A 60977-nucleotide genomic window follows, 5' to 3' on the forward strand; every position below is an offset into this window, starting at 1 on the left:
GTTTTCTATGGCATTCTTTGTCGTTTTGATTTTATGTTTTCTTCTTTGTTTTATCTTGTCTCGACTTTTCTTACACGTATCAACATTTAGTTCTTATATTGTACTTGGCATTTATTTCGAAATAATTTGGAAAATACATGTGCGAATTTTATAAGAGCAATGCAGATGTCGGTAGTAGTGTCTGAAATAAGAAAACAATGGAATGCAAAACTAGCCACAAACGAGTGAGTGGAGAGATCGCGGTTGTAAACAAGAGAAACAGTGACAAACAAACGATTGCAAAACTAACTACCATCAAGGGAGGGGAGAGACGAAAAATGAGCACAAATAGTGGTAAAGTAGAGCGAAGTAAGAAAATGGTTTTAATAATAATGAAATTTTGTTGGAAAAAAATAGTGCCTTTCTCATGATTATAAGAATTTTTCTTTGTTTCTATGCGATATACATGTACAATATGGGAAAAAATAACAAAGAATGAAATTATGCACGTTCTAGTATGAAAATAAAAGGATATGGAGTAGTGCAGTCTCCTCATTGGAGGAGGAACAAGTTTTTTATTCAAACCAATCTCGGCATCATGAAATCGGAACGGAAGGAGCTAGCGCCACCCAGAAAACAAATTAAAACACTAAATAAGCTGGGACAGACACTGTAAAAATATATGGAGCCGTTGTTTCAATGCAACGATAGATGGCAGCACCACAACCTAGGACTACACAGACCATTCATCTACTTAGTTGAAAAAATGTTCATTATCCAAAATACCACAAGGACTAATCAAGTAAAATTGCGACCCTTTGTGGAAGTGCGACGTTTCCAGTAACGGGATAAAAAAATAATACTGATCTTAACAACACATTCTCGATATAACCAGAATAATGTAGGGTATGCCAACTCCATCCAACTTGAACTCTTTAGTTTTTGTAATACATATTTTATAAATAAAATTATAATCCCCTTTTTCCCATAATAAAATATTATTCTCTAACTTAAATTGGCTCAATCCAAACAGATAAATGCCAGAAAATTGAAATATAAAAAAAGAAAAACTAGTATAAAAAGTCAACTCTTAAACACAATTTATCTCCATTTGTGTTTCAACATTCCCAAACCCCTAACAGTAGAGCATTGAATTTACTGGACTGGACGACTGCTATTCTCTCTAGAGTGTCATAAAATAATTTTCCCCCTTTGGATTTTTATTTAAACTTGTCAAAATGCTTCGGGGCAAATAAGACTATTTACGGATGGTTGGTTATGCAAATGTATGCATGTCGTCTGTCCACCTCGGTGTAGGAACTCTTAAAATTCGAGCATCTTTAACAATGCTTTAGTTGTCATTTTTTTGTCGTTTCCTTTTCTTGAATCCAGTTTTTGTGTGTGCGGCTTTTTGTTGAAATTATAACAATTTTTATTCACATCGTTTTTTATGTGCCTTTTTTACTCTGGCTGGGTGGTTGTGTGTGTGTGTGAACAGTTCTTTCCGTTTTCCAAGGATTTTTCTTGGCTAAGGTTGTGTTTGGATTTCAACTTTCCCATATGGTAAGAGTTGCATTTAGTTTATTTACTATATCACCCACCACTAGTAGGTAGGGCTGGTATACTAAGAATAGAAAATATTTTTAGTAGTTCACCAATTTCGTTTTTAGTAATTAAATGCAATTATGAATTTCATTGAATTATAATTAGTGGTTGATAATAAACTCTTTGCCGCAAACAAGTCACGTACATAATATCATGTTAGGTATTTAAGTTAGCAACGTTTGGCGTCCCAAAATGATGACGCAAAAATATTATTTATAATTTTTGTGGTATTATTTAATTAGTTGAACTAAATAATTATACACTATTGTCGATAAAATTATGAAATTTTAGGAATACACGTGTAAAAGCCCGCATATTAGTATTATATTTGTCACGTTCATTTGAAATGCTATTGGAAATTATTTTTAATAATTAGTGATTAAAATCGATTTTAAATCTTTTTCCAACTCATAATCTTCAACATTGAAACAGTGAATGTATTGCGTGTGCAATAACATGTTTTTTTTTCGCTCTCTAATTTAATATCGCAAGGTATCATATTTAAATGGAAACCATTAAAATTTGCTACCACTTTCATTCTATCAACCATCGAAAATATCAAAGTCTGCCGTACTTTAACGCCAATCTTTATCCACTAGGAGGAACAGTACTATATCATATGGTGTTGTAGACATCCTCAAAACCTCTGGTGTTTTGAGGGCCATAATTAGAGGAGATGGTCTGTGAAATAAATAAATATCACATATTAGGGTTTCAAGGACGATAATAGAGATTTTGAAAATCAAATAAAATGAATCAAACATAGGCAATATTTCGCGATATTTGCACCCTCTTGACCGACTAGAGTTCAACAAATATTACTAATATTCGGTACAACCCTTCTAATTACTTGTCCAGGTTCCCTTCACCGTGAGTTGTGTTGTGATGTTGGCTTTCAGTCGACTCAAAAAAACACAAAAAATTAGTTATCGTTCCACTTCATCCTAATATTGTTATCTTATCATTACCGAAAATTATAGGCGTCGTCCTTGACCATACCTGGGTCCTCATGGAAAATTTCAAAGCGATCAGCGCATATTTCCACCCACCTGTAAATATTTAAGTGTAACTCCCACATCTGAGTTCGTATGTACCATATAACTGGTATCAATTTAATGGTCAACCACTCCTCTTGAAGGTACTATCAACCCTTCGAGTCTAGGCCATTCGGAAGTAAATATATATGCAATAGAATACAAATTTTGTAATTTTTCACACAGAAGTCAGGGTCCATTTGTGCCGCTAAATATTGACCGATGTTTATCAAAATAGGCATGTTTTTTCTTTAACCCGATCCAATTCTTCTTGTAAAAAATCGCGATGTTTGGGTCATAATTGCGGCTTCTGGAGCAACCAGAAAATCAGACAAAAATAAAGTTTTTTTTGGTTCATTTCATCCCCTAAATATTAACTGATATTTATCACAAACAATAGGGGCCGAGAAGATTGGTCCATAACTGTGGCCTGTAACGTGTTTACAAATTATAATGGACAGACGGACGGACACACATGTCTAGATCGACTCAGCTAGTCGAGATATGACGATCGGTATACTTAAAGGTGGGTCTGGGACTAATATTTCGCGGTGTTACAAACTTTTGGGGATGCACAAAGCTATAATACCCTGACAACATAGTTGTGTAGGATATAATTAAATATTTCATTTCTTAGCAGTATTTAATATCAAAATAGCATGAAATCGTCGGTTTATATGTTATAGTTTGAAAACTATGGGGTCTTTCCTAAAAAGTGGACCAACATTTTTGGAAGGAGAATTTGACAGCCAATTTGGCTTAAGATTAAACTAATACCTTTCGATTTACAGCCAATTTGGCTTAAGATGAAACGAATAGCTTTCGATTTTATCATCAGTATGCTTTGTCAGTAAAAGTCAATTATAGTTTTTTTATTAAATATTTAATGCAATTTTCAACGACAATTTTCAATAACTCTTAAGTTTATGAACGGTTGCAGACGGTCTGGCACTGATTGGCACTAGGTTCTGGTTTCAAATACATTTTTATTATTATCATAAAACTAAAACTTACTAATAACTTTCACCTTAATTATAATCACAATTTCCATCACTTTAATGGGGGTAATATTTTCTAACATGTCAATGTTATATAAATTCCAAAAATATAAATTATATTCACAAATATAAATAAATTAAATAAATAAATAAATTATATTCATCTTATAAACCAACAATGATACATAATTTTACTGGTATAAAGCTTAAAGTCACCAGATTTTAAATTTACAACGATTTTTTTCTCACTACATAAAATGGACTTTTGCCATAAAATTGGGTTCCCGGTCCATAGTGTAGCCCTCATACTACATCAATTCCACATTTTTGCCGGTCAACAAGGCGCTGGTTTGAGGAACAACATGGGGTCTTTAAAGACCCATGTGGTCGATCGCTGTTTTGCATTATCAGTTCACACAGGGCAAGAATGTTGAGATTTTTCAGTGAGCTCTACGTCGAATAAAGGAATTTCTTGAATACTAACCAACAACAAAATTATGTATTTGGTGGTAGGGTGTGTTCTTTTAAATTTATCGATGAATTCTCGTCATGGTAATTCTTATCGAAAGCTGTGGAAACTGATCGCATAAAAGTGTTCACGGATCAGTAAACAGAGCAAAACACCACATGGTGGGAAATCGATATATTTACGTTTTAATGGTCTATTCACAATGTTACCCGTTTCATGTCACTAAAACTATATATGTATATAATTCAATAAACTCCGTATATATATTCTATTATATATTACATAGAAATTTCGCAAATTTGTTTGTAGCGATATAGCCGGACTTTGTCCATTTAATATAGACCCTTTTTTGCGTATCCTTATATTTATCCGTATTTTGTATACTAATGCCCAATGTAACTACATTTATTGTTACTACCATCATTGCTTCGTAAAGCCCCCGTACAATATTTCAATGTCTGTCAAAACGGAAATATGAATGTTCATCATTTTAAACTAAAGCTCTCAACGTTTTTTTATTCGTTTTTGTGGTCTCAACAATAGTGTGTACGAATGTAAATGTGTGCGTTAAGGAGTGTTCACTCGAAAAGTCCTTCTTAGAGAACTCGAGCATATTTATGTATACTTAATGGTAATTTGTGTGCGTGTAAGCCCAGATGTTTTGTGCGTTTCAGGATGTCATGGCAAAAAGTGCTATGCAAACATTTTGGATTTGTTACAATTTTTTCGAATTTTTGTCGGTGAATATTTCGTCGTAAAGCATTGAACGACTGTTTAATAATGTTTTGAAGAAAAAAATTAACTAAATGCAAAAAAATATATTATAAGTATTAACCAAAAAAATCTAAAATATTTAAGGGGTCATGGTCTAATTCAGGGACCCATTGACAAATACGCGTGGAGAGCAATAAACGTGGATTTTTTAATAAATATTTTCAAGGTTTATCAGACTAAAAGGTGTGGATTTTTTCAAAATATTTTTCAAGGCTCATCAGATCAATATGCGTCGATTTATTTAAAATAATTTTTTTGGGTTTATCAGACCAATAGTGTGGATTTTTTTTAATGTTAAGGTATATGTGACTAGTATGTGTGGATTTATTAAAAAATATTTTTTCAATGTTTATCAGATCAACAGGCGTGGATTTATTAAAACATTTTTAAGGTATATCACACCAATAGTGTGTATTCATTTAAAAATATTTTTTCAAGGTTTATCAGACCAATAGGCGTGGTTTTTTTAAAACATTTTTAAGGTATATCAGACCAATAGTGTGGATTTATTTAAAAATATGTTTTCAATAGGCGTGGATTTTTATTAAAAATATTTTTTCGCGGATTTTTTTAGGAATTTGAATAATATATATATATATATATATATTCAATACATTTTTCAATGCTTTTTTTCATTTTGAATATATTATAGAACAATTTCCTTTATGGTCATGTATTTTTTTTTTTTAAATCCTCATATACTTCAAATGCTACAAGAAGACTGTTGGTTATGGTGGATTACATGTCTAGTAAATTTAGTAAATTCCCAATAAATCACTTTGTCTTTGAGGTGCTTAAGAATAACTTTTTCCAATTCATATAAAATGTAAACGATTGATGTATGTGTGGTGAAACTATGAAAACCTATAGATTTCAATAACAAGTATTTGACTTTTGCTACAACACTTACTTAACGCCTGGGTAACTCCTCACACCACAAACTACCTTTAGTTGTCAGGAACAATTTGTGTTTTTAAAACCTTTCCAAATGTGAGAAGGAAACTCAAAGTCAATGACATACAAAAATCCTTTTACAGCGAACTCAATTCTTTTTGGTTTTTGGGTTGGATGGCATTTTTTCTTGTGGCGAAAACAATACCCTTCTCTTTTTTTGTGCGGTATGCCCTTCGGCGAAAAGTTAAATATTTTTGTAATACTTCTTTTTTTTGCGAAAGGGACAGGAATGTTATCGGATTAAATTTCAAAGTCATTCTACTTATTTTCCGTGCGCTGGTGTGTAGTTAAGCGCGCCATTCAAGTCATTCCAAGTAATCCCTTAATTTGTATTCCATTTTGTTGTAAAGACAATCCTTTTTGGCTGGCTGCGCTTTTGTTATAATCGCCGGTTTAGACAGATGGATTTTGTTTTTGTTGTTGTTACTTAGAAAAAAACCAATTTTACCCACAACTGTGGTATGTGCGAGTGGTGCTGCGATAACCAATATTATGACATGTAGTTAAAGCGCGAAGTCTTCCATACACTGTTGCTGTTAAAACGGAAAACATGGGAAACAGCGAAGGAAATGGAATAAATAAACATTAAATAATCTTCCTTCCATCTACTCAGGGTCTGTCATACCCTTTTAAGTAAGTTTTACAGTAACAAACTAACTGAAAATGTAACGAACGAATGATAAACAGAAACAGAAAAAACAAAATGTAAACAAGGACAATTGGTAACAACGGGATATTTTAGCTCACAAGGTGGAGACTGGATTTTTAATGTTAATTGGATTTCTTCTCCATATATAATGCATATGACAGGATAGTGGTTCCTTGATTTTAGAAAATATTTACATATTTTATGGTTCAATTACAATATGTTTCAGTTTCAGATTAAGCTGAAGTTAGCGAAGAAATTTGACCGTGGAAAAAAATATTTCCGAATAGAAAATGAGCAATCCTTTCTTAAAAATAAACTATCCATTATTTCAAAGAATGAGCACAAAATGGGTTATATATGTTTGTTCTGCTATTATGAGGCTTACTAATTACAAAATTTTAGACGAGGAAGGAGGCCTGGACAACGAATAAGTATGGGTGTTTTGAATGTTTGACATAGACCCCATATAAACGTCCTTTCATATTTAAGGTACCACCCAATGATCAATTTTATTAAAAAGGCAACGCATTATAACATTCGGGCACGAACACATTTTGTGGCGCCAATAGTTTATCCGTTATAATTACGTCTGTCCATTATAAATTTAAATCAAAATCCAGGCCACTATTATGGACCAAATTTTGAATGTAGAGCTTTGTTTGTTTTTGTCTCTTCGTTTCAAGACCACAACTATTACCCGACCACCACAACATGTTTAACGATGGAAAAGGAGACCTTTCCCGATGAATAGATATAGATGTTTTGATGAAGATTTTAAGATATTTAGAAGGTTAATAGACCAAAACTTTATATGGCGTATAGATAAACCACTTTTGATGAAGCCATAACTGCTAAAGGTCTGTATCCCCATGTTAAAATATTAAAATTAAGTTTTAATCCTCTCTAACTCTCACAAAAATGGTCCAAATTTAACAAAATGGCATTTATTTGAAAATAATTTTTGTGTGTTGTGTTTTAAAATGGGACATATGACAAAAAAATTAAATTTTCTGTATTTTTTTATAAAAATAAATAGAATTGATTTCATAAAAATAATTTTTTTCAAGCGGGTAAATAAAGACCAATTGGCCTAAGTAGAGACCGATTTACAGTTACCGACTTACAAATCAGCCGAGGTTGTTATAGAAACCACAAGTGTATATAAAGACCAGTTCGTCTGTACAGAGAAAACAGGGGATTATAACTACAATCGGTCTACAATTGGCCAGTATAGAGACCACAGTTCTTTATAAAGACCAATTGGTATTTATAAATCTCTGTTTTCGCCTTACACACAAATTGTTCTTTGTACACACCTGTTGTTTCTTTACAGACCTGTGTTTTATCTGCATAAAAACAGACACAACTAACGTTTTTGCTCCAGTGGATACCTCATCAACCATTACCAAAATCTTTAGATAGACTTGCACGGAACCGAACATGCCTAAACAATTTCGGCCGGGTCACAATTTTTATACTGTCAGCCTTATGGCAATTGAGGGTATATGTTGGCCTCGGGAAAAATGTGTATCATCGAAATATTCGTCTCAGACCCCATGTTTTTTTGAACCAGACAATTGGAGTCGATCTTCAAATGTCCGTTCTCCTTCTGTCCTGATGTTTGATGCACACGATAACTCTCGAAGAGAGCAACCGATTTCACCTAAACTTTGCACAATAATTTTTAAATTTTTTAAATCAAGTTTGAATATTGAGAATATATGTCCACTCCTTCTGATACTTCTGGTATCTCCCCACGAAGAGTTCAACTTTTTGAAAGTTTTATATTCCATTAACAAGCGATTAAAATGTCATCATAAAATTTTTTAACCTACCTAGATCAAGTCCGAAGATAAAACCCGTCGGTCTACTGCTGGTACCTCCTTCTCAAAGTGTGACAATTTTTTAATCCAATATCAAGCAAATGGGATGATACAAATATTGGAAATCGTGTCATATTTACTAAACTTACATAAAGACCGAAGATGGGAACCACCGGCCCGCTACTTTCGGAACCTTAAACCTGGGCCAATGAATATTTTATATACATGTAAATTTACTTTGAAACGAATTTAATATCCGATTTGATCCTTTGATTGCACATTGTAATATTTTACTAAACATTAAATCCGATATGAGATCTATAGGGCAACTTCTTTTGGTACCTCCCCACACTTTTTACTAATAAAACATATACCTAATATAAAGCGAATAGTAAAACCTGTGTGTCATTCCGTAGCCCTCCGCCTGAAAATATATCCATGTCAGCTACACCGACTGCTGAGAGTTAAAAATATATCTATGGAGGACTTAAAACCCCCATTTTTTGGGGTTCTTGTAAAAACATAGAACGATTTGCTAGTCGATATATGACGATCGGTATACTAAAATGTGTGTCTAGAATCAATATTTTCTTATGTTGCAAACTCTTTGGGACACACAGACTTGTAATCGTCTAGTTAACCCTTCACCATTAGGTGGAACTTTAAAGGATTTTTTTTCTTTGAGAAATCGAAATTCTAAATTGCAAGAAGTTGGACAATTATAGCTAGAAACATAAAAATAATTAAATTGCAGGTAATTTCTCCAGATGACTTGTCTTCCAGTCCAGTCCAATCGAATGAAAAATATTCTATTCTTGAGTGTCTTTTTCGTCCGTATTTTCTTGAATCGTAAATTATATACCACAAACAAAAATTTTAACTCCTGCATATATACTAAAAAATTTCGCTCATAAGATTTTAAATAGGGTATCGAAGGAAGAGAGAAAAGGGTATCGAAGAAAAGGTAAGAAGATTAAATTCACTATATGTTTTCAGATAAAAATACGATTTTGGTACTGGTTTTAATAAACCGATTAAACTTATATGCATAGTGGAAGTGATGCAAATGTGGTATAGGTTGGTAATGTGGTATAGTCACTTTTTTTGTAAACTGAAAATTTTAGAATAATTGAAACATGTTCTATAGTTTGCTGTTCTCAAAAAAATAAGATAGCAATGACCTGTTTAATTTATTTAAATCACGTTGAGAATCAGTACCAAAAATAAAATTTTTCATGAAATTGACTTTTTTTCGGTTGAAGTTTAAAAATAATTTTTTGTTTTACGGATGTACTTTAATCGTTATTACTAAAGCATTAAAATAATCAGTATGAACTAAAAATCAAATAATATGCGCGATTGCACCACATAATCACCAATTTGGAAAAAAAACTAGACATTTCTTCAGTAAACACAAGTGTAGGTAATGTGGTATACCTTGATTCTGCATGAAAAAAGGGCAGCACTAGACAAAATCTCATTACTATGTGAAACATTGTACTCTACGAGAGTCTACCATGAATCACAAGGATGAAAAACAAAGGCTATGAGTTTTAACAACTTCTCCATACAAAAATTAAATATTGCCATGTGTAGACATTATTATATAATAAAAATTAAAGTTGCACTGAACGTATCCGTTAAAAATCTTAACAGACATAAATCTCGAGCTAATTCGCATTCATTAAAAACAATAAATTATATAAGATATCAATTGGAAGTGAAAATTATACTATACCACATTAACATCATGTGGTATACCACATTACCTGCACTTTTTTTAAAATCACTTTTTATGGGATTTCAAATATTTTCTCAAATATCTCTTAAATTGTTAGAATAATATTATTTTCAATTTGATACATGGAAAGACAACACATGTAGCATGTTAAGTGCAAAATTTCAATTTAATCGGATAAAAAATAAAAATTTGGCAACCTAAAAACAAATGTGTATACCACATTTGCATCACCTCCTATACCATTGAAAAATCAACAACAACTTGATCTGGTGGTAAAATCATAGAACTGTTTTATTGTACCATATTTTACGAGTTCGAACTATAAATGCTTCTTTCGTTCTAGCACCGGATCTAGATAGAGATATAAAATTATGTATCCATGGATTATCAAGTCGATATAAAAAAAATTATCACTCCATAACTGAACAACTTGACTTATTGCGAATTTATCCTACTGTATTATTAATATATTCGTCATGGGGTTACATTCCGAAATGGATATTTCCATCCAATTATTTAATAAGTTTAACTTTGAAATAGAAAATTGTTGTAGAAAAACACTTATTTTATTAGTTTTTATATTGTCTATCCTTAGAAACACAAAGGATACATAATTTCATGTCCGACCTTCATTTTGTAACACTTCTTTCCTCGATTCCCTTCCGCAACAATGTACATTTAGCTATTTGTAAAATAAGTTTATTAAATTTCCATTTCATAAAATCTTCGACTCCATTATCAAATGAAACAACAAGTAGCAGTTATAAAAATATATACGCACTCTAAGTGTACTATCCTTAAAATAAGCAAATTATTAGTTTAATTTAAATGTCCTTGAAAAATGTACAATGTACCACTACTTGAAATTGAAAACTGTTATTGTTATACAGACACAATAATCTTCGCTGGCGCCATGTTACTAAATATTTACATTTAAGTGGTTTCTTAGAAGAGAAACCACTGCTTTCGTTTCAATTCTCATTGTGTGGATGGTTGTCAAAAGTTGTCGAAATTTTCAAATGAATGAAGAGGGTTATTGTATTCGAAAATTAAGTAGAGCGATAATAGGGGGAAAAATTGTTGTAACCTTCACCAAAAACTTTGAAGTCTACCAAAAATATATTTTTGTGAAATGCGAATGGAATTCAATTGTTAGATATTCATAATTAACCAAATAACTGTCTGGTAGCTGGTGACCTTGACTTTAATTGTTTGTAATAAATATATACATAGACACGATTTGAAAGAGTTAAATAAGTGAACATATAAAATGGTTTATTATAGTACAGGATTATAAGAATTGAAAGGTTAGAGATGGAAGGGTACATTTGGGGAAAAAACACACAAACATTAATGTTTATAACCTCAGTCTTACGGCTAATGAAATTATAATCACTTTGATTCGATCAAAAAATTTAATCATCACCGAAAATTATAAGCGTTGCTGTTGACCATAACGGGAAACTCATGGAAAATTACAAAGCGATAAGCGCTATATTTCCGGTCTCAAAAAATTAATGGGTTACTAAATAAAATATAAATACGCAAGCACCTGCAAATATTTAAGTGTAACTCTCACATACGAGTAAATACGACAATATAATTGGTATCAGTCATCAAGGTCAACCACTCCTCTTCGATACACCATCAACTTCTCGGGTCTATACCCTTCAGGAGTAAATATATAAGCCATACAATACAAATTTTATAATTTTTCACACAAAAGTCAGGGTCCATTTTACCCGCTAAATATTGACCGATTTTTATCAAAACAAGCATGCTCATTTTTGGACCCAATCTCCTTCTCTATGCAAAAGTTCGGTGTTTGGGACATAATTACGGCCTCTGTAGCGAACAGAAAAACCGACAAAAAAAGCTTTTGGTCCATTTCATCCCCTAAATATTACCCGATCTTTTCCAAAAACAATAGGGGTTTTCATTGGCCAGAACCCATCCTACATGCAAAATTTCGTGAAGATAGGTCCATAACTGTGGCCTGTATCGTGTTTACAAATTATAATGGACAGACGGACGGACACACATGTCTAGATCGACTCAGCTAGTCGATATATGACGATCGGTATACTTAAAGGTGGGCCTAGGACCAATATTTCGCGGCATTACAATCTTTTGGGGTTGTACCAAGAACGCGATTAACCATTTCAATTGGAAAATAATCCTAGAGCAACAAAAAGGCAAACATATAAGCAACCTGTATAATGGGGGGCTACCTCAAAATTTTAATCCTAGAACGCGGAATATCATATTACAGCACATTCCGAATATGAAGCTTTAAACGCAATATTTTGGCGGTTAGGATCTCAATCATGATTTCCACAGGCAGGGCTAAATCGTCATAATGTGGTGTTCCCGATAAATATTTCGGGGTGTTGTAAACCACCATCAAACTTTTTTAAAGCTAGGGCATATCGAAGGACTCCGTATCGGTGAAAAGGGTCAACAATTTTGACAACTTTAACATGTCATATATCTCATGGAATACAAACTATTCAGCGGAGATCCGTGAATGTCTATCAGTCTGTCGGAATCACGATAAAGCTCGCAATAAGTCTCCTAGGATATTTGATATTGCAAATTGGATATATGGAATCACGTTTGGTTATAGCACCCCCAAAACCTCTGCGTTTTTATTTCGAATAAGCAGTATTTAGGGTTATCATTGGATATCAAATCTCCCTACAATAATTATCAATATTGGTCCACTATCATCAATATTGGCCTCCCCATATTACCTCCCCATATTCGGTACACACTGCAGTTTTTCATTATGGATCCTCTTTACACAGGAAGTTTCGGAGTTGCCAAAAGAAGATACATATTAAAGTGTTTACAATTTTAGCTGCAAAATCATAATGTAAAAATCACTTAGTTTTCTTATGGAAGGAGGATTTTTTCAAAAAGTGTAGACCATTATTTGATCTGATATTAAAATTTGCTAAGTTTTGATCTAATCGGATGTTTTATTCGCTAGATATGAAATTAAAAAAGAAAAATAATCAAACTATTGCCAGAAGGATTTATCCTATAAACTCCATCTTCAAACATTATATTGGCTTGTTTAATATATGCGGTTATGCAAAGTTTGTGTTAAAATTGAATACTCCGTTCAAATTCTATGCAAAATTTTTGTCATTTTGTCATAATAGAAGAAATATGATGTAAAAAATTAGGATAAAATGGTTACTTCCTTCGAGAGTTAGTGAACACACTAGTCAGACAGATGTACCAAAGGTCCTTTGTAAATCGTCTGAAGCAGATTTGGTCCTAAGAATTTTTGGGTTTAAGGGGACCACCCCATTCTCGTGGTCAAAAATTTTTTTGATTTAATTCGAATCTACACTAATTCAAGAATGTCCCTACAAAATTTCATGTGAAAATCTCAAGAACTCTTGAAGATATAGCCGATTTATTGTGTCAGCATCAAGTGACGGCTAAAGGGCTTCTCAAACTTTAAACGCGTTTTTCTGTTTTGCGAATGGCGGGCAAGATAACTCAAAAACTAATAACCCAATCGATTCCAAATTTTTACACGTTTCTCTGTGAGTGTATAGCTATCGTATGAACTAGGATAAAGCCAATCGGTGAATATCTTCCTTATTTTTTAACTTGGTTTTTGGTCAAAAATTGGCGATTTTCGAAAAATATTTTTTCAAAGGTCCGCCATTTTGTTAATTTTAGACCGAAGTCAATAATCCTAGTTCATACGAGAGCCAGACATGTACTCTTTCTAACACCGTTTTAGAATTCCGATGTTCCAGTGAGGAGTTATCATGCCCGCCATCAAAAATAAGGACTTCTCTTTAATTACAAAAAACAACAACAAAACAATTACAAAAGTTTTTTGTAAATTATTTTTCTTCTCTTTTAAATCTTCAAATATATATGTGCAAAGTTACAAACCTTAACAAGCATTGGTATTGATTTACCAGCCCATTGAAAATTTTGAAAAATTAAAATCGTGAATGTGGGGGGGGGGGGGGCGGGGGGTACCGTAAAACCAAATATTTCGAAGAGGTACGGTAAGGTTGTTTTAATTGTTTTAACAGTCCTTCAGAAAGGCCAACTTATAGCTAATAATTAAAAAATATCGCCCATAGTTTGGAAACCCCATCATAAAACCCCTAGCTAAGAATTCCTTGACAAAATATCGCCAGTTGTGAAAATTTTTGAAAATATATTCCTTAAAATATCGGCATTCCTGATAGTTAAACATTTTTTTAATATTTCCGAAACTTACCACATATCATTCCAGACTCAATTCAGTACGCTATGCCAAATTTCGTGCAAATCGAAGGATATATAGGGACTTTGGTGCACCATTTACATTAAATCGGACGAAACTATATACGGGAGCTATATCTAAATCTGGATCGATTTTCACGAAATTTGGCAGACATCATTCTAAGCTCAATTCAGTACGTTATGCCAAATTTCGTTGAAATCGAAATGGATATAGGGACTTTGGTGCACCATTCGGACGAAAATACATATGGGAGCTATATCTAAATCTGAATTGATTTTTCTCCATTTCAATAGGGCTCGTCCTTGGGCCAAATAAATGAGCTTTGCCAAATTTCATCCAATTCGAATCAAAAATGCGACCAGTACTTTGTTTATAATTTAATATGGACAGACGGACGGAAATGGATAAATCGACTTAAAAAGTGATTCTATGCATATTCTCAAAAGGAACCATGTGTTTATCTCGTTTCCTTTTTGCCTTTTACAAACATATGCACAAAGACATAATACCCTGTAACACAATGAGGTGAAGAGCATAAAAAAGACTCCTATGTTGGTCCCTTAAAACAACATTCTTTAAAAAATCCACTCTCCTTTGGGTCATTAAAAAGTCGTCTGCTTCTGTTGGTCCTTATATAATTTAAACTTGCTGTAGAGTTAAACAAATATAAGAATCCGTCGGTTCTTGAAAAAACTAATCTCGAAGAAATGATGAAGTGTTTAGAAACGTTTCGAGCCAAGTTTGCTGTTTTCTCATGATGTAGAAAATCTCTCTAACCTATATTATAAATATTTGACCAAATACCGTTCTAGACCCTTATAAAAGTTGCTTCCTATTATTGAATGAATAAGATTTTCAAACTCGTTTTGAATTGGCTGTAATTTGACGTTTTCGGGTTCTCCTTTGGTATCATGTATTCCTATCAAAAAATTATGAATATCGGCCCATGTTGCCCCCATATAACGGTAACCCCAAACAGCAATATACCACATAAAAGACCCGAACGATTTTAGGTATTTTGAGTGTATTTTACCTTGAGGTAATGTGTATAAAATGTTTGATCCCGTCGAGCTTAAGAAGGTTTTTACAGGTGGTACTAAATATATATCAACTCTAAAGATATGACTGAACGCACTACTTCCTCCTGCACATATCTAACAAAATATCAGCAATTTAAACAATCAAAAAATATTATCGTAGACTTACAAATGTGTCTATGATAATTTGTAACTGTCGTTTGTCCTTGTTTCTTATATACCTTGGATTCTTCAAGGGCTTCTTCCATTAAAGACCTCTTAAAAAATTTGCACTTAGATATTTGAATATTTTTTCCTTACTATCCATATTGCTTTACCAAAATAATATTTAATCACTCCCTTTTTTGGTCTTCACATGAAAATATTTAATATCCATCATTTATAACATGATATTATTTTTATTGCAAAAAAATAAGAAAATAGCAACAACAATTTTCATGAATTAATTGCATATTTCTGTGTCTGTACAAATATGTTTAAAATTGCTGCTACTGCTTGTGATGATGACGACGATGATGGTACAACGTTGATGAGCTGGCTGGCATTTATTGGAATACTTTAAATGGCCAAGTATTTACATAATTGCCAATCAATAACTGATCTGGGTTGGTATTAACGTGTTGAGGCCAAATGAATCTGCTTGTACAGTCATTGCTGGTTGGATGTTGGAATAAATTAAAAATTATACAAAGAACTCATTCGGAATCATTCAACGTTGTCGTACGTCCGTCTGTTGTGCAATGGGTTGAAATGTTAATGTGCACGTGACAAGAAAGTTGCTGCTGTCTTGCCAACAGCAAATGTCAATCAAAGAAAATGTGTGTTGATGTCAAGTGTGGACTAACATATGTATGTATTTTTTTTTCTTTTAGAGAGATTTTCTAGAAAAAAAAAGAATAATTGTGGTATAATTGTAGCCAATCTACTGGAAATAAATTTAAACATTTTAAACTTGTTTAAAGTAAAAAAATTCTACATGAGTAATTACCAAAACATCATACAGCTGTTATAATTATGACAAGCAATCCTAAATAATTAAATGCTATGAAAAAACTTATATGTACATGTAACATGTTGTCACAAAATGTTCCTACATTTATGAAATCGAATAATTAGCAGGATTAAATAGCGTTTTTTGTTACTTAGTTACTTTTGACATTGAGCCAATATTTGTGTTTCATGCGTAATTAACAACGTTAAATGAATTCTGAACGGAAAGGTCTTAAGAAATGTTGCAGTTGGCTGGATAATGAGATTCCAAGGAATACAGGACAGATATGTGGATAATTACACATACATGGGCTATTATAATTGGGTATTGGTATGTCGTAGCAAATAATGTCTAACCCTTTGAACTCTTGCCTTAAGGCGAGTATATTTGCAAATATTTTCGGGGTTAATAGATGATAAATTATATGAATTAAATGCTATACATTGCCATAGTGGAGTAAGTAATCAAATCCATCTTTTCACAAGAAATCACTGAATGTTGTGATTTAGAGTATTATCAAGATTTCGAAATAATATAGATAAGGTTCATAGTATCTCCGATTTAAACTAATTTTAATTTTCGTATTCATGTTATTTTTAAAAAGTGGCACATACATTTTTTATTTTCGTGCTCTAGGGATATTGTGAAACAAATTTAATATTTGGCATAATGACATAAGTGTATACATATTTGAAATATTTGTCTTTATAGTTTCATCCGATGATTTGAAGAAATTTTGAAAATTTTAGCTAAAGTCGGTTCCATATGTATTTAGCTCTCATATACAATTCGTATGATTTCACATTAGTGATGAATATAAATGTTAAAGGGTATAACAAGTTCGGCCACCTAACCCCAATGACGGATTTACATTTTTTACTTAATATAGTAAAGCGTGAATAGGAGTCCATTTACAAAAGTCCGCCCTCTGTTTATCTGATTGAGAGGTGCGTACCATATATATATACGACTTAGCGTGTTTAAAACGGATGACTGGTGTGCTAATCAATAGGGACTTTGGTGTATCATCTACATTATATTGGAGGAAAAAATATATGGGAGCTTTATATAAATCTGAGCCGATTTTCACGAAACTTAGCACACATCATTCTAGGCTCAATTCAGTACGTTGTGCAAAATTTCGTGCAAATTGAAATATATATACGGGCTTTTGTACACCATTGACATAAAATCAGGCAAAAATATATATAGGAGCTATATCTAAATCTGAACCGATTTTCACTAAACTCAGCAAACATTATTATAAACTCAATCGAAATATATATGGGAGCTATATATAAATCTGAACAGATGTTTAGAAAACGTAGCACACATTATTCTAAACTTAGTTCAGTAGGTTATGCCAAAATTCGTGCAATCGAATAAATTTAGGCGCTTTGGTACACTATTAACATAAAATCGGACGAAAATATATATGGGAGCTATATAAAAATCCGCACCGATTTTCACGAAACTCAGCACACATCATTCTAAAATTAATTCGGGGGCTTTGGTACACCATTTACATTAAATCGGACGAAAATATATGTGGGACCTTTATCTAAAACTTGACCAATTTTCACGAAACTTAGCACACATCATTCTAGACTCAATTCAGTACGCTATGCTGAATTTCGTGTAAATCGAAACATATATAGGGACTTTGATGCACCATTTACATGAAATTGGACGAAAATATATATATAGGAGCTATATCTAAATCTGAACCGATTTTTTCCTTGGGTCATATAAATGAGCTGTGCCAATTTTCAAATTTGTTTACAATTTAAAATGGGCAGACAGACGGACGGAAATACATAAATTGACTCAGAAAGTGAGTGAAGGTGAAGGGTATAAAAATGAATTTTAAATTTTATTAGAAAAACAACAACATACTGTCAATTTATTTTCTTATTTAAGTCTTTAAATATATATACAAAGTTACAGTCTTCATCATAATGTATGGTCAACCAGCCAGTTGAAATCGTCGAAATTTGAATCGAGAACGGAGGGTCCCCTTATATTAAGTTCGAAACTATGGAATGGACTATCGTCCATTGCAGAAATTTGAACCATCCTTTGAATAACTGTAATGTACGGCTAAGACAGTCAATGGTGCGACTGTTGGTAAGGTGTTTCTACCTTGGTTCGGTTGGAAAGAGGACTGCGGGAGCCATTGAACAGCTATGCTTCAGTCGGGAGGGGGGTTCTCGTCCTTCTCCACCGAACTAGTCTTATTACAAAAAAATTATTGTAGACTCCCTTTTTAGTAATCAAAAGAAGTGACTGAATAAAATTAGTATATGAATTAAAAAAAAAAAAAGATTAATGGATGGAAATATTTAACTACCCCGCTATAACTAACTGTATTCCCCTCTTCAACTAATAATATATCTCTCTGATGTTTTTAGAGATTACGCATCTTTACCCGCCCTTACCTTGGTCCAATTAGCGCAGAAAATTTTATTATAGGACCCCATAATTGGTTTCGACCTAGTTTAATCCCACCTCATCGTCAGTATGAAAACACAATTTCCTTTAAATTTACCAATTCATCTTAAAATACCTTATATTTATTCAAATCATTATGTTTATGTTTAATTTCGTATAAGAAAATTTAACAATAATTAATATTAAAAAAAAGCGAAAACTTTCACTATTAAACTCAACTTAATATAAAAAGAAATTATACATGTTTATTCTAAATAATCTGTAAGCTTGTTTAACTATCACTTGTTGAACTTCTAGAATATAACTTTTTTTTTAAACATTTTTTTCCCAATAATTTTATTTATAATTTAATAAATATGTAACAACAAATATTTTTTTCTAAAATTTCAACAATTGTTGGTAACCCTAATAACCAATCATTATAAATGTTTCAAAGATCAGAAATAGCAGACGAATGTATAGAAAATCAATAGCAATTACAACAACACAAAATAGGCAGTGTCAAAAGCAAAGCACAATTTCTCATTACAAATGTACTCACCAAACAGCAGCAGAAACGTTGAAGGCCTCCAAAGAATTGCTTGTTGTAATAATGATGTTGGTTTGATGATGTATCATGTGTATTGAGTGATGATCATACTAATGATGTTTGATCGAACATTTTACATTAGATATGCAATCACATGTATATTCTTAATAATCTGCATTTCTGAAGCTTGTAAATTTGATGGTTTGATCTAATGCAACTTTTCGTGCATTCAATGTGTATTAGGGTGGAACTTAATTAAGGGGGTTTTTAATATATACCTTAAATGTAAGAAAAAGGTGTTTAATATAAGTTTTTTAGGCGTGCATAATTATGTAATTAATTTGGAACTATACTTAAATAGAAACTTCTCCGATATAGATATATGTGTAATTTTTCTCCAAGATTTTTTTTCCATGCCAATTAGAAATTCGGCTGCAGCAAACAAAAGAAATGAGGTTCTGTGTGAATTCTGGCGGCGGCGTGTGCCTTATTTTATTTTGCGATTGTTTGCCAATTCTATGTAAAAATCTTCGGAAACTCTCTTGTGTTAAATTTATTTATACGCCAAGTTTGAATATTTTAGGATATTGCGTCAAAATTATGATATTTTTTTGTGCAGATTTTTGGGCTCCAGTGCAATCAAAAACAGGATCCAAAGAAGTGGTCTTAATTTTTTTATTAGCCCCAGTATACTCCGAAGTGCTGCAGTCACTGGCAATATTTTTCTTTTCAAATGGTCGTATGCAATGGAATTGGTATACCGGGGTTAAGAATTTATGGGAATATTTAATGATGAATTTATATAATTTCCCAAATATTTTCTGTATAAAAAATACACAAATTAGCCACGGTAAAACACAAAACCAATTACTGGATCATTAGGATATTGGATTACCTTTTATATTTTTGCCACAAAAGGAAAGAAAGTTTATTAAATTTATAAATTGAGATTCACTTGATAGTTAACTGATAATGATGATCAGTAGTATTCTATTTAAAGGTTATTTCAAGATCACTTCAGCTTCTTACTTCTTTGCTTGTTGAGTGTTGAGAGAAAAAGAATTTGTGTTAGACCATTTCGCTAGTCTAAAGGTCGGTTTTTTTTTATTTTCTTTTGAACATAAGATGACAAGAATTTAGCAACTTCTTTTGCTTATCATTGCATAGTTGCATTAGAAAAAATGTAATTTTATAGGGATGCCAATTCGGATAAGGGTATATGGAAAGTACTGTATTTTTTTAAGATTCTAAAAATTTAATCATTACATAACCTAATATTTTAACCATTATACTGGTAATGGGACTTTTTGGTTCACTTCACCTAGTACCTTCCTCACCAAGGGTCAACAATTTTGAAGGTTATAAATCTCATTGGAATCGTATGAAACAACCAATATTATCCTAACTTTGTAATAAATAAACGATTATTTTCAATTTTTGCTAAGCAGACAACTTAAAAATGTTTGGCTACGACCAAATTAAATATAAAAATTCAAAAATATGTGCTTAGATCAGCTCGAAAACATAGATAGAACATTTTTGGCCTCTATATTTTCCGGCTCTTTTTAAGTATACGCATCGTTCTTTTTCACTCGTTTTTTTTTATATATTCACTATTTAAATTCAACATTACACATTTTTTACAAATTTACATGTTATTTTATTTTCTTTATTTGCGGTTTAAATTTTGGGGCAACAATCGTTTTAACTTTTATTATTGCCTAAATCCATACATCCCACACGTATTTATGTAGGAGTATTCATCTTAATAAAAGTGAAATTAAAATTTTCTTCGTTTCTAATGCAAAGAAACCTTAAAATATTGTGATGTTTCATTTCATTTCTTTTGAATTTAAATTAAAAATCATACAACTGTTGAAATAGGGCTTTATTTATAAAAGTAATCAAAAATGTTTCTTACTAATTTCTATGACTTCATAATCCAAATATTATTTAGGAATTCTTTTATAATAAAAGGGGGCACATTTACTGTTGAGAATATTAAAATGATAATAATAATTTAATAGTATGTAGTGTATGTATAGTGTATGTATGTATTTTGTAACAATGTACCCAGCCTTTGTTATGCAACTTTGTACATTTTTTATCAATAGCAGAAGTCAATATATTAATATTGAGCTTTTTCCTGTCCATCTCTGCATCTTATTTATATCTGGTTAACTTTTTATGCAATAAATTAAATACCTCGGAGACTCGTTTCAGAATGCTTTAAAGAGTTTAAAATCAATCATCCACCCATAATTCTCTGATGGATTCAAGTGAGATATGCCTTTTCAAAATGGTAAATTTGGATCAAATCACTTCATGTGAGATTTATATTGGAAGGAGTAGAGGTATACAACAAATCTCCGTGCTTGATACAGGTTTGGCAACAATATTACGTTTCATACATTTTAATATAGATTTTTGATGGTATTAGAGATGTAGGTTCGGAAAATATATTTTTATGTGCAAGTGTGGTAAGTTCCTTCGAAATTTATGGACTGCAATAGACACAAAATACTAAAAATACACATAATAAAATAATTTTAATGACACGTTATTTGATAAGTTCAGATATATCAGAAATGCTTAGATGTTTCTTACCCTCCAAAAAACGAAATGCCAATTCATGGCCACGTCAGTGGTAAAATTCGTCTCAAAATATACTTTTATATGTGGGCTAAGACAAAACATGGACCTACCTAAAAACATGGCCACCACCCATTACCCCCGAGCACAAAATTGTAACCACGTTGGTGAGTAAATGTGACAATAATCATCAAAATACAGAAAATGTTACATTGCATCTAAAACAGGATGACCTTTATACCCATGGACAATACCAAATATCAGCTATTTGTGTGTATAATTTCAATAATCTGCCTTAAAGATTAAGATCGATATCGTGATTTCAACAGGCTAAAACCACATCGATTTTCGGATCAAGAATATATGTAACTTAGAGAGATGCAACAAATGTATATAACAGCTTAGCTATATATCCCACCTCATGGACGGAGGTATAAAAAAGTAGTAATGTCTTTGGTCGGCTACCGGGTACATTTAAAATGACATTTTGAAATAACTGACAGGAAGTGTATTTATTCTGGGTAACCGAAATGTCAATTAATAGCGACTTCGGTTGCTAAATGATACTCATATGCATATTTTTCCACCGAAGTCCAAAACCTAAAATGGGACTTACGTTTATATGAGAAGGCTAATACAGTACATATCGGATATAAGAAAGTCAAAAAAGCCGGAGATTTTCTTCTTATGTGCGTTTTTTTTCTTATATGGAATTATCGGACATAAGAAAGTATAAACTCGGTGTTTTTGATAATCTTTCTTATATGCGATTTTTTCTTATATGGGATGTGCTTATATCCGATATCTACTGTATCAAAAATTGTCTGTGGGGAAATTTTTACACTCCTTGTACACGGAATGTCGGATTACAGGCCCTTCGGTGTCAAAAATTCGCAAATCATCATTAACAAATCGAGATTGGGACGGGATCTCTGTATAGAGGCCATAACAATACCCATCCTATGAGTAATACCAATGGTTATGGACATTTTAAAACATCTTTCACAAATGTTGCTATTTAATCGTATTTCTGTTTCATACCGAACCGATTTCTGATAATTATGATTTTATTTCCAAACTTAAATCCGTTATGTGTCTATTTATACCATTCACCTCACTGTTGTACAGGGTATTATATGTTTGCGTAACAGGCAAAAATAAACGATATAGACACATGGCTCCTTTCGCATTTATGATCCGATTTGGACGAAATTTGGCACAAGTCACTTATTTGGCCCAAGGACAACTCCTATTGAAATTGGAGAAAATCAGTTCAGATTTAGATATAGCTCCCATATATATTTTCGTCCGATTTTATCTGAATGGTGCACCAAACATTCAAGTATTGTCCGATGAGGATAAAATTTTACATAGCATATTGGATTAGGTCCAGATTAATGTATGCAAAGTTTTGTTGAAATCGCTTCAGATTTAGATATAACTCCCATACATAGTTTCGTCCAAAGTTATGTAAATGGTGCACCAAGGTTTGTCCGATTGAGACGAAATCTTGCACATAAATTAGTCCAGTTTGATATCTGTGAAGTTTAAATCGAGTCAGATTTAGATATACCTCCCATACATATTTTCGTCCGATTTTTGGTAAATTGTGCACCAAACTCCTAACGATTGTTCGATTAACTCGAAATTTTGCACAACGTATCAAATTGTGACTTGAATGACGTTATTGCGTTTTGTTGAAAGTGGTGCAGAAGCATAGCTTCCATAGCTTCCCACGTTCGGACTTGACCTTGGCTTGGTAAAGTTTGCTTAAACTCGGATTGTCCATTCGCATGATATTATAAAATAAATTATTAGCACAATTTTTACCATTTCGTGGTGTGGGTACCAGAAGGAGTGGACCGATATTCCACATCTTCGAACTTTAACTTTAAAGTTTTGTAGAAATATTACGATGTGCAAAGTTTGGATGAAGTCGGTTACTTCCTTCGAGAGTTAGCGTGCGCACCAGCTGGCCAGACAGACAGACGGATGTTGTGTAATTATAAATTGACTGACAAACGAAGTACCTTATTACAGAGTTTTCGATTTAAAATTGTGCCTATAACAATACGCATCCTATGAGTAATACCAATAGTTTAGGAAATTTTAAAACTTGTATTACAAATTTTGCGATTTAATCGTATTACTTTTCATATATAGAACGGATTACTGATAATTATAAGTTAATGTTCCAGCTTATTTCCGTTATGTGGTTAGTTTGAACAACTATTCCAATTGTGGATTTATAGTATATACATATTTATTCTATTTCTATTTATTTCTTTTATTTTAATTTCTCTAACACAATTTATTTCAACTAAATATCCTTGACATTGTTATTATCGCTCAAAGAAAAAGATTGATATTTAGTTGTTTTAAGACCTTGACACCTGGTGGCCACCAGCTGTGTGTTAGTTCGTTGAAGTTTTACTGGATTGAAGCCAAATTAAATAATCATCAAATACAAAACAAAAAAAACATACTGACAATATAAAAAATGGACAATTTAATCCACTGACTCACTTACCATACAATTGTGACAAATAATTCGTTTTTATTTGTAATTTAAATTCCAATATAAGAGCTGTGGTAATTTACATACAATTTGTTTTTTTCCTATACACAAATGTAACTTTATTACATGTGGGGTTATCACTGGTTTTGCAATTGCAATTTAAATTATGTTTCGAATTATTGAACTGTAAAATTAAGTCATTTCCTTCTTCAATGATTTATACAATTTCAGTAGCTTATTTTGCGGTATTAACATTGCACAAATGCTGTCTGGTTGGCAGCAATTACATTTTTGTAATTCCAGCCATAAATTAAATTATTTAAATGACTGCAAAGTTGTAATAAAAAAAATCGCACTACACAACACCATCAACACAAAATATGCAAATGATTTTTTTATTTATTCTTTTTTATATTTTTTATCCAACTTTGTGTTATAGGACACACACAGACAAAAAATTAATTCACTTATTTTCCAGACGTAATACAAATTCTGGATTTTTACAAAGGATAAACTTTTATTAGCCATAAAAAATACGTTAGGATTAAATTTGAATTAATTTTTGTTATTGTTATTATTTTGTTTTTGTATTTTTTTCACTTAAAGTTTTGTGATTGTTACACTTTAATGTTGTTTTGAGATTCACCACAAGAACAGAAAACACTGAAACTTCACTACACGCTTCGCTCGTCTAATTGTTGCTCGTCACAACAATGCAATGGTCAAACACGAACTAACCAAAATTTCAGCATGTGATTGTGTTTTTAAAAAGGAACAACATGCTGTTCAAGTTCGAATCCTGCTTTAAAAAAAGCTTTTCATGTGTCCTTATAGTGTAACACATAAACAGAGAGAGTGAAAGCTCTTCAAGGTTAATTTCTCTCTCTCGCCTTTTCGAACATCAACCTATGTTGCCTTGAGATTGAACCTGAACACGCACACACACACTCATATATACACAATGACACCATCAACATGTAGGTAAAAAAATCCAACTGTTGCAACATGTTAAGCCATTTGGCCCTGTCTGCTTTATGCTTAAGGCCACAACAAACAAATCCACAAACACAGACAACGTGCTACGATGCTGATGCTGTTGCTCGACTACAACAACAACTCCTGCTACCACTTTTATTATTGTGCTTGTTGTTGACTTTGAAAATTTGTGTGTTCTTGCTCTACTTTTGTTCGCCTTGTTGTCCTACATATCCTGTTTGATATACGCGTTCCCAATAACAAACGTATACGCACAGGTGGTAGCTTCGATGTTATTACCATTCCACGGAACGTATTGCAGAACGATGAAATACCCAATGGAACGCAATATACTCAGGGAATATCAATATTCAAATTATCAAGGGTGTATAGCTATGGTGGATTGAATATTAGTTGTGGCTTCTTAGGAGGATGTCAGTAAATAAATAATATTTTCCCATCTATATTCCCAAACTTTGAAGAATAATTGGATATTAGTGGTTTCTTTTAATGACAACTCTATGAATGACGATAGTTGCAGTTAATTATAATATTATCTAATAGACAAGTGATCAATAACAGTGTACAAAAAGACTTTGGGAGAGTTAAAAAAAATCTTATAGGGACGAAGGCGCTTGGCGAGGACATTAAGCCCAGAACGGCAAATTCGCCCAAGATCAACTTTTTGATGGTTTCTCTAAAATCCATGAAGAAAAAACTTTATAACATGTCGTTAGTAAAAGTGAATGAGAACTATTTTTGTAAAACATATCCTCCTTCTATCTCGAGTCCTTGTGCATCATCTTCGTCCTTATTTTCTAGAAACGTCATCTAAATACCACATAACGAAATTTTTTGATATCCAAATATTCTACAAAAAGTTGCTCATATCGGAATGTTTTCCTCGTCCTTTTCAACTATGATGAACTGTCGGATCTATAAGTAGATCCTTCAATATATGGCGTATAACGAGTGGTTTTATCTAAGGCTGAAGTAAGCTCAGTCACAACCTGAGTCAACTCAAAGACCCACAAACCTTAAGATAAAACACGAGTGGTAAAAAGTTCAGTTATTTATTGTTATACTTTAATGATTAGATTTGGTGTAACCTTCGGGTTATTCAACTATATTCTATGATTATCGTTTCGGTGCGTTGGAACTCGTTCCGTTGGGCTGATGGTGATATAGCTGGTGGCTGTAGTCGGTTTCTAACTATAGATAATCGCAGTCAGTTTCTGTTTTGAATTCTGCTAGAGTTGTAGTAGTTCTGGTTGATGTAGTTGGATCGTGTTGTGACAACAACATAGTTGAAGTATTCGACTCGGGTGGTAGCAATCGCTGCGGATTATAGTAGTCGGCTCGAGTTGTAGGAGCGAACGAGTCGCAAAGGCGAACCAATCGTAGGAAGCGAACGAATCATTGACATCGATCGAATGATGTATTTATATTCGTTATCAGAATAAAATTATATGTCGTTTAATTTGCAATATTTAGAGTACATCTTTGCAATTCTGCACATACATCGATTCGTAATGGGGTTGTTTTTTTGGCATTTTTGTACATTCTTCCACCGAAATACCTCTAAATTGGCATTCTGTGTTCTTGGAGGGTGACATATCACACATAAACAGGTGCCACGTCACGTCCATGTTTAAACAAAAATTGCATTTACAGGTTCCGTCCAATTATTAAAAGCTTACCTGCCGCATTTTTCTATCGCAGTGGCGATACTTTGGCATTCAGGTTTCATGGAGGGCGAAAAAACATTGTTACAGAAAATTGTCTATGCTTTGAAATAGAATTCATATGAAGGTTCTGCCCCACTTGAAAGTTTTGACAACGAATTGGACCTAATGTGTCATTTTAGAGGACTGGTAAATAAAAACTTATTTAGATTAGTATACCGACCATTCTCGGTTTCAGAAAAATTATTTTTTTATTTAATTTGATTTGTTTTTATAAGCGACAGGTGTCATGCAGCAAGAGCGTTTTTCAACATTAAGCAGTGTGTTCATTATTGTTGAGCGCGATAACTCAAAAAATATTAATCTAATCGGTTCCAAATTTTAACACATTATTCTGGACGTACATATCTATCATATGAACTAAATCCGTTCCGTGAAGATCTTCTCTACTTCCCAGTTTCGTTTTTGGTCGAAAAAAAAAATATTTTCTTAGGTCCACCATTTAGATAATTTTTGAGCGTAGTCAATAATCCTACTTCATACCAGAGCCTTTGTAAATGCGTTGGAATTTTGAGATTTGGATGTTCTATGTGAAGGGCAATCATGCTTGCCCGAAAAGAAGGACTTTTCTTTAATTACAAAAAGCACCAACAAAATAACAAAATTTTATCAATTTACTTTCTTATTCTTTATGTCCTTAAATACATCTTACAATTCAAATTGTTGAAATTTTAATTCGAGTGGGTCCCCTTAAGTACAGATTTTAAATAACAAACGCCACCTCCACAGTATATGGTTCGTTATTTGGTTTAGTTCCTAACCCCATTTTGGAACCCGAATGTAATAGCAGAGAAATTTGGAAATGAGAAATTGTTTTATATAACGTTCTGGCCTGGCCGAACATTTTTTTATATTTTTTTATCAAAACATAGCAATTTAAGTTTCTTATCGACCTTTTCCCCAATAAAATCGAAAAAAGGGTAAAACAGTGTCATTCGTTGTTGCCGATAGATATATAGCCCCAATCTATGGTTTTGCGGAAGTCTTCGGAGATACACACAGGTATTATTAAGTGGTTTTATATAATGTATATGTTTTTATCAATTAGGTTTCGAATTTAATATTGATCAAATCAATTATCCAATTCACTTTATAAAATATTGACCTTTTTAAATTGGGGAAGTATTAAAGGAGAGGGCAGACGGGTTCCACCTTCGGACTTGATCTAGGCTTGGTAAATATAACAGGTTGTGCAGAGTTTGGTTCAAATTAGACATTATATTTGCCTGCTTTGACCCTGTGAGGGGGAAGTGCCAGAAGTAGTGGTCCAATGGGTCCACTTCAGACTTGATCCAGGCTTGGTAAAGATAATTGGTTGAACATGGTTTGATCAAATAGTATAGTACTTTCACATGATACTATGAAATTGTAGGGGAGGTACCAAAAGGAGTGGGCCGAAATTCCCCATCTTCCAAGATAAATTAAGAAATATAACGATATGCAAAGTTTGGGCAAACTCGATTACAAAACAGACTGACGGACATTTGTAAATCGACTCCAAATTACGTGCAACGAATTTGGTCCAAAGAAACATCTTAAACAAATATTTCGATTAGGAACATTTTTACTGTAGTAAAGTGTATATACCCTCATTAGCTATAACGCTGAGGGTACAACGAACAATACAGCTTTGAACAAAGCTGCCATATGGAATTTCCGGCACATTTTCGTTTTTATCAGCATCAATGTGACTGTAATTTGTCAATCTGAGAATTTTGACATACTAAGGGACTGTAATTCTTCATTCTGAATTCTTGGAGGATGGAAACATCTTTGCAGACATTTTTTTATATATCCCAATGCTTTTATATATACGTCGTGTTCCGCCGAAGTGACTGTAATTTAGCATTTCGGGTTCCTGGTGAAATAAATAAGGTTAATGATTTTAAATAAGCAAATAAACAATGTTCTTCATCGTCCATAAGTTTCTTTGTGACAAATCCTTCATAAATATCTTATAAAACAATTGTTTTTCGATTAAAAAAATCTCCTTCCACTCTTTCTGGTATCACCCCCAAAAATTATCAACATTTTGAAAACTCATAAATTTCATTTGAAGCGAATGCGATTTGATAAATCCTGTAGGATCTTAACGCAGCAGTCATTAAATTTATATTGTCCTTAGATTTAGCGCAACCTCAAAAATTTCAGGGTTAGTTTATATAGCATAGATTGAGGGTACATATCTGCACAGCAACACGTTTTTCAATTTTGCAGGAGGCCAACTTCGAATACAAATTTTAAGGGTATATTTTTAGGTAGCGGTATCCCACGCTATTTGGTTCTTCAGTGACATTATTGAGAAATTATATAAGAATAATTAGGTTCTGACAACGATGTGTGTCGAAATACCTGATAAAACCTTTATAAATTTATACTCCTCCATGTTTCTAGATTATACGACGTTTTTTCTATGAGGAGGCCCACCCATAACTAAAATCGTCTTAAAAGTTCAATATATCCTGATTCAGATGCTTACGTAGGAGCTTTTCCTATTTCCTATCCACCATTGTATGGAGGGTATATTAATTTTGTCCGACCCTATAAAGTATATATGTTCTTGATCAGCGTAAAATTCTATGACGATATAGCCATGTCCGTCTGTTGTAATCACTCTAGGGTATAATCGAATTGAGATAGATCGACAAAATTTTGCATAGAGTCGTCTTTTCTCTGCAGGCCGGTCAAGTTCGATGATCGGATTTATCGGTCCCCGTTTAGGTATAGCTCCCATACAAGGGTACCCCCAAATTTTCGGTATTTTAGGGTTCTTGAGCGTGTTTTTCAACCGAATTCACTGAAATTTCCACAAACAATTATAAATATAGGTCCACTTTTTCTGGTAGCCCCCATATAACGGTACATCCTAATTGGCAGTATTTTGGGGGTTTTGATCGTATTTATCCGCCGAATTAGCTGCAATTTAGTATTATGAGTTCTTAATAGGTATAATGTACACAATTTATTTTACATGTAATAATACATAGTTACTATACTGTCTCACCATTTCGATTATAAAACATCTGTGTATTTTCATCCTTTAGGCAGTTCGGTGTGTATCCGTTTGACATGTACAGTGTAACTGGTATAAAAGCCACCAGCGTGTATCCACGACATTCATGGAAGTTTATTTTAATGATTTCTTTACAAGTTCTACTTCTCTACGGTGGCACTCTCTCTCAAGTTTGATGTAACACGACAAGATTTTACAAAAACATACGGGGAACATTACAAAGCAGAGGGAAACGATGGAAAACAGATGAAAATGTCGAAAAGAAAGCAACACGTTTAACTACATTCAATATCTTAAAACATTATCATTGTGTTACACACATACATACACTCACAAACATATATTAATCCCATACATGTTCACATATCCAAAGATGCTTGCTAAAATCTCATAAAATATTAATAAATGTGTGTGCGTTAACTGGGCCAATGTGGCGGATTAGCAACATATATTGTGTTTAGTACTTTTTGCCATGAAAGGCAATGTGGAGATGAAGACGAATTCCACATAGCCAAGGTAATGATTATGCCATATGAGAAAAGTTCTCCGTAATCTTTCGTTTCTTTTTCTGGCACAAAAATTAATATTCCTCAAGTATAAGTCTATATAAATGCTTTTTAGAAACAAATAAAATAAGTTTTATTACTTTGGTATTTTGTTTTAATCATGGAAAATTTTCCTTTATTTGAAAACAATACAATAATCAAGTTAATATTGTGGTTTGTGATGTATGATGGGTTTATGTAATATACGTTATGTATAGGTTACATAAGGTGATGTGTCCTTGAGATTTCACAAAGTAGGTTACAACTTATTTAATTTAAATTATTTTGCAGATCAAGATCTGTTCGGAACAATAATATATTTAAGTTCTAATATCAGTTATACCAAAACATGGAGGAATCATGGGGAGCATTACAAATTGTATTTAAGGGGACCCCCCATTCTCGGGGGCAAAATTTTTTTTGATCTAATTCGAATCTAACCTAATTCAAGAATGTCCCTACAAAATTTCAAGTGAAAACCCTTAAGTACCTATTTATGACCCATCACTATGGATACTTATATGGGGAGTGGATATGGGAAGCGAATAAGCATACAATCGGTAAAAAAATTATACAGGTATTATTCTATGACGTACTAAGCAGACAACGTTTTCAGAAGTAGCCAACCTATTATTATGACTATACTGCCTTATGACTATACTTCTCCACTTATGGAAATGGTCAGATGAGCTAGAACCAAAAAACCACATCAAATTCGGTCAATTGCGAAAGTTTTTATCGCTGTTTTGTTCGGGCGTACGGTCAATAAAGAATACTACAGCAATTCGTCAGAAACACGCAGGTTTGTGGTGAGTCCTTATAACATGTAAACAATGTCAGGAAACGAGATAGACTCACGGTTCCTTTTGAGAATATGCTTAGAATCACATTCAGATTTCTGCGTGTCCGTCCGTCCGTCATGTATTTTTGTGTGAACAAAGTGCAGGTCGCATTTATGATCCGATTTGGATGAAATTTGGCACATGTCACTTATTTTGCACAAGGACGAACCCTACTAAAATAGGAGAAAATCGGTTCCGATTTAGATATAGCTCCCATATATAGTTTTCTCTGATTTTAAGTAAATGGTGCACCAAAATCCCAATATTAGTCCGATTGAGATAACATTTTGCGGAGAGTAGATATAGCTCCCATAAATATTCGTCTGATTTTATGTAAATGCCAATATTTTTCCGACTAGGACAAAATGTACACAGCGTGGGTCCAGATTAATGTATGCGAAGTTTTGTTGTAATCGGTTCAGATTTTTATATAGCTGATATATATAGAGTCGTCCGATTTTATGTAAATGGAACACCATACTGTCAATATTTGTTCGATTGAGACAAAATTTTGCACAGCGTACTGAATGAAGTTCTGATTGATGTGTGCGAGGTAATGTTGGAATCGTTTCAGATTAGGATATAGCTCCCATATATATCTTCGTCCGATTTTATGTAAATGGTGCACATTATTGCCAATCTTTGTCCGATTGAGACAAAATTGTGCACAACGTGTCCTGATTGATGTATGTGAAGTTTTGTTGAAATCTGTTCAGATTTAGATATAGCTCTCATATATAGTTTCGTTCGATTTTATGTTAATGGAGCACCACACTGCCAACGTTTCTCCGATTGAAACAACAATTCGAACAGAGTACTTAATTAGGTCCTGGTTATGTGTGTGGGTTATTTTAATTTAGCATCTATTTTATGTACCCAAAGTGGTGAAGGTTATGATATAGTCGGTCCGTTCGAATTTTGAACTTTCCTCACTGGTTTTAAATATATTTTTTTTTTATAAAAACAATGTTATTCAATTTGTTTTTGTTTTTCGTATTATTTTATCTCTATACTGAAAAGTACAAAAAATTTAAAATTTCAAAATTAAAAGGATCATTTTTGAAATTTAAGTCGGACAATCCGAAAATTCCAACGGTGTTAGAAAGAGTGCAAGTCTGGCTCTCGTATAAACTAGGATTATTGACTTCGTTCAAAATTAACAAAATGGCGGACCTATGAAAAAATATTTTTGGAAAATCGCCTATTTGTTACCACAAACCAAGTTGAAAAATAAGGAAGATCTTCACTGATTGGATTTATCCTAGTTCATACAATAGCTGTATACTCACAGAGAAACGTCCCAAAATTGGGTTATTAGTTACCGTGCTCGCCAGAGGGAAAGAGGAACATGAATAAATCGACTCAGAAAGTGATTTTATGTATATTCTCAAAAGGAACCATGGGTCTATCTCGTTTCCTTTTGCCTGTTAGAAATATATGCCCAATGACATAATACCCTGTACCACAGTGTGTAGATGGGAATAAAAAGCTTAATGTATTTATGATACTCTCAAAAATCAATGCAATTTATAATTAGCTATAATTTCTTTTCATTTAACCATATAGCAAAAAGTTATAGAATATAATTTATTTTCATTAGAGTTTATTAAATTTTCATTGCTACCTTTAATAAAATGTTTATTCTTTACACTTGCAAAAAACTAATTTTATTATTGCTGCTGTCCATTGACCGACAGTCCAACATACCTTTTATTTTTTCTGCACAATGAATCCCCATAACAACATGACTTCCAACAAGTTGCAATAAAATCATTTTGAATTTACACTGGACTATCACGAGTATCAGTAGTAGTAGTAATAGTTGCTGCTGTCACTTGGGTTGACACACAGCCATACATACAAAGCCTTTGACACGTACAAAGTATCTGTAATAAAATGTAGGAAATTCTGTCGTAAATCAAATTACTTTATTATTTTTCTAATGTTATTTACCTTCGATGTCTGCTACGTCTTTGTTTTATCTCAGCATGAAACGCACTACCTGGGAATTGTTTGCCGGAGAAAGGTATTACGATTTTCCAACAATTGCACGCTTTAAGAACATCCATCTTTTTGTTTGCATTTGTTTTATGGATCTAAAGGTGTACGTATTAAGGACAAGAAGGAAATTGCAAATGATAGAATATGGGAAATGAAAATAAAAACTTTGAAATGCAAACATGGAATAACCCTACCAAGAGATTACAGTACATTAGCATAGTGTTTACCGTCCCACACACATTCGAAAGCCCCAAAAGTTTTAATTAAGGATAAATTATTTGCTGATGGCAAAATCTACATTTTAAAAAATGTCTATAAATGATATATCAAGACCCCATTTATGGGACTAACTTTAAATACATTTCTACCTTCCAATAATTTTTCCCCCAAAATTTTCCCCAAACACAATTGATAAATTCTCCTTCAATGAAATACTATTAATAAATATTAATATCCATCCAATACACCTGGAACCCTTTCAATAGCTTCAATCATCTCCATTTGATATGTTACTCCACTTGAACTAAAATCAATTACCGACCATCCTCCCAAGTGGGTTAATAATACACGAGCATTTACAAGACCCGAAGGTCTGTCTTCATTTGCATGTACCTTTTGAACTTAATGAATATTTAATGGCCTAAAGAGCAAAAAAGGCAAACAGCAGCAAACCTTATATTCCATACAACATGTTCCCACATTCACTCATACATATGTATTTGCGGCAATGCGAATAACTTTACCATATGCGAGACAAATTGCTGTCATATCAAATAATTCTAATAGTGAAACGACTGATGTGTACCTTTCTTTATGTTGAATTTACGAAAATTAGTTTTTTTTCTTTTTGTCAAGTTAATGCCATCCAAAAAGGTACAAATTAATAAGTTATATAAAATTTGGAAATAATAGCTATGACTTTTACTAAGTATGTCAAAATTTAAATATGACATAAAATATTGATGGAATTTAGTTATACAAGTTATGGTTAAACAATTTCTTAAAGAAAAGTTTCTCTGGGACCAGTACTTATGATGATTTATTTAAAAATGTATATTTTTTATAGCGGTTATAAAAATGGATTTTTTAAACAAAATTTTTTCTAGGACCAGTATATGCGTGGATTTTTCAATGATTGTTTTCCTAAAACCAGTAGGATATTTATTAAAAAAGAAAAAAAGTATAAAACTGGAAATTGCTAATGAAAATTTCATGGACCAATATATGCTTGAATTTATTAAAGAACATTTTTTTCTTAGCGCCAGTATAAAAATAATAATATTTCTTTAGAATCATCGTGAATACTTTATATATAATTTTTAGTTCCGTTGTAGTAGTGGATATATATATATATATATATATATTTTTCTATTACCAGCATTAGTGTGTGTTTGTTAGCCGTGGATTTATTAACGATACGGTCAATTACTAAAAAAGTGTACATAGATCAATAAACGTGGTACATTTTTACCCATCCATTTTTTGTTGTAAATTAGTCTATACGGATCTGAGCTAGATGTTGGAACTGTAAATTATATATACATGTATACGTGCATGTTAAATTGTAAACAAAGTACAGGTCGCTCAGTTATTTGGCCCAAGGACGAAACCTATTGAAATTGCGAAAAATCGGTACAGGTTGTAGCTCCCATATATATGAAAAAATTCGCTGTTGCAAACATAAATTTAGGCCGTGAAAAAAAACATTTTGCACAGCGTACTGAATTAGACGCAGATTGTTTTAAGCGGGGTTTGGTTGAAATTTTATCAGATTTGCATATGGTTCCCATATATAGTTTCATCCGAATATATATATATATATATAGATATATAAACGCTCAAAGTTAGGCCGATCGACAAAACATTTTGCACAGGTTACTGATTTAGATTCAGATTGTTTTATGCGAGTTTTGGTTGAAATTGGATCAGATTTATATATGGTGCCCATATATAGCATTTGAGATCGGTGCAGATATAGATATAGCTTCCATATATATTTTCATTTGGTTTGTGGCAAATGGTGCACCAAAGTGTCACATTTATGCTGATTGCAAAACATATTGAAATTGGTTCAGATTTAGATATAGCGCTCATATATATTTTCGTCCGATTGTAGGTGAATGGTGCACTCTTCATGTTTGTTCGATTCACACCACATTTTACACAACGTTCTATAGTTAGTATGTGTATGTATGTGTTAAGTTAAGGTATTAAATTGAGACTAGAATATTGCGTTCTGTAAAAATTGCAAATATTGCATCTGCATTATATGTGGGCAATGCCTAAACGTAAACTGACATAGCTCCTCTTCGAACTTGACCTGCCTGCAGACAACTCTATACAATATTTTGGTGATCTATCTAGAGTGATTACAACATACATATGTCGGTATGGCTAAGCTTATACGTCTAAAATTTTACGCTGATCAAGAATATATATAATAGGGTCGTAAATGATTATTTCCATGAGTTCTAAACTGAAAAATAATTTTAATATACCCTCCATACTATAGTGGAGGGTATAAAAAGGTACAAATGTACACTGTTATTGACCATAGGGTTAATTCGGTTCACATATACACACAAGTCACGTATTTAATTTAGTCCAATTTTATGTCAATGGTCCTTCAAAAATGTGAGGTCTGTTGGGATGTATCTCTTGAATATAGTCAAAGTGGTAAAGGGTATCATATAGTCGGCCCCGTCCGACATTACTACTTTCCTTACTGGCTAAATAATATTTTTTTCTGGAACCAGTATAGCTTTTAGTGAACGATTTGATCCAAATTGCACATCGTAATAATTCATTCAAATGTTGAAGAAGTTCGATGACAGGGAATAATAATCTGATAACATCCTAAAAGTAAAGGTATAATAGCGAAAGAAGTATGCGATTTGACCTAACCTTATATATTTATCAAACTTATAGCATGGGTAAAGATAAGATCTATATATCCTCCTCCAAAGGGTAAATCGAATATCAAAGGAATGTAGTGAATATTTTATCCAATCTTGCACATCGTAGTATTTGTTCCCATTGATTGTGGTTCCCATTGATCCAATCTTTCTAGTACATCATCAGCAAAGAGTAAAGAGTCTATGCAAAACATCGTCTGACTCATTTTACCTATTAAAGAGTATTTTTTAGGGTCTGTGGAAACGTAGATTTTTCAAAGGATATTTTAATCTGTATGTTGTAGCTTCGGGGTTTCAGTGACTAACATTAATTTATTTCAATTTTAGTTATCCCTAGTAGAAAGTAAATTTCCCTTCACTTGATTTTCAAGTTGCAATTTAACATTTTGGAAAGCTCTTTACCATTTTCAGACTAATTTAGTAATTTTCATCCTCAAATCTCTCCTCCCCCCAATTTCCTTATTAGAATATTTGTCTTAATAAACCAACATTAATTTCTGGAGTCACGAAGAATGGTGTCCTCTAACAGCCCTTATTTCAAAAGGCTATAAATTATTCATTTTACTTAAACTTTGTTTCATTTTTATTCAAGGTTGAAGTGATACAAAACAGACACAAAAATTCAACAAGTGCAAATTGAGAGTCTGAAACCGAGTGGGTACGACGCGGTGGCGAACAAAACAAACAGTTTGAATAAATGAGAGTAAAAATGCCAAGCTTTTCAGGGGTTTCGTCTTGGCAAAAAATGTTTGCACACACACAAACACATAAATCAACTGTTGTGGTATTGTGTTTGTAGGTGAAACAGCACTCAATTTTAATGCTAACCAAATAATACAGGTCTCTCACTTAGAGACATAGTTGTGAATATCCCCCCCATCATTGTAATCCCATTTTAATAACCAGAATAAAAACAAAGAAAAAAACAAATATTTTTTGTGGTCTGTTTACACTTTTCGCAATGGAAATATTTGTCTTTAAACTTTTCTGGGCAAACTTTGCTTTTTAGATTTTGTTTGAATTCGCGTATGATTTGCAATATTTACAACTTCATGTTTTGGGTTCTAAGTTAAAAAGCCATTCATCAAAATACACATTTTTGAAGTGTTGTTAAATGGTCCATTAATATTATCCCCACTTAAAAAAAAAATATTATCTCTCCCTAAAAAGGTTGTTGTAATTTTAGTTATTTTCGTAAAAAATGCTGGTTCTTATGAAAAAGTCAATAATTTGTCTGGTCATGGGAAAATCAACATGTGCCCTTAAGTGAAAATGTTTATTTTGAAAATGTAAGTCCTCAAAATTATGATAATGCTTAAGTGTTGTATGTAGTATAGTATTGTTGTTTTAACTTTTTTTCATGTTTACTAAGGATGATTGTGTAGGGTTTATGATTAATATTATTATTTACAATTTTGTATTAAAGGACCTAAACAAACGTAACATATGTGTTCAACAAATATGAATTTTAATTGCATACATTTTAATTTTTGATATCCTAAGGAAACAGTCAAACTAATGAGTTGAAATATACCTGTCTGATGTTAGAAGATGTGATTGATTACTGTTTATTTTTGACTGACTGACTTACTTATGATACATGTTACGAACATTTGGTTCTTACCTCTTACGGAAAAGTAGTAACCGCATACAAGGTCAAAATTTGATTGATGATATTTCTATGTTCCGGAAGTACACAAATAGAAACGAAAGTCTTGTATATTACTTTTATATGTATACCAGTTTAGTTTAAATGTTCTCTACCATAATGTCTTGGAGTTTGAAACACATCTAGTACTCATCAGTAAAATCAAAAACAATTCTATATTTTTCCACTGGATCAAGTTCCCTATTGAGCAAACAATTTGTTTTATGTGATTGGCAAGGTTTTGAACTTTAAAATGATATGCATATAATTTTAATCGGTTTATTAAGACCGGTTCAAAACATTTTTATCCGGAATGCGGTCAGGAACCCGAAAAGTCCATTTCAGGTAGTGAGAAAATAATGTTGTATATATCAAATCTGGGGACTTTGAACTTTACATCAGTAACATTTATAATCATTGTGGGTCACGGTTTATAAGTGGCATGAGGTCAAAGTGAAAATTTCATATTTTTGTGAACATAATTTAAATTCTAACCAGTAAGGAAAGTAGTAAAGTCGGGCTGGGCCGACTATATGGTACTATTCACCACTTTGGATATGGACACTACCGCAGTCACTTACACGACTTTCAGGGGCAAAATCAAACTTTAAATGTTAAATAAATCAAAAACAATTAAATTTTTTACAATTCTACATTAATACTTTATTGTAGAACTTTAAAATTACTGTCAGTGGCAAAAACAAATTGAGAGCGGTCACTCACGTGACTTCAAATATACATGACTTCAGACGCCATTGCTAATAATGGGAAAACTATGCGAATTGTGTGAATATTTTGAACTTTTTATAGTCTTTACATGAATAAGATATTTTAAGCATTATTATTGCACTTTAAAAATTTGCCATATCTTTTTTTGCGAAGAATTTTCTCGGTCAATCACGCGACATTTTTGATTTTGTAGTTTTTATTTCTGCAGTGTCTGCATTTACAGTCTTTAAATTAGTATTTATGCTAAGAACAAGAATAAACAAGTGAAAAAGCGTGTAGTTCGGCCGGGCTGAACTTTGGATACCCTCCGCCATAGTTATACTGACAGATACATGCAGTGAAAATATGGGGAACATACAAGAAAGTGGGCATATACCGATAATTCTACAAACCGATTTATGTAAACCATTATGTACACCAAATACAAACTTCAGCAATTTTTAATGGGGATTTTTCTGTAAGATCAAAAAAATGGACTGGTACTGATAACGCATGGTAGAGTATAAAGTCCTCAAACTACTGTAATTTATATTACAAAGTTATATGAGGGTATGCCTAAAGGGGGACCAATATTGATTACATAGTGTAGGAAATAGTGAATATGTGGGAATATCATTATATGAGGGCTATGCCTATTTAATGACCGGTTTTTTTATCACAATATCTTTAGAAGGCGGAATGCTTCCAACAGAAGGCTAAATAGTCTTTGTAGGGTAAAAATCGACTATTCCCCGTAACGACTACCCAACCACAACACACGGTACAAATCGGAAAACTGTTTAATAAAAATAAAAAGGAGGTTATATGGGGACTACCCCCAAAAAGGGGGGAATATTAATAATTTTTGGTGGGGAGATTTGTTACCATATATGACTCCAAAATACCAAATTTCAGCGAATTCAGTTGAAAAACGCGCTCAAGAACCTCAAAATATCGAAAAATGGGGGTAAACTTATATGGGGGCTACCCGAAAATATGGACCCATATTTATAATTTTTAGTGGAGATATTTGCTACCCAATAAGAACTCAACCAAATTTCAGCGAATTCAGTTGAAAGTCGCGCTTAAGAACCTGAAAATACCGAAAATTGGGGGGTACCCTTATATGGGAGCTATGCCTAAACGTGGACCGATAAAGTCCATCTTCGAACTAAATCTGCTAAATATAAATCTGCTATATTTTCAAGAGTTCTTGAGATTTTCACTTGAAATTTTGTAGGGACGTTCTTGAATTAGTGTAGATTCGTATTAAATAAAAAAAAAAATTTTAACCCCGAGAATGGTTGGGTCCCCTTAAAGAAATAAATTCTTCGACTTTGGTTTACCTTTTTCTGGAAATGCTCATATATTCTACATATGTATATATAATTTAAATATGTGTCCTTATCTATAAGAAAACCGACTAACATCAATCCATAAACATGCCTTTCTGCAACCTGTACTAAATTTCATTTCAGTCGGGTAGATTTAAAGACCTTTGCGAACATTGGGACAAATTTATGTAAATCGATTTATAGCAAACACGATACACGATTTTCAATTTCACTAGAGTTCGTTCCTGTGCCAAATAAATTAACTACACCAGATTTCATCCAATTCGGATTATAAATACGACCTGTACTTTGTTTACAATTGATCATCAACAGACGAACGGACATGCATACATCGAATGAGAAAGTGATTCTATGCATATTTTCCAAAGGAATCATGGATCTATCTCGTTTCCTTTGCCTGTTACAACCATATGCATAAATGCGCTTCAGATTTATCATCAAAAAATTCATCAGGAAATTACTCAAAAATTTGATCCTAACATTCCCAGAAGGCATTTTCTATTCCCAAAATCTCTTTAAACAGTATATTTGCTATTTTGAGAAATTTAAATTAAATTACCATGGGAAGGTTTTTGTAAAACAAAAATTGGAGAAAAGCTTCCAAAGAAGTCGAGAAATTGGAAACTGGTGAGATTTTTTTTAAGGGAAACTCTTCATTCTCTATTTTTAATTTTTAAGATTTTAAATGGGCTGGTAAATGAATACCAATGGTTGTTAAGGTTTGTAACTTTGCACATATCTATTTGAATATTTAAAAAGGAAGTAAAATAATTTACAAAAAAAAATTGTTGTTGTTTGTGATCAAAGAAAAGTCCTTTTTATGATGGCGGGCATGGTAACTCCTCACTGGAACATCGGAGTCCGAAAATTCCAACGTTGTTAGCAAGAGTACATGTCTGGCTCTCGTATGACCTAGGATTATTGACATCGCACAACAAATTAAAAAAAATGGCGGAACTTTGATTTTTTTTGGAAAATCGCCTAATTTTGACTTCAAACTATGTTAAAAAATAAGGAAGATCTTTACCGATTGGCTTTATTTGTTTGTAGAAAAAGCGTTTAAAGTTTGAGAAGCCCTCTTGTTGTCACTTGATGCTAATGCAATATCTTCAAAAATTGTTGATATTTTCACTTGAAATTTTATAGGGACATTCTTGAAGTAGTGTAGGTTCGAATTAAATCAAAATAAAAATATAATTTTTTTGAAACCGAGAATGGGTGGGGTCCCCTAAATGCAATTTTGTGAAGAAGAATTTTAAAATGGCTTTCGATACAAAGTTCGCCGGTCCCTCATTAGTATTAGTACTTTTTAGGGGTATTTTGGTGGTTTTTGGTTGTAATTTACAACTTTTAGTTCTTATTGGGTAGCAAATCTCTCAAAAAAAAAAAAAGAGTAACCCCCAATTTTGGGTATTTTGGGGTTCTTGAGCGCGTTTTTAAGTAGAATTCGCTTAAATTTGTACATTTCAAGTATTTTCTACCGAATTTGCTGTAATTTAGTTATTTGTGTTCTCCATGGGTAGCAAATTTCTCCACTAAAAACAATAAATATCGGTCATTTTTTTAGGTTAGCCCCCATATGAATGTACCACCAAATTTTCGGTATTTTGGTGTTCTTGAGAGCTTTTTCTACCATATCTTCCACCCGAACTTTTTTCCGATATAGTCGTATTTCACCATAGTAGGGTAATACTCCGTACTCAAAAGTATGGAATTCTAAGATGATTTAGCCATCTGTTGTAATCATTCTACCTTTGGAGTATATAAAAATTATAAACGAGATAAAAATTAGAACGTCAGTTCGAGAATGAAATATATCGGCCCGCACTTAGGTCTAGATATAGCTCCTATAAATATTTTCATTCGATTTGCAAATTGTTTACCCGATAAAAATCTTAGGATGAGCCAAACTGGTGTACTACATAGATTATACTACATAGATTTAGTGTGTCTCAAATAATAAAAGTGTTAGAAGCAACAGTTTAACAATAAATTTTGATTTTGTAAAATATGATTGGTATAAAATTGTGGGCTCAATATATTGACGTGTAGTGTATCCATAACCTAAACTTGTTCCATAAACAATATTGTTCTTTACAATTGTTCTTGACGGAAATTAAAATTGTGTAGGCAAATTGAATAAAAAATTATTATTTTTATCCATTTTTGATATTATATATTCAAAATGTGTGTATCTGCATAAACAAATAATAAACATCACGCAACATTTTTGTTAGTAATTGCTTTTATTTATTTCACGTTTTTATTACGATATAAAATTAAATTTTACATTATCATCATTTATTTTTTAATATCGGTTACAAAGTAAATAAACTAGAAAATTCAAGACTGTTTATTATTTAAAAATGTTTATATGTATTTATATATATGAATACGCATTTTGCATTTTAATTAATTATATTAATTAAAACAATTATTTCGTTTCGTTTGTATATGTATACAACTATTACAATTTGTGAATTTCTAATTAAACAAAATAATAAAATGTTTGTTGTTTTTACGTTTTTATAATTACAATATATTGTCTTCTAATCGGTATTGATTATTGCTAAATAAAAGAACACATTTTGTATATTGTATTTTTAGGACGGATTTGATAAAGGACAACAACAATGCGTGTGGTTCCTATTCACTGCAATAACATATATGTATTTATATGAGTAAGTACATAATATATATTTATTTTTAATATAATAATTGTTATTAATTTATTAAGGTAGTATTTAATACTTGTTTTTAATTTGCTTTGAGTGTGTGTATTTTTTATTTATTTATTTTGTTCTACATTGGTTGTTTTTAAAAAGCTTGGTAAATTAAAAAAAAATAAAATAAAAGAGCATGAAGAAATAATTGCATTAAGGGTCCCCACCACCTATTTTGTTGATTTTACATATAAGAGTTATTTCAAAAAAGATTTTGTTATTTGGATATTATAAGGCTTTTAAAAAATATATTCATTTTTTATAATTCAATAGTTTCCAGTAATTCACATATATTTTTCTTTTTCGTTGACTCAAATATTTTGAATTGTTGAAAAGTATTGAATTGTTGAAAAGTATTTATATAATTTTTTTATTTATTATTAAAAGAAACGTAATATAAAAATGTTTTTGTATTTACATATATTTGTATTAATGCTTCCATGCTCTGTGGAGCTTGGAATGGCAAGATTTTTGTTTTTATTATTTTAAGTAAAATATATAATTTTTTTAATATTTGTGACAATCATATGCATTGTTAGCTTCATTCTGGAAAAACTACGAAATTGAATAAAATTGTTTTAAACCATTTACAATTGACCAGAAACGGCCAGAATTGGCCAACAGGAGAGGTATCGTGTTCCACTAGAACAATGCCAAACACATCTACAATGACTCTCTAGAAACTTAGGGAGCTCGGTTAAGAAGTTTTAATGCATCCGCCATACAGTCCGGAATTGGCACCAAACAATTATCATATTTTTCTTGCATTGCAAAATTTCTTAAAAAATTTCTATCTAGAGAGGATTGTGAAAATCGACTACTAGAGTTTTTTTTTTGCAAAAAGAGAGAGACGCATTATGAAGTTTCCTTTAAAATGGCAACAAATCATACAACAAACAGAAGCATGTTAAATAAAGTCCTATAGTTCATATAAAAATAATGGATTTCCTTTTCTCCCACCTAATATTATGTTGGCCCTGATTCGATTTAAATATATAGACCAAGAATTTGATATCCGGTTTAACATTGTTCAGATTACCGAATTAATCATGGACCTGTACATCCAGGTAAGATAAAAATTACCAAAATCGTCGTTAAGTTCGGTCAGTATGCATTTTTTATACCCTCCACCATGATGTGGACATTATGAATACCTAAATGATATGCCATGGTATATTGTCGGTAAGAAGAATTGGAATGCACCGAGAACACAGAATATTAAATTAGAGCCAACTAAGTCGAGAAATGTGTTCATGCCTACTCCGAAACTTGATTCAATACTGATAGTTTTTGGTAGAGAGATTTTTTACGAAATGAGAAACCAAAATACAAAATTACTAGTAACAATTTTGGTGCTAAATTCCGAAGCTTTCGTGCATTTGGACTTCAACGAGGATGTTGATCTTAGAATAGGTGAACATACAAATCAACCTTGGAGAAATGGGAATTTTATGGCAGTCAATTAATTTTGTATGGACTTCTATGATGTGGCCTAATTGCTCCACATCAATATTTTTCCGATCTTCGCAAAATCCTTATAGGAAGTTGATCTTAGAATAGGTGAACATACAAATCAACCTTGGAGGAATGGGAATTTTATGGCAGTCAATTAATTTTGTATGGGCTTCTATGATGTGGGCTAATTGCTCCACATCAATATTTTTCCGATCTTTGCAAAATCCTTATAGGACCTATTTTGGAACAAGCAAGATATCTGGGCATTTTTTAATTTTAACAGTATTTTTTCTAATATTTGAAATCAATAGTTCGACGGCACTGATCATCGGATTACCCTACCCACAATACGCCTAGACTTGAAATCCAAGGTGCGAAATATTGTTACAGTACGCCTTCATTTTTCTATAATGGGAAATGTTGGGATTTGTTTGTCGTATATATGGACTGACAATTTTCCAGGATCAGGCAAGAAAATAAATTTTGTCATTGCTCACGCAAATCCATATCATTTTCATTTTTTCAATTAATTTTTCTTTCATTGTGTATCGCCTTATCCTCTGATGGGTTCCAATGAGTGTTACATCACCCACCAATTGAGAACTAGTCAACTTTTCTCTATCGTCACAGAGTTGTTGTGGTGGTTCTGTGGGCCTTCGTGGGGTGAATTATAATACCGATCTTCCCATTTTGGGTTCCATTTGCAAACCCTAAACACTTCAAATTTCTGAGAATTTACCTCAATGTTGTTGGTCACATTCGGTGGGGTAATTGTGTATCTTAACACCCCATGTTGGATCGGGTACTGATGGGGCCAATGATTTCGATAACCATACATTTATGCTATTTATTGTCATCAATGCTCTTGTTTTCATAAAAAGTACGCAAGTATATTTTTAATGTTAAGTAAATGGAAAAGGTGACAATATTTTTAAGTGGAATACAAATTTTCTAGTTTTTAATTAGAACCATATGTTGGACTGGTGGTGGCAGTGGTATTTCGGTATGTGTATATCAGGTGTGTACGTAAATTGGTAGTAACACTTTCACGACCCTCACGTGATCCCATAATAGTCGATAGATTATTACGTTCAGGCTTTCGATATCAGATGTCTGAGGTGGTCAACATTAAATATTTCTGTATTACAAAGTTAAGAATGAAGCTAACAATGTTTTCTTAAATAAGGAGTTTTTCTATACATCAGTAACAATTTATAAATCAATTTACACCATTTCCTTATTCAAATTTTCCAAACGTAATTTTTGTGACTTAAAAAATGTTCGTTTAAATATTCACTTTAATAACATTTTTATATTAGGTTCTTTTTTATTGTTTCTTGTCCACCTGACTATATAAAATATAGTTAGCAGGTAAAACAAGTTACATTAAAACTAAAATTAAATTACAGCTAAATAAAAAAGGAAGTTAAGGATTTTGTTTTTTACACAATCAAGTTTTTAAGGCAATCATTCATTTTGTTTAAAAGCAATTATTTATTACATTTTAAATTTTAGTATATTTTTTGTTTGTATTGTTTATGAGTCAATTGGCACTTGTTTTAAATTACAACTATAATTATATTAATATAAAAATTAAAAAAAAAGAAACAGATAAAATAATAAAATTATAAAAAATTTGCTCGCAGTATTTATATATTCGAAAATGGAAATGTTAAATGAAGCATTAGAGAAGCATATAAGGAAAAACAAAAATAAAAAATAAAAGGAATTAAATGTTGCTCCTGGCTTTAAAAGCTATGGAGACAACAAGTATAGACCAAAATAAAAAGGGCACGTAAAATAGAGAGCATAGCTTTGCTAGAAAATATCTTTAGAGAGGATCCTACATTTTATTTGTTTTTGAATATAATATTGTATTCTAAAACTAAGCGGTTCCTGCCGCCCAATTTTGTTATTCCGTGTGTTAAATTTTTACATTATTTTTTGATTATTGATCCTCTCCTGCCGATTTACTATATTACCACTCTCTGGGTCTGGCTTGAGCTTCTGTGTGATAAGATGATGATGTGCGTCTAGTCTCGACATATTCGTGTTGGGTTTGAGCTACCATGCGGCCGGATCTGGGTGGTGGTGGAGGAGCTGGCACCCGGGATTGGAATGTGGTCTACAAAAACGAAATGAATTTATTTAAATTCAAAAATATTTCCTTCTCATACTCACAACCATTCTCTGTGATCTGGTGGCAGTTGGTGTACCCTCGGGCGAAGACATATCATCCGGAGCAGCCCAGTGTTCAGTGAATTCACTAGCCGATCGAGCCAATGATGGATGACTTACGGAACGATGGAATGAACGTCTCTCCGACATATTGTCATCGTCATCGTATTGCATGGGATAATACGAACTGGCATTTGACATATTATCCATGCGTCCGAAGTCCACTGTTACCTCAGACATTGAACGGAAATCATTGTGGTCGGTATTATACGAAGTACGCGATGAACGACGTGACCGTTGCATATTAAAGGCATTCGGATGTATTGGCATAGATGGATCGTTACGTATGGTGCGTACACTTGAACCACCATCGCTATCATATTCATACAGCGTTGGCAATGAACTACGTCTGGAACGTGTATCCCATGGTTGGGTCTTTCTATTACGCCTCGGTGTCCTCATCTCAACATCACCCTCATCATCGGAGGGTGGTGCTAATATGCGTATAATTACATCCCAAGTTTGTGGTTCGAATATACGTTCATATCGTGTATCTGAACGGATGCGTTCAAAATCTTCCTTGACCACAGCCTCAGTTAACATGGTACGCAACGATGACTCTGTGGTTATAATCTCCTTCCATTTGGCCTTATCATCATAGCTTATGTAGCGACTCAAAGCATGAACACTAGAGTGTACCGAGCTGGCATCATCGGCCTCTGACATTTCTGGTTCTTCCAAAATTCTAATCAATACATCCCAATTGGGTACAGCCTTATCCTCTGGTGGCAATTCAATGGGTTTCATATTACCCACCAATTGAGGACTGGTCAGTTTTTCCTTATTGTCATAGATTTGTTGTGGTGGTTCGGTGGGTCTAACGGGGGGCAATGTCAATTCTGATCTTTCCATCTTGGGAGTCAATGTCAATCCCGATACACTTGAAATATCTGAGAAGTTCTCCCATTGTTGTTGTTCACGTTCGGTTGGGTAGTTGCGTATCTTAACATCCCATGATGGTTCGGGTACTGGTGGTGCCAATGGTTTCGGTTTAGCCTTATATTCGGTAACCTTACGTTTATGCGATTCAATGTCTTCAATGGTCTTCTTTTCGGTAATCGTACGCAAATAGACATCATCCACAGTGTGGGAGGTGATTTGTGGTTTCTTGATGACAATTGGTGGCTCTGGTGGGATATATTCGGTTTCAACAAAATGACTGCTGTCAACCATTTCGGCAACAGAATGTAAATCGGGTGCCCTAGAGGTAACATCGGTAATTTCGCTTAGAGCTGGACCATCGGTGTAATCCGACCATGTCTCGGGGCGTCCATCGACCATTTCATGATGTGTACGTGTGTAGACGGAGAACACAGGTTGGACTGGTGGTGGCAGTGTTATTTCCGTATGCTGGGGTGCGCTGTGTATATCAGGTGTGTATGTAAATTGAGTTTGCATTGTCTCTTCTTGACCTGGCAGTGATTCCATGGTAGTAACACTTTCACGATCCTCATGTGATTCCATAATAGTCGATAGATTATTACGTTCAGGTCGTAGTGTAGCCACACTTTCGGTATCGGATGTCTGTGGAGATGGTGGTGGTGGGGGAGATTTTTTAACACGCACCTGGACATCGAATTTGGGTGAGGAGGCTTCCTTTACGGCAATTGGATGACGTGGTATAGCTGTGGTTATAGCATTGGCAGCTTGCAGTTCTTGGGTATGGCCGTAATGATCGCTGTAAATGCTGGAAGTTTCTTGGACGAAGGCGCGGTTTTCGAAGCTTCCGGCGGAGCTAACTGGTAGAGATCTGTGGGGAAGTGGGTAAAAATAAACATGAGATGAAACATTTTTTAAAAATATGTTTTCAGATTTATATCAAGGCGGGGATTTTTTTCAAATATTTTACATACCTCGTATCAATTTCTTCAATTTCGGAGTGAGATTCACTTGGATAATCCGAAGGTATAAGAGCTCCTTCGCTACCCGATGAACTATGCACAGCAGCTAATGGGGCATGAGCTCGTGGTATTTTAACTCCCTCAAATTCGCCAATGCCACCCATACTACTACCGCTGAGTTTAGTAATTTCCGAACCACTTCCCATGGACATAGGAAGGCGACGGACCACTGGTATGGGACGGCTACGCAGACAATAATAGGAAACGGCCAAGCCCAACAGAAGCAATGTAAGGAACATAATAGCACAAATAATCATCAAAATCTGTATACCCTTCAAGGGGGGATGGATGATGGCAGCTTTATCGACAGGATTCAAACTAGAAACAAAAAGTAAGAAATACCCCAAATGAAAAACAATTTTGTTTTGGGAAAATCCCTATTTAAAACATACATGGGAGCTGGTAAAGCTGGTGGCAGTGAGGGTACCGGTGGTGGATAACGGCATACAATTGTTATAATTTCATCGCCATCCATTTCCAAATTTGCATGAAAACGTACAATTATATTATTGGTGAAGACACGTGTTGGATTCTGCAAAACGAAAATATTAAATTTTTTGAAAATGGGTCATTGTTGTAGCGGAATTTGCATTTGCATTGCATTTTTTCAAACCACTAACCTGTATAGTACCACATCCCTTCAATGGCAGTTCCAATCTATAACTTAATGCACCTTTACCATTGACACGGCATGCACTGCTGCGATCATAATCGGCTTGTATGATGCCATGAAATGGCTCATTGAATTTCATGTCCACCTAGGCAGAGGAATATATGGGGGTAAATGTAATTAGGTATTGTCAGTATACATATATATGATGGCTTGTGCAACCAAACACATGGTCATTGAAGTATGCAAATTTTTTTGTTTATATTATGAAAAATCATTTTTATGTTCTCATTTTTATGTATGTGAAAAAATTTCGATTTTTCCACTATTACTCACTCACCTGCATAGAACCGGCTGCACAATTTAGTGCGGCTTTTGTGCGATTTAAAAATATCAATGGACTAATATCGTCTAGTTTGGTAACCTGCAATGAATGGAAAATTAGAAAAAATGGTTGCATGAAATCAGTTGGAAAAATCAAACAGCAAATGAAAATAGTTTTAATAAATTTAAAATAGAAGATCTGCGGTGCTTAAATGCGTCATTTGTTGCTAGGCAAATTTTTGGTGTTATGGAAAGTAGATTTTCAATTGAAAACTATGCTCAACGAATTCTTTTCACAAATCGTTAAAATAAAATTATTATTATTTTTTTTTTTTTTTTTTTATTTAAAAGCCAAATTTAATATAGGAAATCCCTCTGAAGCCTTTGGAAGAACAAGTATATAATAACTATGGCGTTTTCATTCATGGCGAATCATAGATCCATCTTCATGAGCCCGAAACAAAACATTAATCTACGTTGTTGGTCTTCAAAGTCGAGCCAATTTCAATACTAGTTATTCTTGGAAGAAACTCTTCCTCATATGGAAATAAAACCTATAGACGAAGCCTTAGATTCATATAATGATTTTGACCAACTTCGGTAAAGACCTTTTAGACTTATTCTGTAAAATCTGAAAATATTCTAAGTGACTTAATGGTGCGGATAAGGTCAGAAAATATTTGGAATCATTGCAGCTCAATCATAGAGGGTGCTGTTGTTCAGCACGGACATGCGAATGAATGGTGGAATCAAGGCAGATGCAGAGATATCGCTGACTTCATAGATAATATAGTCAATTTTTCGTTTGAAAAACAATTTATATAGGCATAATTATAAGCAAAGAACTACAGCCGCTAGTGTAGATATTTCCAAAACGTTCGTCAGTGTGTGTTATATCAGATGCAGGAGCAAGCATATAAAGTACAAATATTCGCCTAAACAAATATATAATACCAATCTCCAATTTCCTTGAGAGTTGGAATGTAAGAGTTAATGTCGGAAAATATGAGGACAATATGTTCAAAGGGCTTTATTCCAGTGCCAGTAGGCAGCAATTACTACGAATTTTCTAGTTGATGACATAGGACGTACGGCGGTCAATTCTGTGTGACACACCGAATTTCCCTTATTTTCGGTATTATGAAGGTGTTAAATGCATTCTGCCATCAAAGTGGCTGTAATTTGAAATTAAATTGCATATAATTTTCAATGTTTTGAAATAACCCTCATAGAATGGTCTCACACCTTTTTCGCTATTCTTAAAATTCAATAGAATAATCCATATTCGAATATGGGGAATATCGGCCCATTTCTTGTAGTACCTCCCCCACAAAATGGTCAACATTGGACTATCCGATTTGAAACAAACTTTGTACAACTTATTACCTTAACCAAATTTAGATCAAGTCCGAAGATGGGACCATTGGTTTACTCCTTCTGGTACCTCCTCTAAAATGGTCAACATTTTCAATATTTATAAATTCAATATCAGGCAAATGAAATGTCCGATTTGAACCAAACTTTGCAAAACCTATTATCTTTATCAAGCACAGATTAATTCTGAAAGTTGGAACCAGTGGGTCCTCTCCTTCTGGTACCTCCGCCTTATTGATTCAATATTTTATAAACTTGTATATTTAATTTGTGTATCGAAACCATATAACACCAATTGACACTTTTTGGACTTATAAAGAATATTTTTGGAAAGTCCATAGTGCGTGGATTTTTAAATAATATTTTTTGGAACGTGGAAGAATAATTTTGGAGTTCCATAGACCACGCTCTATGGAGCTTCCATAGAGTGTATATTTTTTAAAGAATATTTTTCGGAGCTTTCATAGAGCGTCGATTTTTTTAAGAATATTTTTTTAGCTTTAATTGAGCATGGATTTTTTAAATAATATTTTTGAAGCTTTCATAGAGCGTGTTTTTTTAAGAATAATTTTTTTAGGGAACTTCCATAGAGCGTGGATTATTTAAACAATGGCTGTTTAAGCTTTTATAGAACATGGATTTTTTAAAGAATATTTTATGGAGCTTCCATAAAGTGCAGATTTGTTAATGAATATGTTTGGAGCTTTCACAGAGCGAAATGTATATATTATACCCAGATTTAGGGTTCTGATCTGATACCCTCCAAAAATGTTCAACCTCAAAATCAATTCAATTTTCCAAACAGACATTTTGACTAATTTATTTTATTTTTTTCCTTTTAAATGCCTGGGCGTAAGTTATATGGCTTTGGCTTAATATGAGTAGACCCACTGACCATAATATAATATCAGGAGGCTTGCAATCAATACTTATTTTGACTCACTCAAATAATTTGTCAATGGTCTACTCATTCTTTACGACACACCAACAAAAAATTAGTCATCGAAAAAACCAATACATCTTTAATGTACAAACACGTGAAATCTTATTATTGGCATCTACCATCACACGTAATGAATATTGGAATGGCCGCAATGTTTTTGTTGTGCCTCTCTCTCGATTAATGAACATTTTGATTTGACTTCTTGGCTTAATTTTGCATACTGGACACGTCCATCCAGAGGTACATATCAATACGATTTTCGTTTGATTTTGCTTATTTAATATGCAAGGATTGAAATGGCGGAACAAAAAAAAAGATATATTTTTATATTGGCACCATTTTCTCTGACTATAGATTATTTGTTTGCTTAATTTATACAAGGGTGTGAGTGTACCTCATTTTCGTTACAAAATGAACATCGTTATTGTCATTAGGTACTCAATTTATCTGTAGCATTGGAATTCTATGCTGTCAGATTAAAGCGAAGTAAAAAGAATCGTGAAAATGAAATCACTTGTATATATTCTGAAATTTCTAATATAATTTACATTTTGGGTAAGTCAAGGTTGGACTTAAAATTAGAGCAATTGGAAATGCGTTCGCTAGAAATGGGTTAATTGCACGGCATAAAAATTAGTTCAAATTCCATTTAAAAATACTTGAATTTGGAATTCGTTGATTTTGATTAGGAAATAATTAAATAGGGTTATCAGTTAATATTTGTTTCTGTACAACGTGAAAATTTTTTAACATAATGAAATCTTAAATAAGCATTGTTAAAGTTTCGGAAAGATATTATCAATTGTGTTTGTGAAATTATCAATTGTGTTTATGAAATTATCAATTGTGTTTGTTAAAGAAAAATAAATCTATACACGATTATTTTCATTATAATCTTTTATTGTTGGCATTGATTTGAAATAATTTTTCCACTGGGAGACAAAAGCAAATTTTCCGTGACTGTGTAATTGGTTGTGTTTCATGCCAACAGGATTATATAAATGTCTACTAACGCATTTGTATATATGCGGATGTCAATTTATTTTTTCCCTCTCCACACATTTGTCATTTATTTGCATTCTAATGCCAAGTTTTTGCCATAAAGCCGGATATTTGGTGCAAATATTTGCTTATGAGGAAATGTCACATAACAACATGAAGTTGGCATGGGATAGCCAACATCTATAAAAACCGGGATGGAATGTTGATAATTCAAATGAGTTGAGAGAGTTAAGAAAAATAAACAAAGGCATTAATGAACACAAAGAAGATAACATAATATGAAGTCACGAAGTGTCCTTGTCAGAATTATTTTGAGGAGAAAAACAAATTTATGATTTCCCACAAAGCGTGAATTTTTGAAGAATATATTTTTTGACTTCCCACAAAACGTGGATTTCTAATGAATACATATTTTTTAATTATTCGAAATGTTTTGAATTATAAAAAAGGGGATAAACATTTCAAAATACAAATAGAAACTGAAAATGGACCTTTATTAAGGATATTATAAAGGTCCATTGTTAGGTTCAATTTTTATTATGGAATGTTTATCCTCCTTGTTTTTATTTTAATGTCCTACATTCTTCATTTAATTGTTCATTACTTTAGCAACAGTTATTTTATGGTAATAATTATAAAAGTATTTCGACAAGAAATTATGCAGACAAAAGTCTGATTCTAGAAGATTTATTAGCTACACAAACAAATTTAAATTAAAAATCAACAATTTACATAATATTATAAGATGTTTTTGCACAAGAAATAATCTTGTCAGACCAAGGTTACCACAGCTATCATCATCTAGATACCCATTGTGAAACCACACAAATGCACACATGCAGAAGGTTTTCCAGTCATTTATTTTAATTAACATCATCATCTTCATACAAAGTAATGAAGTGTTCTACTTCACAGATATGAGATTTTCTGCTAATATTACACTGCTGCCACTCCATTAAGAAGGTAAACATTACTAGAAGCTAAGAAGCAGAAGTCTTAATTTTGAACAATTTTTTGTTGTACTGATATAACAGTAATTAGTAAGGTTTCTCCCTATCATATGCGTAATAATAGTTGAAGAGTAGTTTTGAAAACAACAACAATTCCTCCTACTAATGATCTTAATTTTTATACAAGTGTGCAGTAATTGAGGTTTTCCAAATATTATGTAGTCGCACGTAATATTCACATTTATAACAGTTAGTTTTTGAGATACCCTACACAAGGGGTATTTAGGTGGTCTATCTATTGACGGATTTAACCATCAGGACAATAAGAGTACATTTTTAAAGAATGCATTAGGCAATAAGCTCGAGGACTAGCATTAGGCTATAAGCTCGAGGACTATCAGCCCAATGACCGTGGATATTTAAAGAATATTTTCTGAAATGTTTTTTTTTATATTTTCTAATGGATAATCGTCGATTTTTTAAAGAATATTTCGTAAAGGACTATAACACGAATAACCATGGATTTTAAGAAAATATTTTCGGAAGAAAGAACAGACCAAAAAGCGAATATTTTTTAAATAGATATTAGGTCAATAGGCGTAGATTTTTTAATATTTTCTGGAGGAATATTAAGACAATAAGCGTGGATTTTTAAGGAATATTTTCTGACGGACTATTAGGTCAATAAGCGTGGATTTTTAAATAATATTTTCTGAAGGACTATTAGGACTATTTTCTGAAGGACTTTTAGGACTATTTTCTGAAGGACTATTAGGTCAATAAGTGTGGATTTTTAAAGAATATTTTCTTAAGAACGAGCAGGTCATGTATCGTGAATTTTCAAAAATAATTTTGTAAAGGACTATCCGAGCTATATGTGTGGATTTTAAAGAGTAAAGACTACAAGTGTGGATTTTTGAATCAGGTCCATGTCATGACATAATTTCCATGTAAAGTTCCTATATTCGGTATTTGGTTCTAATTCTTCCGGCTGCCATTTGGATTTCCTTGTCCTTGAAGGCGAGAATCTTCGATATAGGTTAATATTTTGGCATAGCCCGGTCCCGGTATATGAAATGTTTTAACAAAAGTTTCTCATCAAAGTTTCTGTAATTTGGCATTACGGATTTTGGAATATTGAAAAATATATCTGCAAAAGATTGTCCATGTTGAGCTACATTTTATTGCAGCCGCATGTAAAAATCACGTCCCATTCGGGTGCCTTGAAGGTCTTGGCCGCAATTTCCCATCGAGGTGGCTGGAATTTAGCATTCGGTGTTCTGGTAGGACCAAAAACATATTTGTAGAATATTTTCTAAGTATGTCCATATTTTGACATAGCCACCTATATATAGACCCCGCCCTTTCTTTGTACTCTGAAGATTTTTGTCGCATTTTTCTACCAAGGTGATTGTATTTTTGCATTACAGATTTCAGGTGAATATAATTTCAAAATAAAAATTTTCGTTATTCTCTCTTGGTATTGTAGTGCTTACACAGTTCGGCGAAGTCCAAAAAATACTAAAATTTCTAAACATCTCACTTGATAATTATTATGCACCGAGATATGAAACAATAAGTACATTGCATGCATTTTTAAATTATGATTAATACTAGACATAACAAGTTATGTTGGCAAAGAAAATAATACTGAGATAATTTTGAGGAAATTTTCCGAAACAAAATCGTCTTCATACCTTTTACAAAACTTACTTAGTTCGAAATGGTTGAGAAAAAGTTTAATCGTCTTCATACCTTTTACAAAACTTATTTAGTTCGAAATGGTTGAGAAAAAGTTTAAAAGATTTTTTTATTTTTTTAATGTTTGTCATAAAAAATACGCAAAGCCATTAAAATCACACTATTCATAATCGTGAAAAGAAAAAAAAATCATTCACAAGAACATGCTGCCACACACTGCGATATTTACCTTCCTTGCACACTTCATTGTCTCTTTGCAGAAATGCAATCGCTATCGTTATACGGTCGTTTGCCTTGACAGCAAAGCGTTATTTCTCTGCCTTTTAGTATATTTTTTTTTCTTCTACTCTTTTGTTTTTCTTAACTTTGGCAAATTCATAACAAATTTTATGCGAACATTCAAAGTGTCGCCCATAAAATGAATGGAAATTCCAAACAACCCACACCTAAATCCTTAATTGTAGAAAACAATAAAATATTAAGCGCACAAAACTCAACGTCGGTAACGTCGTCGTATAATAATCAAATATTTAACACCACGTGTAGGCATACAGGGTGCAGCATAATTTCATTGGAAAAATGTCTACGAAATTTGAGAAAAAGAATAGAGATATTCTTGGAATTTAGTCACATGCCTATATCATATGCCTGCTAAAATTATAGATATATCAATTTAATTTGTATATTACAAATAAGAGAGACTACTAATACCAGGACCGAACAAATAATGTTCTTCACCACTTTGGGTATATACTAGAAGCGCTCCTGAAAACTTTTTTTAAACTTTAGTAATTTAAACCGATTTAAATTTAAAAAATAAGCCTTCAATAACATCAAATTGAAATCGATCAACTTGACTTGACTGCAATGCTTAAAAGCAGAATAAACAATATAACCATTAGGCTGCTCTGAATACGCTCATAAATGTTTTACCCCTTAATTTATTGATCCCGCTTCAAGCAGTGCAGTGAGGATTTAGGAGACAGGAACATGAGGGACCTCACACGCAAATTTCCTTAACGCGTGATATCTCCGTGAATATGAATAATTTTAGTGACTACATAACCTCCCACCTCAATTTTGACATCATTAATTACCTCCTCTGGATGGTCGGTCGAAGATTCCAAGATGAAAGAAGGCACAGGTGTAGGCGTTTTCTGTGATGAAATTTCCATCAAAAACTCACACAAAATTAATAATCATTGTAAGGTTTGTTTCAAGCACAATCATGAAGGCAGCTCAACTAGTCAAGAATAATCGGTTCAACGATTATTCTTGACTAGTTGAGTCACAAGCGACTCTTAAGGCACTCAAGTCCCTATTAATTCTAGGGCAGTTCATTACTGTAGGGAAATCTTGAAAAAAAACTCTAGCCAGATGGCGTGAAGTACTTAGTTGCAGAACCTCAAAGTCTATCTGGTTGGTTATTTTTAGACACATGTAAACATATCTGATTTCATTTTTCAATCTTAATCTTGAATCCTTCTTCTATATATATTTTTGATCAGAATAAAATTCTATGTTGAAATCTCGATAGAGCTCGTAATACTTAAGATGCTTTGCACATATATTACTCCTAAGATGTTTGCTATTGAAAATGGGATATATCGATCCCCGTTTTGGTATAGCTCCCATATTTATTTGGAATTTTTTACTCGTTTTTCAACCGAATTTGAGTTACCATGGGGTAGTAAATCTCCCTACCAAAAATGATTGATATCGGTCCACTTTCTATGATAGCTCTTATATAACTCTACCCCCCATTATTGGGAGTATTTGGGATTTTGGACAAAATTTTCTATAATGTATTATTTTGAATTCCCACCATTCTTAACCTGACTTGAGGTATCCCTATTAATTTTGATTTTTGGACACGTTTCTTCGTTCTCATGACATAGCTTGCCATTAATGGTATTTTAAATATCCACCTCAAAGTGGATGGAAAATGGTATCCGAATGAAGCCTCTGCTTATTATAGCCGTTAATCCTTTAATATAACCTTACCTTAAAGGTCGGAAATATATTTATTCTAGAGTTGCAAACGGGAAACGAAATCAATATATTATTCATACATAAGACTGAAAAAAAACATTGCCTATTGGTTCACCCTGTTTTTTTTTCTCTCGAATCTACGTACTTACGCAATGCAATGATTGCCGTCCACAAACGCAATATTCAGTTGTACCACAAAACGAATAAAGGTATTGTTGACTGCATGTGCGTCTTAAAAATTAGAAATGAACATAAAAATCTGGTTATAAAGTTTTTATATATTTTATATATATAATAAATGCAGAACGTCTTGTGATATTTTCCATTCGACGATAAATTATGAAGCCCAATTAAATTATATTTTAATAACGATTCATCAATTTTTATAGTTCATGTTAAGATTCATACGAAATCTTTAACAAAAAGGGTTTAAAGCTTTTAGGCAAATAGGAAAATCAATGAAAAGGACAATATATGTATGTGGTATGATTATTAATTGGTTAATAAATGTGGCATTTAGGAGCTGTAAATATAATTCCTTTTATACATTCCCTTTGCTTATATTCTCATCTAAACTCATTTAAAGTATTTTAAACAAGGATGCATGAAATCCAACAAATGTTAAATATATTTTTTGTTGAACATTTCCTATTAGGAAATCTCGTTTTAAAATGGCCGTACGTCCTCTATTTAATGGCCAGACAACTACAAGTAGTATCGTATACAATAAGTATATCGAATACCGTTACATACTAATATCTTCAACCGTTTCAATCTTTTTTTCTGCAGGCGTGGACATTTCCTATGACATTAGAAAATTTATAGTGAAAAGTAAACTGTTATTTTTTGTTGATTCTGTTATGGCCCTGTCTTGTTTAATATTACCAGCTTATATGACATACGCCTACCAGGCATAACTGAACCGAACAAATCCCCATATGCAAAGATTTCATTTTAAAGGATGGGCTAGCTTTCTGATCGTGGTCACAACGGCTCTGCAGCCAAGTAATACTGATGAAAATTCACCGTAACAAGAAAGCAAACAGGCATACAAAGAACAGCAACAACAATTGCATTTACTTATTTCATGTTAAGATATTTTCCATGAAATCGGACAACATGTCATGACTTTAGTTGTAAACAATGAAAATATGGTAAAATTCACTTTAAAATGTAGACATAATTCTATTGGCAGTCATCAGTGGACGGCTGCCCATACGAATGTAAGTATGTATGATTATGTGGCTTGTACTGTGTTTAGAATTGCATATATCTATCTTACCTTTCCATCGAGTGTTGCTTCTTCGGGCAGACCATTGGTTGTATAATTCCCACTATCACCATGTTGCACATAATTCGATTGTGCTGTGACATAACTAAATTGCAAAGAACTTAGAAGGATGACTAGTAAAGCCAACATGGGCCTTAATTTGATTGAACATTCTTCATTCATTGTGTTGTTGTTGCTGCTGCGGCCGTTCGTTCGTTACAGCTATTCCCGTTTGATGATGATGATGTTCGTTTTGACGTATTTCTTGACAGTGTGTGTATGTAAGGTTTCAGAGTTATCTCCTCCGAAACTCTTACTAGGATATGTTATGTATGTTGTTTTTTCAAAAATTGGTTTGCTACGTAATTTAAAGTCCGGATTTCGTCTATTTCGGGTGAATTTTCATGGGACTAGGAAGGTTAGCAATTAGACATCTGTAATGAAGAAGATAGAAAAATTAATGTTTTAATGAATCAATATTACAAAAGTAAATAGTAATCATTTGCGGATGTGATTGGTAAATATTGTAAGGTATTGTAATTCTTTTATATATACGTAAGGATTTAAAGTCCTAGACCTAGGTCCTTTGATATTGAATACGGAACATATCGGTACACATTTTTGATATAACATTTCTCAATGAGAACGTTTTAGCCACATTTTCCCAACGAAGTGACTAGAAGCAGATATTTCATATTGTCAGTTAATATACTCATTCTTATACTATTGTTCATATAGGTCCTTGGTACCTAGACAAATGCCATGTTAAGTGTTTTTACCGAGGTGACTGTACTTTGCCATTCGAGATTCTTAACCCTGCAAACGTCCAATTTTTCCACTCACGCCTTCTAAAAAATTATTCTTGCGCTGATCATTTTTAATCAATTGACATATTTCATTACTGACTGTTTTTCCTAGCTAGAGTAAACATTATCTCTTAACAGCTATTTACTTTTTCGAAAAAAACGTTCAATATATAGGTCAACACTGTACCACACTGTGGTACAGTGTATCTTGTCTTTGTACATACGTTTGTAACAGCCAAAAGAATCAATCACTTTCTGAGTCAAATTATGTATGTCTGTTAAATTATAAACAATATAGAGGAGACTGGGGTACCTTCGGCACTCTTTTTTAGAGCTCTATATCTCAGTACTTATTCAACATATATAACAACTTTATGGCTGATTATTGTCCTCTGACACTTAATTATAAAAAATAGTACCAAAAAGATATAAAAAAATAGTATTAGTTAAAAAATTTTACAGGTTTGTAAAAAAAGTCAAATTTGCCCCAACCCGGCGTAGCTACGGTTTTAATGGGGCACATTCGGCACCATAGCCATAGCCAGGTAATTGTCATCGCTATCAGTCTGGTTGAAATTCTGATCCTCTAAAGGCTCTACGTGGTTTTAAAACGCCACACAATGTTTGAATTATAGGACTTTATTTTCCAGCGGCGAACGTTTACATCTCAAGGTCGAACACACCATCAGAAATAGGGGTTTTCTATAGCATTTTCGTCAGTACAAGCACGTTTGATCTTATATATGCAATTTCGAACCATATTAAAGGATTATTTTTAAAGGCAAGCTCAAAAACATTTTAAGGAAATAATATTGCACAATCTGTATATGCCCGAATGTGTCCCACTTTAAAATGCCGAATGTACCCCGAATGTACTTTTTATAGTTTTTTTCATTTTTTTCGATCAGTTCTGTAAAAAACATTATATTTTTAAATATTTCTATAATAATACCCATCGTAGTTAACCACTTTTTTATAATATTGTCTTAAAAATTTAAAAAGTTATACACGAAATACTTACGAAATGGAATTGAAATATTACAGAAACATCTATAACCAGTAAGGAAAGTAGAAAAGTCGGGCGGGGCCGACTATATGATACCCTTCACCACTTTGGGTATATTCAACAGATGAATGCTAATAGACGTCGAATTCTGCAACCTATACTAAATTTTTCATTTGTTCAGATATACGGTTGCTTCTTACAATGGGACAAAATTACCAAAACTCGGCAGAAAATATATATAGAAGCTCTATCAAAATCTGAACCGATTTCTACACTTTCCAAATTTCAAAACTTTAGAACGTTGTGCAAAATTTGTGTCAATTTTGTGTAAAATTGGACGAAAATATATATGTAGAAGCTATATCAAAATCTGAACCGATTTCAATGAGAATGGCAGAGATTATCTTATATTAACTTCTGTATTGTACATAATTGTGTGGCAATCGGACAAACTTTGGGTCTTTAGTGCACAATTTACATAAAATCGGAAGCAAAAATATATAGGAGCTATATATAAATCTCATTTC

At 32.8% G+C, this 60977-nt stretch overlaps 1 protein-coding gene across 1 annotated transcript; it reads right to left on the minus strand.

Annotated features, from left to right (window-relative positions):
* Window positions 1-46311: 46311 nt before the first annotated feature.
* On the minus strand, window positions 46312-58846 carry LOC133335398 (uncharacterized). Its single transcript, XM_061543672.1, has 7 exons — window positions 58651-58846; window positions 49423-49506; window positions 49093-49230; window positions 48865-49004; window positions 48425-48790; window positions 46515-48321; window positions 46312-46458 (listed from the first exon to the last, which is right to left on the minus strand). Exons 1-7 carry the CDS (start codon window positions 58819-58821, stop codon window positions 46312-46314), a joined length of 2853 nt encoding a protein of 950 aa, XP_061399656.1. The 5' UTR covers window positions 58822-58846.
* Window positions 58847-60977: the final 2131 nt, after the last annotated feature.

Source organism: Musca vetustissima, unplaced genomic scaffold (genome assembly GCF_032173495.1).
Source record: "Musca vetustissima isolate MV318-11 ecotype Yass unplaced genomic scaffold, APGP_CSIRO_Mvet_v1 utg86067, whole genome shotgun sequence".
NCBI classification, from domain to species: Eukaryota; Metazoa; Arthropoda; class Insecta; order Diptera; family Muscidae; genus Musca; species Musca vetustissima.

Coding starts and splice junctions, on each gene's coding strand:
- LOC133335398 (XM_061543672.1), bottom strand. CDS start 58,821: ATGAATGAAGAATGTTCAATCAAATTAAGGCCCATGTTGGCTTTACTA. Junction 48,791..48,864: donor CCAGCTTTACCAGCTCCCAT/GTATGTTTTAAA, acceptor TTTTGTTTCTAG/TTTGAATCCTGTCGATAAAG. Junction 46,459..46,514: donor CCAGATCACAGAGAATGGTT/GTGAGTATGAGA, acceptor TCGTTTTTGTAG/ACCACATTCCAATCCCGGGT.